General features: G+C 35.9%; 1 non-coding gene and 2 pseudogenes across 1 annotated transcript; all 3 read right to left on the bottom strand.

The window, feature by feature from the left end:
* Positions 1-24142: 24142 nt before the first annotated feature.
* On the bottom strand, positions 24143-28056 carry LOC118994116 (F-box/WD repeat-containing protein 11-like; annotated as a pseudogene).
* Positions 28057-36981: 8925 nt separating this feature from the next.
* Positions 36982-66011, bottom strand: LOC118994105 (rac GTPase-activating protein 1-like; annotated as a pseudogene).
* On the bottom strand, positions 64704-64860 carry LOC118994366 (U1 spliceosomal RNA). Its single transcript, XR_005068030.1, has one exon. It is a non-coding gene; the product is annotated as a U1 spliceosomal RNA (small nuclear RNA).
* Positions 66012-72089: the final 6078 nt, after the last annotated feature.

Raw genomic sequence — 72089 nt, 5'->3', positions numbered from 1 at the left:
TATATACCACATACCTTCAAAATAGTACTTTTGTTCATATATATATATATATATACATATATATATATATGAAAATTTTCCTTTTGTTCGATTTATTTCATTTTAGAAATTATGAGATTATATTTAAAACATTTTACTTGTTTCCACTTAAAAATACAGACATCCTTTCAAATTGACATATATATACATATACGTATACAATGTACTTTAAATTTGTCACCTTTTAATAGTTTACAATTTCTATCAATTCATATTCAACCATTTTTCTCTATTTGGTTACCAACGTTGTTACTGAATTTTTCTACTATAATTGTAGTCATTCTTATCTCTCTCAATTATTGATACTTTCATATCTGTAGAAAAATTTCACAGAAGAAAAACGCTGGATTCAAAAATACATATACTTAGACTTTAATAAATTTTGCCTGATTACTTTATAAAATTTTTATAATTTACAGTACCAGCAACAATACATAAGAATATTTCTTCCTCTATACTTTTCAGTGAGATGGTAAAAGTGACATTTTGTCACTAGTTTAATTTGTATTTTCCTCACTTCTAGTAATGTGAGACATCTTATATCATGTTAATTTTCCTTTTGCATTTTCTATATTCTGTGAATTATTTGTTTATATCCTAATTACTTTAATTTTAGTTATTTTACTCATTAATTTATAGGTATTTGCATTGATTTAAAATCATTCTCTGTATTTCTTTATAATATACATTAATAATATTTTTCAGTGATCTATTATTTGTGTTCAATAGTGCTTAGTTTGTCTTTTCTCAAATAAAAACTTTCACTTAAAATAGTCCATTTTTTTGTTTTTTTCTTTATATATTTTTGGTTATATGTCTTATTTACCTAGAAGGATAATATAGGATTTATTGATTTATGATTGTTTATATTTCTATCAAAAACTAGAGAGAATAAGAAGTACTATCCCTTTGCCATCTTAAGATGGTAGCTAAACCTTTAGATTTTTTTTATTCATATGTGTGAGCTTCGAGTTACAGAAACAAGAGATGAAGCTGCCTAGTGCTCAAGAATGAACCTCATTCAAATTTTGTTATGGACCAACCAGAAAGGAAATGTTATGTGATAACATCACGTTAAATAAAACACCATCTTACTGGATGGGCTGTGAGAAACTCAACAGTGTGGTGATTAAGCAGAGGGGGAAGGAGTGGATGGAGGTGGAAGAGGGTGTAAATGGTAATAGGAAAAACACAACAAAAGGGGGAAGAAAGTAAGGGCAGTGTCGCTTATTGGAGGGCCATATGGCTAGGATCTGAACACAGCCTGTAGGAGCTGACAGGGACCCCAGCCGACAGCAATAAAGTGGGGGCCCTATTTCTGCAGTTGCAAGAACAAGAACTCTCGTTTTATTCTGTGGAATCTCTTTTTACAGTCAAGTTTAGAAAACCCAACAAACTCAACCAGATGATGTTTATAACTGACAATAGATTGGTGAAAAGCCTGGATGCCCTATAGCTGATGTCTCTTTGTTTTAAGTGCTGATATACTGAGGTAACCCTTAGCCTGTTCTGTTCTTCTTACCTTCAGAATCTATTCCATTAGGTACCTAGGCCTCCACCTCTTCCTAAAGTTTTTGGTTGTTCTTAGCATTAGGAGGATAGAGTCCACATTGGTAATAAAAAGAACACCAAGCAAAATCTTAGTGTGACAGAGATGAGCCTCATAGCTGGTAGATGAAAAGTTAGAGAGCTAATGAATGGAATAGGAGGGGAGACTCCTTTGGATGTTATGGGGAGTCACTGGGTAGAGGTTCTGGGAGCAGGTCTTGAGAAATTCTGTCAAGTGAGACAGGTGCATTAGTAACTGAAGTTTAGCTCACAGGACTAATGGTCACACAAATCATTTTCCCAGAATGCGTCCTGCTCCATTTATTTACCTGATAGCTGACCTTCTTTCTTGGCCAACTTCTGTACTAATAGCAAAGCTTTCCATTTGGGAAATATTTCTATTAATGTAGTTCATTTTTTTCTTCTCCTCAGTACTCAAATTTCTTCTCTCAAGTTGTTTTCACTGCCTCACTCACTAAACAATTGTTCTCTATTTTTTCCTTCTGCTAAAGTTTATTATCATTTTTTAAAAAATATACCTTGACAGATTATTAAAACAATAGTCTTAGATCATTAATGAATAAAAAGGTATAGTTCCCCTTAGCTTGAAGACAGAAATAAATGTTTGCAACTTGTTAAGAGTTGAAAAACATGCCTTCTCTTTAGTGTAAAAATAAATTAACGTAGCACAGCTAACTTTTCATTAAAAATCTCTAAATAGTATCAGTCAGCTACACTAGCAATAATCAACAAAAACAAAAGTGACAAAAGAAATTTGCCTTGATAAAATTTATATAATTTTCAAAAATACGTTTAACAAAACAGATACAAGATCCATATAAAAAGAAGTGTATACATTTTAATACAATTTAAAGAAAGAATCTCATATTTCAGAGACAAAACTGTCCAGAAGCTATTGCTATTATTATTATTATAAACTTGATAAAGCAAGAAAAACACAAGATATGGAATACAAAAAAAATGCCTGTGCATTGTACAAAGCTAAGAGAATTGAGAATATATTGCTGTTATTTTTAAATGCTCTGATATTTGTAGCCTTATACCCACTTTGCTACCATTGTTGGCTTTGTTCTGCCTCGTGATTGGCACCGCTACGTTCTGTAGCTTCTTTAGAGACCACTGCTGCTGAATATTTCTATTTCCATTAGGCATGAATGTCTTTGGTGTTCACTCTATTACTTTGGTCTCATTTCATTTCTGTAAATTTCATTTCTCTTGGTGAGGGACATCTTTCACTTCCACTCAGTGCATGTTTGGAGTCTGCTCACAATATATATCATATTTTGTCATGTATAAGGCACACTTTTTTGCCCAAATTTGTCAGGGAGAAATAGGATGCACGTTACACATGGGTATAATGATTACTTACCACGGATATAATAATCCTGTGTAATGCACACAAAATGGGGGTGAGCATTACACCGGCAAAATACAAGGTAGTTCTTAATGAGTTTTAGTTAGAAACACAAAAACCTTTTTTTTTCAAAAGCCACCCTCCTGTACCAAAAGCAAATAAGGGGAGTCTTCGTTTTTTTGTTATTTTTTCTTTGCACTAAAGATACTTTGTGTCTGTACGTGTGTGTGTTATGTCTCTGGTAAGTATTTGAGGAAAAGAGTCAACCGTGCTCAGGAGTAATCTTGATGTTTTATATAAAGAATGGAATGATACCTTTTTGCATACTCATCTTTTATGTATATTTATGATACCTGACAATTAAATCTGTCTTCCACCAGGGCTGGGATCTTTTCATCTTTATTTCCCTGATGTACCTCACATGGCTAGAACGGCTTCTTGTGTACTAGTGGGCCTAAGAATATATGAGAAATTATGCTAAATGAACAAGGGGCACTAGGCTCCACGGGTAGAACCCAAATCTGAACACTACTCACAAAAATAGTTATCATCAATGCATTGGCTGGCCTCCTAATCTGAAAGATCTGGGAAGAATAGTAGTCGAAAGTGAGCTTCACTGATGTATCATATACGGTGACAACGGTAGGGGACTCAAGTTGTAAAGTTAGTTTTGGGACAGCTGGGGGGAGGCTGGATTTATGGTAAGAAAAAGTTACAGAAAAGTTTAAAATAATTGTTATTATTTAATGAGTGTATGTCATGTTCCAACTTGAGTGATTTTCATGTATTTTGTATATTTTTAATACTTCACAAACACGCTGCAGACTATTTCCCTGTTTTATGGGTTTAAAAAAAAAGTCCTGTAACTTTCTCATAGTGAAATAGTGAATAGAGGTTCCAGAATTAAAAATCCATCTCTGTCTAAGGGATGTTTTTTCCCCAAGGTCACACTGCCTCTTCAAAGATAATTGCTATTTCATAGGAAACATTTTAGGTGAGAATTGCTTGGTATAAAGTTTATTTAATAATATGTTCTCAAAATACCATTTTTTAAATATTCAGTCTTCATGTACAAGAGAAATCTTGTCTTCCTTTTTCAGCCTCATGGAAATTCAGGTAATTTGTTTTGAGTCTCTATAGACATAAATGCTGAAATGAAGTGTGAATACACACTTGTCAGGTCTCTTTAGAGACAGAAAACTACGATTCCACTCCAGGGAAAACACCACAAGACTTCAGCTAGTATTCATCTATATACCCTCTCACACCTGCCCACAGGAGGGCAATTTAGCTAATTGATGAGCTGTGAAAAGAAAGTTCTTATATTTCTGTCTTAGTCCATTTGGGTTTGTATAACAGACTGTGTGGCTTATAAACAACAGAAATGTATTGAAACTTCACATTTCAGCGAGCTAGGAACCTGAACAGCAAGGCACGGAGAGAGTTGAAGTCCAATGGGGCCTGCCTGCTAGTTCAGGGTCAGCCACCTTTTCACTATGATCTCACATAGCAGAAGGGGCGAGGGAGCTCTCAGAGGTCTCTTTATAAGGGCACCAATACCACTGATGGGGGTTCTGCCCTCAGAACCTAATTGCTTTCCAAAACACCACCATCTAGTATTTCCACGTTGGGGGTTAAGGGAACACAAGCATTCAGTCCATAGTATACAGAGTTTAAGACTTCCTGGGTCCTCTGTTTTTTGTAATGGCCTCTTCTCTGATGCACATGCTCTTTCTTCCAAGGTGGGACTCCTGGCCTGTACTGGCAGGGATGTCTGTCATTTAGGCTATGCCAGTGACTCTGGGAGTGATCTGGACACTGTTAGCAGTGAAGTATTAAGATGTGTTACGACCTCCCCTTGGCCTGGGTGGTGTAGCTCAGTGGATTGAGCACAGGACCGCAAAGTAAAGGGTCACCGGTTTGATTCCCAGTCAGAGCATATGTGTGGGTTGTGGGCTGGGTCCCTAGTGGGGGGTGCATGAGAGGCAGCCACATATTGATGTTTCTCTGCATTGCTTTCTCCTTTCTTTCCCCTTTTTTGAAAAACAAATACATAAAATATTAAAAAATAATTTTTCGCTTTGTCTACATATCTAAGACAGGTTTTCTAGTTCAGGTTTTATCAAAATTATAACTAGCTTTATGTCTATTTATGTCACACTTCTATCAGTTCAAACATAGAGGGACGTAAGATTCCATTCTTTTCGTTGCTGTATAGCATTCCATTATGTAAATACACAACTTTTTTTTTTTATCCACTCATCTAGTAATAGGCACTTGGGCTATTTTCAGATCTTGGCTATTGTAAATAACGCTGCAATGAATATAAGGGTGCATACATTCTTTAGAATTAGTGTTTGGAAATTTGTAGAATATATTACCCGAAGTGGGATTGGCAGAGGGAAGAGTGGGGGTCAGGGCTGGGTGGAGGTGGGCAGAAGGGAAGGGGGAGATGAGAGGACATGTGAAATAATGTCAACAATAAAAATAAGTTTAAAAACACTGAAGGAAGGATAGTGAACTCTCTACACTTCTTTATCACCTCCTTCTTTAGTCAGGTTGTCATGATTCAATTCCTTGAATCATGTATATCTCAGTTACATGAAGATGAATCAATCTAACATTTGTGAAAGCATTCTATAAAAAGAAGTGACTATAAACATTTTAGCTATTTTACATTGGATTGGAGTGAAGACAGGTGCTTCAGAATAATTACATTGTTCAGTTGCATAATGATTTCTTCAATCTCCCCCAAAAGGATTAGATTTAAAATGAAATATAAGAAAAAATAAGTGTTGGACTGCGTTAATAGCTGCTGAAGAAAGGACAAGTGAGCTGGCCCTGTCATAGAGCATAACACGCATAATAATCTCATTGTGTCAATAAAATGATAACATTGGAAAAGTTCCCGTTACTCCTATGCAGAGTAACCGGAACTCCTAAATTTACATTACATACATTTAAGAACGTATGTGGTGATATACATTTCCATTTGAGAATGGAAATGGTAATATACCTAACTCAGTTAAAGACTGTAATTTTAATGGACATGGCTCTGAGACAGAACAGTTAGCTGGAACCCAAGGTTGCACTGCTGCTGGCCCCAGAGGCAAGAATAAACCCCTGGCCTTCTTCAATGAGAATGTGTATCGCAGCTATTATAGGGTCTAGCGTAGTGCCCACATCTTAATAAATATTAGTGTATTCTTTTCAATTCAAACATTAAAATTCCTATATTCACATTGCTTCTACTTCTCTTAATGCAGTCGAGAGATTTAATCCTCCCCACATGGTCAGTGGGAGTACATAAGGTGAGTAATTTTCAGAGAAAGGAAAAAAATGACTTTATTTTTAAAAAATTGATCATGTCTCATTTTTCCCAGCTAAAGCTACCTCATTTTGATGGATAATGGTGTTCTAAATAAGTTGAGTTTAGTCAAATTTGGAAAATGGAATTGTATTCCATATAGAAGAGAATGGATCGAAATGGACTGAAAAATGCTGGTAGATATTATAATTGAAAACCTCTCAAGATGTGAATATTAAGCCCATAATTCATCTGCTGGCAATTGAAGTTTTTTTTTTATTTTCTTTAAAGGGAGATTCTTAAAAGTATTTTTAATTTCTAGGTGATTTATATCTACTAGCATTGGAGTGGGAGTGTGACTGAACATGGGTGTGTGTGTGAAGGGCACTGTGAGTACATGTGAGTGGGAGTGTGCATGTGCGAGGACATAAGAACATACATGAACATCACTGCAGGCCACAGTGTGTGTGTGTGTGGTCAGGCCTCAGGGCACTGGGATTAAAGCTTATACAAACAAGAGAGCACGTTCCTCATGTCAGGGTTAAATGGAATTTCTGAGCTTCCCTCGCCTCTGCCAGCAAGTCTTGCCAATGCGTCTTGGCTGTCCATTGCCTCAATTGCTGCTGCTTGAACAAGCCCCTGATGTGTTTCTCACATTCCTCCCCTCTCCCCCGGAGAAGCCTCCTTCAGATTAGATTTGGGTTAGATCACATCATTGGTGCAGTTATTTTACTCTCCTTTCCCTTCCTGTTGGCACATACTATTGTTGATAATATCTTCTTAGTGGTGCAAATGTTGCCTCCAAGACAAATCTGACTCACAGTTAGGTGACATTAGACACAGGCAAAAGACTCAACTTTAGGTGTCTTTTTAAAATCCTCATTCAAGATGTTTGTTGATTTTAGAGAGAAAGATAGATAGAAAGAGAGAGATGTGAGAGAGAAACAATGACTGGTTGCCCCTGCAAACACTCCAAACCAAGGATTTAAACAGCAACCTAGGTATATATATATATGCCCTGACTAGGAATTCAACTCGCAACTCTTTGGTGATTGGGACAATACTCTGACCAACTGAACCACTGAGCCAGGGCATGACTCAGTCTCAGGTTTTTAATCTGTAGCACTTTTGTTCAATAGTGATGCCATATGTTTGTAACTGCTGTGTTAGCCGGGGTTCTGTCCTTTCCCATGGCCCTTTGCTATTGTTCGGCATCAATAATATTCTCTTGTAGATATAAAGCTAGTATTCACTCTTTTTGTGAAAAAATTTTTACTTAAGTGTTTCTTAATTTATTCCAATGGCTACTTTTGCCACTTTTTTATATTCTGTAAATTTGACCATAATCTATTACTTAGTATTCAAACATTTTTGTTTAAACTGTACATTCTACCAGCTAGTTGAGTGTTTTAGGAACCTATCTGTATCAATGTATCAGCTGGCATTGCTGTGAGAGGCTGCATTTGGCTTCAGTGAATTTTTCTGAAGACTCTTTCAGCACTTTTGCCCATTTCATCATGCGTGATCTACGAGGTCACCTGCCTGCACAGTGCTGACTGTTCAGCAGTTTTTGAGCAAAAAAAAGGCATGACTCCCCTGCCCCACTCTCCCTATTCACCCCATCTCACCCCAAGTGACTTTATTTTTTGTTTGTTTCTCTAGATGAAAAAACACTCAAAGGAAAACATTTGCTGATATGAAAGAAGCGAAGCAAAAAATGGCAGAAGCACTAACAAGTATCCAAATTCATGAGTCAAAAAACTGTTTTGATCAGTGGAAAAAAATATCTTGATAGGTGTATTGCATCAAACAGAGAGTACTTCGAAAGTAGACTGAAGTTTCAACACTTAAGAATAAGTGCAAACTGCTTTATAAATAAATTACATTTGGGGGTCCCCCATCACAGATTTGTTGTGACATTTTTCTCTGGTGACTATAATTTTACTTTCACTGAAATAGAAAGTCCTCCACTTTGCCACTGTGTTACTGCCACACACCAGGCAGACCCATCCTGCTGCTGCCCCACATTTTACTGGTCAAATATGAGGACATTTATTAAATGTGCTTAATAAACAAAAAGTTGACCTTTGTCTAATAAATTGCTAAAGAATGTCAATAAAAAAGCAATAAAACAAAACAACCTGCTCATTTGTCTTATATAAGTCCATGAATTACATTTATTTTCTAGAAGAGGCAGGTGTAAGTAACAGGTTGTGTCTACTGGCTTTGGGCTAGCTGTTATATTAAGACCTATATGCCCTTAAAATAAATAAATTCTCTTTATTCACTGACTGATGAGCACAGATGCTACCTTTAAATATCTTATAATATTTTTTGTTGTTAACCTAAAATGAAAAGGTCTTTCAAAGTGAGGCAAGTGTTTATTAAGATTATTGGGGGAGAGTTGGGGATGGGCGGGGCAGGTGGGGAGTGGTAAGGGGAAATGAAGACAACTGTACTTGAACAATAACTTAAAAAATACTACTAAGAGTGCTTATTCAGTACATGCTGATTCAGGCAGAAGACCAAGTACTATCCCAACTAAGTGACAGAGGCCCTGGGTATTCATGAGAAGTGAAAGAGGAGCAATCACATCTATAGAAAGACGGTGTTTCTATGGGTGCAGATAAAATAACATATTGATGTCAATTCTAAACAATGTTTTTAATTGGTGGTCCAGTAGTCATCATGCTAGTAGTCATAATAACTGCTTTCTGGTCAACTTGTCAAACAGTTTGACAGTGTTTTATGTTGAGGGGTGTGGAGGACACAAGTTTGCTTAGGCCCAACCCGAAGAATATTTTGCCCTTTTAATTAATATCCCAAAGGTCCGAGGAAGAGGGCATATAGGACAGTTCCTCTGGAATGGCGGCTCTGGCTCATTTTAAGGTGGCTCCATTTACATTATTGTTTTCATTGTTAACCAAAAAATGCTTGTTCACTCAAACAAGAAATCCATGTCCCAGACAGAGTAAAATAACGATACGATTAGTTATGGCCACATATCCTTAAATACTTCCTGAATAGGACATTAAGAAGAAATAAAACGTGTTATATTCCAAAATAAATGCACATTTAGCTATATGGAACCAAATTCAAAGGACATGCCCTTTTGCCACAGTGCAGAATACCAGAAAAGTATAAGCTCTCTGTCCATAAAGTCTCCAGCCATGTACTGTGAAAAATAATGGCATTTATTGCAGAAAATACAAGAAACATTGTAAACAGGACAATGACACCTCAGTCCCCTTTAAAGTAGGCACCAAGGGACCTCACACTGTTCTCCCAGCATCTCTTCCACTGTTCAAAACACTGCAAATTTCTTCATTGGAATCACCACTAGCTGTTCCTTCCTAATTCCCTGAATCTCAGCAACAGTCTGAAATCTCTTTCCTCTCAAAGGTGGTTTTAGTTTTGAGGAAATCCAGGAGCTGCAAGGCACCAAATCTGGGCTGTCGGGAGGCCTAAGTCACCTGAACAATTTTATATTTCACCAGAAACCTCTGCATGAGACATGATGCATGGGCAGTTGTGTTGCTGTGATAAAGCTGCCACTTACTAGTCACCCATAGCTCTAGCTGTATTCATCCTATTGCATCTTTTGCCCAATGAAGAACATTGAGGTGGTACTCCTTATTAACTACTTGGCCTGGAGGGGTATATTCATGATGGACAACCCCTTCCCAATCAAAACACACAATTTACATGGTCTTGATCTTACTGAGACTTTCCTGTACCTTCTTCAGGCCTGGAAAACCAGACAACTTCCATTGGGATGACTGGGTCTTCATTTCAGGATCATGGCCATAGACCCGCAATTCCTCTCTAGTTATAACCTTCTTGAGGAAATCTAGTAGATTGGTAACTGTTTGAATCAAGTCATTGGTAGCTGCAACACAATGTTCTTCCTGCTCTGGTAGCGGAAGCCATAGAGCAGATTGTGCCATGACAGGTTTCATGCCAAGATCCTGCATCAAAATCTTGGTGCAGTAGTGTTTGGAATCCCCAGATCAGCTTCTAGTCCTCTCACTGTCAGTCGTCGATCTTTGTTGATTGCAGTCCATACACATTCAACATTCTCAAAGGTCCTGCTTGTTGCAGGCCTTCCAGAATGTGGATCGCTTTCAACAGATTCTTGACCATCTTTAAAGGGTTTGTGCCACAACTTTTATTTGCATTTATTGCATCATTTCCAAAAGCCTTCTGAGTCATCCAAATAGTTCCCATGGAGGCATGTTCAAGCTTAACCCAAAATTTGATGCAGATTCATTGCTCTACTGGCTCAGTCATTTTGAATGTGACATCCACACAGTACACATGCTCACTCAATGGCATCTACTCCCCTACTGACTAGTACAGTGAACTCGTCATTGTACACCCATGTACATTTTACATTCTAGTCCACCCTCCTTGGCTGCCAGGTTACACTGATGTCATGCAAATGTTCCCATTACATTAACAATAGGTCTACTTTTTCTGGACAGACCTTGTACAAACACTTCTGAATACTTAAAGACTTACACATTCCTACAGACAACTAGACAGAGGACTACTAAGACCTGGCATGCTATAGCGAGTGAAACTGTCCTGTTTTCAATTTCTTATTATTTTCGAATAAAAGACTGGATGTGCAATTTTGCCCAAAGAGAAAAAGCATATATCTCTAACATGAGTCCTATGTCCCTATCTCCTGCCTGAAAACACTCTAACCTACTATTCTATACATATACTATTTTGTATTGTAATACAATGTCATGGGTGGGAATAGCACATGTTAGTTATGAAAAATTTGAAATTTCCAAATTCTAACTTTTAAAGAAATTCTTTGAAATGTATACATGTATTACAACAAGGCTTTGCAGTTAAAACCTTTTGCTAAATATTTTTTTAAATAGAGGCTTACTAATTTTTGCATTAATTGATGGAAGTTCATATCTACCTTGTGAAAACTGGTTTATGCCAATGTATTAATTCCAACTAACTTCAGAGCAATCAGTTTATCATATTAGCAAGTGCTTAATTGATTTATATGTACCACATAATAATGCTAAATATTTAAATATAACATGAGAAGAATGAATCTAATTGTATAAATTATTTATTGATATAATTTCTTAGCCTCTCTGTTTTCTAGAAACAATACCCTCTTCTTTTCTCTGCCTCTCTACATGCAGCATGAAGTCTCAGTGTAAGGGACATTATCCCTTTTCCCTGGACAGGGTGACTATTGAATAAATGGACCCCTAATCAAAACGATAAAAATGTGCTTTTAATGATTAGGTCACAGAATGGACAGGCAAATTAAGAGGTTCTCTGGTTATTTTTCATCTGCAGCTGGCTGGAAGACCTCTTTCCCCGTGGCTCTACTATGAGAGTTTGTGTCTGTGGTGGTTGGGAGTGTCCATACCTCTAACTACAAGGAGAAACCTGATTCAGTTAAAATTAAAGCAACAACAACAACAAACTATAGAGAGGCAAAGGGAGAAAGTACTAAGTCCTTGATTCTGTTGCTGGAATTCCCAGGGCTGCCAGGAGTTTGCATTCGCAAAATTTGATGTACAGTACTTACTCTCCATTTGATTGTTTGAACTAACTCAGTACCCTTTAATGTATTTTCTAAGGCAGCTCAATTGAAGTTTGCTGTAGTAGAAAACAAATTAGACTTCTAACTAGTAACATGGGCAGATTTTACAATCTGTATCCCTGCATTCTATTTTGCACTATATAAAAATTCGAATGTCATACTTAACATTGGATTTACAGGAAAACCTATATTTTTTCTTATAAAGATGTTTAATTTACTTGTGTATAGAATTTGACAATATTTTTTCCAGAGAAATAAAAGCATCTACCTTCAATTGAGCTATATTCTAAAGGCATGTTAGGAAGTAAAAAATGCTTTACATTATTTAAACCTTTAGAACAACCCAATGATGGTTTTTCCATTCTTGAGAGGATAAAATGGGTTCAGAGAAGTTATGCAAATTCAATCTATCACTATATTGCACCAGACCCATGAATATAATCATCATACTATATTCACTCATTAGTTGCTGGATGTCCTTTTAAGAAAAAGAAAACCTTTGATGAACCAGCCCATCAGCTTTCTATATATTTTTAACAAGATGCATATAAAACTATGGTAGCTAACATATGACTATTGATGCTAGTCAGTGAATCTCCTTCCAAAAACTCCTGTTTGTTTATGAAAATTAATATGGTGAAGTTCTCAGAGCATAATACTTATTACTTGGTATTGTTATAATAAAAGATTCTTTTGATATGGAGGATACTTGAATTGTCATCTGTAGTTAGTAAATAAATCAAATAAGTAAATAAGTAGGCAATGAAAATTATATGATATCTACTGGGTATATTTAAAGTATTTTTAAATAAATATTCCCAGGATAAGTAACTTCCCAGAGTGAAGGAATTAACATTTCTAGTTTAGCATTATCCTATTTTATGCTTGGTGAAAGTTATTTTGCAATGTTCTTCTTCCGCTCTGAAATTTATTGTTAATTTCCCAAGATAAAGAATGTTTTATATATGCAGAGAGAAGTTAGATACAAGCTTATGGGGGAAAAACTCAAATAAAGTCATCTGGAGTGTTCAAAACTGGGTAGGACAACTTTAGATTTAGGAAGAATTTTTAAATTCTAACTGCTAACAACTTTCACTTTCTGATTTAAAAGCCCTTGCCCTGAGATCACTGTTGGAATCACAAAGAAATATTTTCCAACTGCATTACCAGTCTCCTCTACAGATTCAGAGGAAAAAAAATGCTTCTTTACTTTTTTGAACCAAATAGTTGCTCTCTACTCAGAGCAACTTTTTATTCACACTATTTGATTGCTGTGTTCACACCCTCTCCCTACCCACACCCAGGATTTAGAGTAAGTGATGAAGTAGGAAGGGTAAAATTAACAACCCCCAGACACACATACGAACACACAATCTGCATTGTGTATGTACAGATGTATGTACAGATTTTTGAAAACCTTCACATGCATATGCATCTCTGCACAGCTAACAGTCTATTAGGCCCATTTATAGTTTTTGTCATCATGGATCAGTTTTCTACTTCACCTGAAAATTAAAATATGTTTTTAAATGTTTAACAAAATCTGTATATAATTTTAAAAATATGAACTCTGAAACACCAATCCAAAAGAGCTTATGCACCCCAATGTTCATAGCAGCACAACTTACAATAGCAAAGTGCTGAAAGTGCCCATCAGTAAATGAGTGGATCAAAAAACTATGGTACATTTACACAAGGGAATTTCACACAGCAGAAAGAAAGAAGGAGCTCCTACCCTTTCCGACAGCAAGGATGGAGCTGGAGAACATCATGTTAATTGAAATAAACCATTTGGCAAAAGCTAAATAGTATATGCTCTCACCTTTAATTGGAACCTAATCAGCAAAACAAAATATAGCCAAAGACATTGAAATTGAGAGCAGGCTGACAGACCAGAGAGGAGAAGGGAGGGAATAATGGGGGAAAAGGGTGAAGGGTTTACAGGAACAATTACAAAGGACACATGGACAATAACAAGGTGGGGTGGGAACAAGGGAAGGAGGTGGGGAGGGCTGGGGTAGTGGGGAGGGGCCGGGAGAAAGGCAGAAAACTGTACTTGAACAATGATAAATTTGTTTTATTAAAAAATGAGCAAGTAGAAAAAAATGCTTCTTTAATGTGTGGCTGCAGCTAAAGACCAGAATCACTAACTGAGTCGTGTTTCATGGACACAGAGATATGTCATCTACGTTCAGAAACTGAGCAGGACCTATCAAGTGATTTCACTTAGGCCATTGAAAAAGCTGTTGGATATTATAATGTTTAGTCACCAGTGGTTTGGTTTGAATTTAATACATCTTTGAGCTAGAAGTTAACATCTTTGTATTCTGTAATTAATCTCCTGAGAAAGCCAGACTTATTTATTTCCCCATTTTAGATTCAAAAGGGTCATTTGTTCCTGATTAAAAGCTAACATTGATTCTTACATTAAAACATAAAAAAGTTTTCTAATGGCTGGTACTTGGCTTTCCTACTGTGACTTTTAAGTGTGAAAATACAGTTGGCCAAGCAGAAAACCTCTTTATAGAAGGAATTCTGCCCGAAGTATCAATCTCACTGCATCGGCCTTTTTAAGGAAGCGCCTCCCTTTCCTCAGCCCTGAAGCTGCTCCTGGTATCCTAGAGACACCGAGATTCCCTTTCTCTTATTTCTTAGTCTCTGCAGGACTCAAAAGCTATTGCATTTTTTTCCTTTTCCTCGCAGAGTTAAGGTGCTAATCACTAATGTTGCTGCCTTCTCTGTAATAAGAATGAATATGCTGCTGATGTCAGTAATCACTGGAAGAGTAGTTTAAAGAGTAACGCGGGGCTGTGTCTTGTCAACAGCCGGCTCTCCGAGCAGTCCGCCTCGGCGAGTCCCCAGGCCTTATTAAAGAAAATGTGTGGAAAAGTAGAGCTAACCCTGCTGGACGTAACCCCACTCCATTTTATCATAAGGATTTACATTACCGCAGAACGTGGCAGCTGAGTTATAAATAAACCAACGGTCTGTGGCTCATGCTAAAGGGGGCAATAAAGCATCAGACAGAGAGTCCCCTTCTTTCTCTATTAATTTATCATTCTAATTGTCCAGGTTTCCTGGGATCCTCCAATATAATTTTCCCCTTCCCAGTCACATATTTTTCTTTATTATTTTTTATTTTTCTCAGAATGTCTATCAAAATTGCTGAATAATAGATTTTTTGTTATGCCACACCTTAGAAGTAACATTTTTATTTCTCACAGATTTTCATCACTGTCCTTTGTCATTTGTTCCTAATGTTCATCTGTTAATCCAGGTCACAGAAAATACTAGGCTGCTAGTTCACTGATCTGTGCTGAACAACAACAATTATGCATGAGCAACATTAGGAAAAGAGATATCCGTGTCATTTACCTGTAGACAGTGATCAGTTGTAGTACAACTATTGGCCACCAATAGATTGAAATATACAAACTATTTAAATAGTTGTTCTAAATTCCCAGATAATTTAGAACGTTCTATTAGGCTCTTAAAGCCTAGATTTTTCAAGCTTCTTTTCAGGAGTACTTAATCAGATTCCCTGGTGCTGGGTGTTAGCTATAAATAATGAACAGACATGAAATACCAATTGAGAAGACCTACTCTACAGACTTATAGAACTGGTATTTTTATATAAATATTTTATTTTATAGCAAAGATGTATAAATAAAATGTGATCAAATAAACAAATATAAACATTAACTTATAGAGATTATCTTATAATTTTGTAATCACAAAAATAACTATATTTCATTGTATTTAAGAACTAAAGGGGGTGGAAATCGGAGGGAGGTGGGGAGCACTGGGGGAGTGGGCTGGGTTGGGAGTAAAAGACAGAAAACTGTTCTTGCACAATTAAAATAAATTAAAAAAAGGAAATATACCTGTTAATGGACTGGATTGTATCCTCCCCCTCCAAATCTGTTGAGGTCATAACCCCACTAAAACTATATTTGGACGTAAGACCTTTAAAGAGGTAATTAAGGCAAAGTGAGGTCATCCGAGTGAAGCTTTAATCTGATAAGACGTGTCTTTGTAAGTAGAAGAGGAGACACCAGTGAGCTCACTCTCTCTCCAGGCACATGAGAGGAAAATATACGTGCGCTCCCAGTGAGAAAGCAATCCTCTGCAAGCCAGGAAGGAAGGTTTCACCAGAAACAAACCCTGCTGGCATCTTGATCTTTGACTTCCAGTCTCCCATGCTGTTAGAAAATAAAATTCTGTTGTCTAAGCCGTCCCATCTGTGGTATTCTGTGATGACAAGCCAAGCAGGCTAATGTGATGTATTAAACTTACTTCTCCTGTGCTGGTGTTCAAAAGGAACAGGAAGAAACCAGGTGTGAGTAAAATATGGCATGTAAATTAAGCATAGTGGAGCCAGAGGTAGTTTCCCGTTACTGCTGTACTTGACAGGGAAGAAAACCCTCTAAAAGAGAGATAAGTCACATGCAAAATGACAAGTTTTAGGATCTAACGGGTTCTAAAGTCACATCATGTTAATAACAAACAATCAAGCTGATTATATCAACACTAATTATTTCACGAGCATCAAGATCAGTCTCTGTGCTAATTCCTGGATGATTCTTCGAGGTTCTTTGTGAGTTGCTACTAAAGCAGAAGAGAAATCTCACTTGGTCATGATTTTCAAGGAAAGAACACATAGTCTACAAAATGCATAGCGCTCTAATGACAGGTAGCAATTGACTTCATGGCAACTAGTAGGTTGGGTATTTGCCTTCAAATAAGGAAGTGAGATTTAAAAAACTTCAACATTCAGAGGTCAGCACGATGTATTGTGCAATAATAAATCATCCACTTATTTCTTGTGTAGTTAAATTTTATTATTTTGTAACTAAAGGAGATAGAAAAATAATTTGCCCTATTTCATGGCAGATAATAAAGAAATAGGTAATTATTACTTATAGGTAACCATATCACACTAAGCAATGTGCTAAATATTTTACATTCCAGAGTCAGTATAATCTTAGACACCAATGTAGGTCACTATTGCAGGTAATAACCCAGCAGAGGCAAAATAAATAAATAAATACGCACGTGGAAACTTGGGAAGCCTGAGCCTATAACAATTTTAGGAATGTTTATTGACCACACTAGCAATTTATTTTGCCATAATTGTATGTGCATACTTAAATTAGATAGAGAGCCAAGGGAATCATTTTCAGAAATACAATAGCGTAGCTATACTTAAAAGGGCAACAAAATCTCTTGCCACAAACCACCCAGAAATGATGGATGACATACAGCTAACATTTTGAAGTAAAAGGATTTTGTCTGTCTTGTTCAATGCTGTCTGCCTTGTGTCAGGAATTAATGTCTGGCATAGAATAAGTGCTCCATAAATTGTGGTTGACTATATGAATATATACCTTCACTTTCCAGAAAGTAGCAAATGTCCTAGTAGCCATAAATAAAGTGGGAATGAAAACCAGGGTGGTACACTTGAGCTGAAAAGTAACACCCTTCAAGGGTGAGTGCAGTGAAAAAGGAGTCACAGTTCTCAGGATCTGAGAGGGTAGAAATGATGACGCACGAACAGAAGATATATGGTCTCACAGGAGATGCCAGACCTACTGAGTCCCCTGTATAACACTGGGATGTTCCAAGGCCTATAGGTTCAATCATCAAATGGTCTCAAAAAACATCTCTAATCCAAGAGAGAAAGGACACACAAAAGGGCATGTGTGCCTCCTCTTGAGTTGTGTGTGTCCTGGAGGGAAGAGCAGTTGCTAGGGCCCAGAGGGTCAGGGGGTTCTCTCTGCTATAATTATATTTTAGGAATGAAATCAAGATGTTAAATAACTTCAGCCTTTATTAGGGGAGAATTCATGTTAACTTATCAAGTTGTCCTTAAAAAAAAGAAATACGCTTAAATAATTTTCAAACCCGTAAGCAAGTCCTGACCAGTGTGGCTCGGTCAGGCAAAATGACAAGTTTTGGTTGGGCATCATCCTGCAAAGTGAAAGGTTGCGGGTTCAATTCCTGGCCGGGGCACATGGCCGGGTTGTGTGTTCCACAACAGACTGATGTTTCCCTCCCTTGTTTTCTCCCTCTGTCCCATCTCTCTAAAAATAAATAAATAAAATCTTTAAAACACAGTAATCGAGAAAGGAGGAACTATGAAAAGTGATTAAATGAATAAAACAAATTAATTTAACCCCGGCTGGTGTGACTTAGTTGATTGAGCATTGTTCCCCAAAGTGATAGGTCACCGGTTCAATTCCTAGTCAGGGCGCATGCCTGCCTTATGGGTTTGGCTGGATGGGTCACATAATAGAGGTAACAAATGGATGCTTCTGTCTCATATTAATATTTCTCTTCTACATTGATGATTTTCTCCTCTTTTTCCTCCACCCTTCCCCTCTCTAAAAATAAATACAATCTTTATTAAAAATGAATTTATATAAATTATTTATATGAATAAGCTCGCTCTCCACAGTATATCTCCAAAAATAATATGGAGCATATTATAAATTAAGCAATAAGTGTACTATTTAAAAATGGCCTAAATACCTTAATGGACACCTACCTCACTAAAGATATACATGTGGAAAACAAGCATATGAAAAGATGCTCTATATCATATATCATCAGACAAATGCACATTAAAACAACGAGATAACCCCTACACACCTATCAGTATGGCCAGAATTCCAGAACACTGAAAACACCGAATATTGGAGTGGATGGATGTGGAACCACAGGAGTTCTCATTTGTTGCTGGTGGGAATTTAGATACTTTGAAAAACATTTGGGTGGTTTCTTAACAAAACCAAATGTAACCTTACCATACAATTTATTAATGTCTCATTTTTTAAATTACCCAAAGGAACTGAGAACAGGTCCACACAAAAACCTGCACGTGGCTATTTATAGCAGCTTTTATGCATAATTACCGTAAGTAAGAACACCTAAGATGTCTTTCAATAGGCGAATGGATAAACAGTGGTATAGCCAGACAATGGACTATTATTCAGCGCTACAAAGAAATGAGCTGTCAAGTCGTGGAAATACATGGAGGAATCCTAAATGCATATTAGCAACCGAAAGAGGTCAGTCTAAAAAGGTCATATGCCCTATGATTCCAGTATGCATGATCCCAACGTACGATATTCCAGAAAAGGCAACACTGTGGAGGCAGTAAAAAGATCAGTCGTGGCGAGAGGTTAGGGGAAAGGAAGGGGTGAATCAGGGGAACACAGGAGTTTTAGGACAGTGAAACTCGGTATAATGCTATAAACACTATACTACAAATGGTGAACACGCATCATTATACATTTGTTCAAACCAATAGAATGCACAACACCAAAGGTGAACTCTAATGTAAACTAATGGACTTTGCGTGGTAACAATGTGTCAGTGGAAGTTCATCAATTGTAACAAATACGCCCCTGGTGGAGGGTGTTGATAAGGGGGAGGCCATGCGTGTGTAGGGGCAGCGCATATATCAGAAATCTCTGTACCTTCCACTCAATTTGGCTGTGCACCTAAAATTGCTGTAAAAGATAAGGTCTATTACAAAGCATCAAAAACTGTGTTCTAAAATGTCTGTTATATTCATTCAAACAACATGCTATATTACATATAAACATGCACATAGCTCTGGCTGGTGTAGCTCAGTGAATTGAGCGCGGGCCTGCGAACCACATGATCATGGTTCGATTCCCAGTCAGGGCACATGCCTGGGTCGCAGGCCAGTTCCCAGCAGGGGACTCACGAGAGGCAACCATACATGGATATTTCTCTCCTTCTCTCCTTCCCTTCCTCTCTAAAGATAAATAAATAAAATCTTAAAAAAAAACATGCAGATGTATCATAAATAAAAGTTGGGGACAATAGCCACCTCTGAAGATCAAAGGATATAAATTATACTTCAGTTACAACTGTACAGCTAAAATTTCTGTGGCTAGGGGGTGGTGTCACATGTGTTTATTACATAATTTGCTACAAATTTTGTATGCCTGAATTATCTATGCACAAGCAGAACAGAGAGAAACAAGGAATATACTGAGGATTATGTATGTGGGAAGAGAAGTTTTGTTAGGTGAAATATTCATAACAAAAAACGTCCATCCTCAGTAGGTATTATTTTCCAAAATAATTATTTTCCAAAATATTATTTTCCAAAATAAATATTTTCCAAAATATTATTTTCTGTGGTCANATATTACGTATAAACATAGACATAGCTCTGGCTGGTGTAGCTCAGTGGATTGAGCGCGGGCCTGCGAACCACATGATCACGGTTCAATTCCCAGTCAGGGCACATGCCTGGGTTGCAGGCCAGTTCCCAGCAGGGGACTCACGAGAGGCAACCATACATTGATATTTCTCTCCTTCTCTCCTTCCCTTCCTCTCTAAAGATAAATAAATAAAATCTTTTAAAAAAACATGCAGATGTATCATAAATAAAAGTTGGGGACAATAGCCACCTCTGAAGATCAAAGGATATAAATTATACTTCAGTTACAACTGTACAGCTGAAATTTCTGTGGCTAGGGGGTGGTGTCACATGTACATAATTTGCTACAAATTTTGTATGCCTGAATTATCTATGCACAAGCAGAACAGAGAGAAACAAGGAATATACTGAGGATTATGTAGTGGGAAGAGAAGTTTTGTTAGGTGAAATATTCATAACAAAAAACGTCCATCCTCAGTAGGTATTATTTTCCAAAATGTTTTCTGTGGTCAATACTAACAAAAAGTCCAATTACTCTTTTCTTTCTCGTTCTGTTTACATAGCTTCCCCAATCACATTCTTCAGTCTATATTTCTCATTCCTTAATCCCGCAGGGGTGCTCAGCTCCCCTACTTCAAAATGCGTACACCCAAACCTACTACAGAGGTCAGGAAACAGATGACCCTCTCCTTAGCAGGTTCCTGTTTTCAGCATATATACACATATTTACAACACACAGAGTGTTTAAGAAAAAATGTATGTAGGTATATATATGCATATGTTCTGTTTATAGATCTTCTATAAAACATGGATCTTCTGCAAAGCAGAGGATTATTTTACATTATTTTTCCCCAGTGTCCGGTACCTAGCTGGGCGTGTGGCAAGGCCCACCCCATAAGGGATCACTCGATGTTTCTGGCCCTCCCTGAATGGCCAGCACCCTAACGGAAGGGCTGCCTGGACAGGCTGCCCGAAGGGTCTGCCACTCAAGTCCATGTACATAGCACATGGACATGGGTCTGTTTTGAAGTACACGTAAAGAAAAGAGTTTAGGAGGAGTGACAACATTACAAGCCATAACAAAATATATGAAGGGAGAGAAAATGTCCTTCAGATAAAAATTGTCAATTTCTGTAGAAAGCAGTCTTCTTTAAGTTTTGTTCAAAACAGTACTAAAATAATTTATTATTGGAGCCTGAAATAGAAGGTATTTACATAATATGCTAAAGCTGTGAATAAGGAAGACAGGCAGTTCATATATAAGCAGGCTGTCATAATTATGTTTGCTTTTTAGAATATATGTTCCTCTCAGTGAACGAAAATGTGGGTGTTGGTGCCATTGGCTATTTTTCTGATTCTCCAAACCCAATCTCATCTCTGCCACAAACCAAGTATGAACCAACAAGGGCTTTTATTTTCCAGCAGTTTGCTGTCTGGTGGCTCTCGGAAGTTGTTGGTGGTGTGTTTTTGTTGTTGTTTGTTTATTTTTGGTTTTATATCTGTTTCAATCTCAGCTCACAAGTATCTGGCCTAGAGTTAGGTAAGTTGTCACTAAATAGATCCCAGTAGCATTCAAATGCATTTGCTAAACCTCATGCTGCTGTCCTTTTTCCAAAGGCTACTTCCTCAGGGGGCGCCATCTCTTAGGGGTGACATACCTGCAAATCACACATTTTCCTCAAAAGTAGCAGAAGCTGGTCTGGCTCTTTGAGCCCACTGAAGCATTGGGCTTTAGCAGATCTCTCTAAACGTTCACTAGAAAATTAGTTTAATTGAACTTAGAATTTGAACAGGTTTGCGAATCCCTTTCACCATCCTCTATTTATTTTTTGGCTTTGATTTCTGTTGTAGTTGTTTCAAAAGATTAATAATCAGATTTTACCCACAGAATATACTTTTCCCTAGATATTTTATGCAAGCAGGTAAAAAAAGGATAAAATGCCAACTGAATTTTAAGGTGCTTTTAAGACAGAAATACTGAATATTCTTAACCAACAGCAATGTGTTGTTAATATACGAAGGAAACAATAGTTTGGTTTCAGCCCCTAGGAAGGCATTTTAGGATGATTTGAGAACATTGCGGAAAGTGAACAGCAAACACGTAAATTGACTTTTAGCTAATGTACTCTTATTTTCGGAATATGGCTTTTCTTGATCTTTGGAAATGCCATTTTATGAACTGAATTTGAACCCAAAAGGTTAGCTTATTAAAGGTTAGGTTACTACCCAAAAGAGTTGAGGAAAATATGAAACCTCTGTGTTGTATATATGTTAACTCAGAATAAAGGGAAAAACAGTGAAATTTAAGGGAAGACTTCACTATCACACATCTTTTTACAAACTACTCTGTTGATTAAGTCTCATTTTGTGTCTGCTACTCACTGGAAACATATTCAGAATTAGATTTAGATTACCTCTAATACTTTTTTTTCTAATTGCAACAATTGTATGTACTACTCTGATAAGGAAACCCATGTACAACTGATCTCATCGTTACCTTCTCTTTAACCACCATCTCCAGAGCCAGCAGGGCAAGTATAGGCTTTCCATTTTGTCAGAGAAAGGGATACAGCTCACTTGTGAGAACTTGGAATATATCATTTGGCCTAAATTTAAAAAAAATTTCAGAGTAACATTATCTTGAGATTGTATTTTTATTGGCCTATTTCACTTCAAAGGAGGGCATATATGTATGCCCACACGTACATATATACACATATGTATACACACACATATATAAATGTGTATATGTGTATTTTCCTGTGCTCTACACTTAAACATGCATGGATCATACATTTTGCTTCACATCTTCTAGTATCACAGTATGTTGACTTTTATTTTTTTAATTTTTTAAAATTTTTAAAATTATTTTTCAAGTATAGTTTTCTATTACTCCCATCCCATCCCACCCCCATCCTCCCCCCTCCCTCTCATTTCCACCCTTCTTAGTTGTTGTCCATATATCCTTTATATATGTTCCTCTAAATTCCTCCCCTATTTCCCCTGAAATTCCTTTCCCTCTCCCTAGGTTCCCGTCAGTAAATGAATGGATCAAAAAACTATGGTACATATACACAATGGAATTCTATGCAGCAGAGAGAAAGAAGGAGCTCCTACCCTTTGCAACAGCATGGATGGAACTGGAAAGCATTATGCTGAGTGAAATAAACCAGGTGTTGAAGGACAAATACCATATGATCTCACCTTTTTTTAAAAATTTTATTTATTTACCTTTAGAGGGGAAGGGAAGGAGAGAGGGAGAGAAATACCAGTGTATGGTTGCCTCTCATGCATCCCCTCCCCTGCCGGGAACTGGGAACTGGCCTGCAACCCAGGCATGTGCCCTGACTGGGAATCGAACCACGATACTCTGATTCGCAGGCCCGTGCTCAACCCACTGAGCTACACCAGCCAGGGCTGATCTCACCTTTAACAGGAAGCTAAACAACAAAACAAACAAGCTAGCAAAATATAACCAAAGATATGTTGACTTTTAAAAACCTTAAAATAATCCAGAGAAACTTTTCCATTATCAACATATTCTTAATACAAGTCAGAATACAGAATGATGTGGACAGCCAAAAGGAAACTTCTGAAAAGGGAAGCCCTGGATATTCTGGGTGGGTGTTTGGCACCCAAAATTTTACCAAAGGATACTGTTTTTTAATATCAGACCAAAGTAAAAAGTATTTAATACAAATTAGAGGCCAAGTCTTCCCTTGACTGTCAATCCTGGAAAACAGACTATTCCTTTCACATAAACAGTTTACATTTGAAGCATTACATTTGTTTCACTGATGAAGGGAGGAAATGGGCTTCTTGTCCTACTCGAAGTTGGCGGAGCTATGGTATCCTTTTCAAAATGGAGACTGGAATCAGAGGTGAGAAATGTCAGAACTTGAAGAATTAGGCTGCTTTGCATGTACCCAGCTTCTAGAACCAATTTCAGCTTCATAACTCAGCTGTGAAGAATTCCTTTAGGCATTTGGTAGACATTTAGTTGGTAGTTCAAGAGTAGGAAACCCTAAAATGGATGGAGCTGCCTGTTGTCTAGATATGTAAGTGTATGCTATGGAGAGAGAATTAATCTTATTCTGGACTTGGAGTCTCATTTAAGAAATCCCAGTCAAAATAGTGTCATCATGAGAGCTGATGATGGTGTGAAATTCATCAAAATGTAGCCCAACCACACATCCAAAATGTTCCACCAATGCATGCAAACACAACATGCTTGCTGGGGCTGGGGGGGTCAAGAGCAGCTTGCAAGTCCCCAGTTTTTATTTGCCCATCACAGACCCCACTGACAGTCCTCTTGTTATCAAACCAGATGCGCTGCACCAATTTTACCTGACCCTCTAGAACTCTTATCCAGGCTCCACATTTGACATTCCAGAGCCTGATAGTATTATCTAGTACATGGACCAGCAACCAGCTGGTCCATGTACTAGAGACAGGCAATGCCTCTTTTGTGCCCATTTAGATTACAAACCAATTCTCAGGTATTTATGCTCCAGACTTTGAGGGTCCTTTCACCAGAGGCAGACATGATGTACTTAATCATTAAAGTCTTCTACACTGTCAGCAGCGCAGCAGCCAAGGACAAGGCATAAAGTGGTATCAGTGGTAGAAGCCATGTCCCACACAACAATGGAGTGGTCCTTGGAACAGGTCACCATCAGTCCATTGCTGAAGCGTTACGTGCAGTACCGCCTCATTGTGATGGATCAACGTGTTCAGAACTTCCCCATGTTTGCATTCCATTCACATACCAGACTCTCCCTATAGACTCTGAAGAGCCAATCACAATGACACATTCATCATACTGGAGAAAAAGGACAGAGTCAGTGTGCTCCATTAATACTTTCAGCCATTCCAAGCTGGTTTTATCCCAATTCACAATAGAATTACCCTATAGCCCACTGATAATTTTTTCACGGCCAGTAGATGCCTTTACTAATTTCAGAGCAGCACTTGATCCTTTGCAAACTGTGTCATAGACATGGCCAGTTAGATTCTGTAGGCTCTGCATCCTGGATAATCTTTGGGCATAATGACCTATAAAAGGAATTGAGAGGGTCATCTGTGGGTTTGTTTTTAAGCAGGTGCTGATCCCACCCTCTTCTTTCTGCAAGTCCCTTCCTCAGAGAGTCAGTGAGCCCCACTCATCCAGTCAGCTTCTTCCTAAGCAATGTTTCGGAGGTCACTTGCTGTCATTCTTTACATACCAGCCCTACTGCAGGCAGAGACTTGGCATCCAGGTAGAGAGGAATGCTTTCTGCCATGTGATCTACACCTTGCTCTGGTGAAGTGGTAACACAGCCCTGCGGCAACACAGGCTTCAGGTTCAAGTTAATATGTCCATGCTGGTGATGACACGATTGGAAATAAGTTGCTCCGCAAATCCCCCTTGATCTGATTCAGACCACTGGTTAAAATTTTATTTAATCTAGAATTAAGAAGTATTTAATATTTAACATTTAAAGTCTTTTTCCTTTTGAGTTTCCTTCTGATGGTCTCTTTTGGGAGGTGACCATAAATGATGTCCCATTACTTATCTGCCACAGGATATTTTTCCTAGTGGATTCATCTTCATTTTGATCCTCCATAACTGGAATCCTCAGGAGTTCAAAGTTCTTGTCCTCAAGACCACGTTGGGCTCCATGATGATCCGGGTGACCTCCCCTGGCTCTCCCCACCCAGCAGGGAACGTCCAGGGCAAGGATGCCACGGACGAGGCTGCAGAGATGGAAGCAGTGATCACACCCACTCTCGCTGCCGGCCCACCTTGGCCACTGACTTGTTTTATTTCTGTTTTTTTATCCAAGGCTCTTCTATAAAGGTGTGTATACATGAGTTCTAGAATATTATGGACAATGCGACAAGTTGAGTTAGACCTATAAAGATGACTGGATTTAGAAAACATGAGTAAATAGTTGGTATATGTTGCAAAATAGAGTTCAATGATTAAACAAATGAATAGAAATAAAAGTGAAGAAATACACTGAACAAGTTCTGATATTATGAAACATGTTTGAAAAAGGAACAAAATATAAGTTAAGGTAACAGTATGAAAGGTGGCATATGCCATTGTCATTGCCACTGCTATTTTGTCGTAGTATTCATGTTTCTCCTTTAAAAAAAGTCTTAACATTTTAAATGAAAAAATTATAGGAGTCAGCACTTTATCTTATAAATTGTTACATTATGTAATGTAATTTATATGCATTATAATATGAATTATGTATATATATAATATGTATCGTGTTTGATACATGTATTATATACATGTATATGTGTATTAAGTACATATAGTATATGCATATATTATATGTGATGTTATAATACATAACATAATTTATACATTAGAAAAATTATCTTTGAACATGTACTTTGGTACTCCTTTCTCCTCTGTTTTCCAGTAAGCACACTAATACAATTTTGTTTCTGTACGTCTAAAACACTGACCTTTTATAAAATGTGGTCCCGAAATATCATGTTTTGACAGATTTCAACCATATATATATGGCTGAAATATATATATATATGTATATGGTTTATGTATATGCAGTAAATATTTTCTGGCTATTTTTTGTCTTTGGTTTGTCTTTAGCGATATCCAATTTGATCACAATGTATTTACATATGAACTTTTCTTTTTAAAGAAGTAAATGATCAATGTTTAAATGTGAGAGTTGTAAGGAAGGGAAAGGGGAATCAAGGAACCTGTATAGAGGACCCACGGACAAGGTCAAAGTGGGGAAATCTTGAGGGTGGGGGTGGGGCCCAGAGAGTGGTGGTGGGAAATTGAAGACAACCATAATTGAACAACAATATAAACAAACAAATGAGGATTGTGTGTTTCATCATTCTAGAAATGTCTCAGATGAAATTCCTTCCAATATTTTCTATCTACAATAGAAAGTTCTATCTACACTGTATATTTACATATGCATTGTCTTTTCTCATTTTATTCCCCCAAATCACTCTTAAACTTGTTTTAAATTTTATAATTCTGAGTTCTTATTCTGGATTATCTGTATTTTCTTCAGATGGTTCATGCATGCAACTAATTCTTTCTTTAGCTCTGTGTATTCTGCTGTTTATCTTATAGAATTTTTAATTTGAGTTATTGCATTTTTGAAAATCTCTACTAGTTGGTTTTTAGCCTCCCCCCAATCTGTTTTATATGTATATTTATAGTCTCCTCTCTTCAGAAAAAATTTCAATTTATATTCTCCCAATTTCAGCGTTTAAATATTCTTATTTCATATTTTTATGTATATTAGTTTCCTATTAACAGATTATCATGATCATTTATGGTCATTATTACTATAGTATCTTAGTGAATGGAAACAACACGAGTTTATTATTTTATGAATGTGAGTGTCAGCCTTGGCTGGGTGGTTCACTTGGTTGGAGTGTCTGTCTATTCACCAAAAGGTAGCAGGGTTGATCCCCAATCAGGGCACATACCGCATACCTAGGTTGTGGGACTGACCCTCCTCTCAAGCTGTATGGAAGACAACTGGTTGACATTTCTCTCATATATTGTTGTTTTCTCTCTCTCAACCTCTCTCCCCCCTCTCTCTCTCTTTGCTGTCGTTCTCAGACCAATAAAACATACCCTTGGGTGAGGACATTTTGTAGAGGTCAGACATTAAAAAAATGAGCTCTTAATGGACTAACATGAAGATGTTATCAAGTCTGGTTCTTTCTAATGCCTCTAGAGTAGAATGTGCTCCTTGACGCTTTAAGCTTTTACAGGCTGCTGTCATCCCTTAATTCTTTAACTCATTTCTGCATCGCTTTAGTCTAGACTTTTTGTCATCGCATTGCTTTCTCCTGGACTATAACTCTACTAGGTCTTATAAGGATATAGAGAATACAAGAGAATTCAGCATAATGTCTCCATATTAAACCATTTAACTTAATCACACCTGCTGAACCTCTTTTAGCCTGTAAGATGACATTTTCACAGGCTCCAGGGATTTAGATGTTAGCATATTTGGGAGCCATTAATCAGCCTACTGTAAAATGTAATAATTCAAATGCATAATTTTTATGTATCTCGTATTTTTTAAAATTTCCATGATGAATATTGATGGAGATTTATTTCTTACAATAGTTTATTAAAGTTAATTGGGTTATATATACATTTGTAACTCTGTGGCATTTTTATGAAACCTCATTCTAGGGTCAGTTCCCCACAGTAAATTATTTTTTTTTTGTCTGCTTGGGACCCTAAGGAAATACAAATCCAGGAAATATGTTAAATTATATTTTCGTGTTTTTTAAGCCAGACAATTGGTGCAAATTTAATTCCTATATCTAGACAATTGCTGTAAAAATCTCATGGGAAGTAATTTTTATTTTACTTCTACCAAGAAGGGTCATGGAAAATAAAATTTCCTTACTTTCTGTCTTCAAAATTAATATTTAGTTACTGTTTTTCTTGTTGAGTAGGCCTTTATCCAATCTTGATTTTATGCGGAGTGAATTCTTACAGAGTTCCCCAGCCTGCACAGACCCAGTTCACAGATCCTCAGCACTCTCCCTCAGACAGTTCGCATTTCAGATCCACAGCAGCTTCCGCAACCACTTATTTTCCTAATGTTTTCTTCCCAGTTTGTTCTGACTTCAAAGAAATTCCAGTTCTCTGTTGAATATGCCGGCACATTTTTAAAAACATGATTTTTATCTCAAACAATTTTAGGTATTTTATAGCCATTGTTTTATATCAGAATAAACACATATATGCCTCCATTTTGTAAATATTGATTTATTTGGTAGTTAAAAAGTGGATTCCATTTGTAAAAAAGTAATTTAATCCTACTCCCAAGTTATTTTAAATAATTAAAGTGTACAAAATAGGTTTTAGCAATTCACTTTCATGTCCCAAATCTTATTTCAGTAGTACTGCTTATTGGGAGTTTGCCAGAATGTAATTGATATTCACTGGTAGTTATCCTTTTTGAATATACTACACGTTTTTAGGATATCGTTTTCTTCTTGGTTTTCTGAGGTTAAAAAGAGTTCATAGGAGCTTTTAGATGGAAAATTTAGGATGGCAATATTCTGCATCACAATACCGTGCATAGTGTTGTTAAAGAAAAGGAGCTATAGAGGGTGGGACAAAGTTTACAGTTGTTCATATGTAAATTAATATAAAATTTAATAAATAATATTACCAGAATAAACTCTGGCTCTGGTGGTATGGCTCAGTGGATTGAGTGCCAGCCACATGCCTGGGTTGTGCGCCAGGTCCCCAATAGGGGGCGTGAGAGAGGTAACCACACATTGATGTTTCTCTCCCTCTCTTTCTCCCTCCCTTCCTCTTTCTACAAATAGATGAATAAAATTAAAAATAATAGTAATAAACTCTGTTTTGCATACTCACAAGTGTAAACCTACTTTTGCTTCATTTTCAAAACTAAGTATATTTCTTTCTCAAAAGTAAATAGTAATTATTAGTAGTATTATTTTTATTCTTCAAAAAATAATTGGTTTTTAAATTTCTAACTCTAAAAACATCTACCAAAATGCTGAATTCCGTTAACTGTGCTCCATTAATTAATGTTCTCACTTATTTATAGTCTTTTCAATAAATAACTTATTTCCATCATTCTTCTGTGCTACAGAAGGTATTCTCCTCTTAGTAAAATCAACTTCACACTCATTAACCAGAAAATACACATGGGTTTTCTTATATTTTACATTTGTTTTTTGGGGGGAATTGTGTTCAAAGTAGATAAGCTAAAAATATATAAATTGACCCTTGGGCAAATGGCTGATTCTAGGGTGGGTAGGGAAAACATGAGATGAATCTGGAATATCTTATTATGTCAGAAATAAGAAAATGCTATCAAATTATTATGCTGTACACCTTAAATATATACACTTTATTTGTCAATTACACCTCAATAAGGCACTGTCAGATTTTCTATAAAGCAGGACACTCTGCATAATTCAGTGTTTACTCACATATTTTGATCGAACCTCAATGATCAGACCAGAATGTAACCCCCAAAATTTACCTGTTCTGTTTTCACATGAACTATAAACAAATTGGATTTTTAAAATAAAAATAAATTTTCATATTAATAAGCAAAAATGTAATTTTAGATTTAAATGTCTTAATAATTACAAATGATTTACTTCTTGTATACTTGGAAGTACATTTTCTGGGAAATTGAGAAAATAATTTACTTAATATATTTTCACTCATAACCACTAAGGCCAGTATTTAATCTACTAGCATTTTCAACATGGAGTCTCTACCATAATTCATAAGTGATGTGCTATTCTTGTCAGTGACATTGAAGCAAATGGAATTTTGATGTTTATTCATTTATAACCTGAGGAAAAAACAATATGAATTAATATCTGTGACAAAAGAACAAGGCTTTCCTTGTGTATCAGATCAAATGGTGGACTGTGAATTTCTTTACAATATTTCAATAATCACATTTTAAATAAAAACAGAGTGACTAATATTCTTATTTTTTTCTGTTACTACCCATTTTAGTAAAAAGCATTTTATCATTTTTTTGCAAGGAGTTTCTATTTGCCCACAATTTGTCCATAAATTTGAACAGAGACTTCTTTCAGGACCCATGATTATGAAGTCTATAAAAACTTGGGTCCAGAGCATGGCAGTACTTCTCTGGTAAATCTTAAGCTGTAATTTGAAAAATGTGACTCGATGTAGATTACAGAGCTAAATAATTCTATAAAAATTCATATGGTGTAGCATTTATTATTTTCTGCATATGGTTTACTACATGCACCAACCAACACAGTTTTTAAATTATTTTTGCTAGGAATTCAATATGACTTCCTTTATTGCATATAGTATGACCTAGCTGATCTAGTCTTAATAAAAGTATTAAACAGCTTATATACCTATTATCAGTAAAGTACTTTGACATGTACACATACACCATACTATTCCAAGGCTGTCTGTGTATGTGCTCATGTCAGTCTGTGTTTATATGTTCCCATGCAAAGGAAATAGTGTCTTTCTATTACTTAATTTTCTAAAATTTCTTGTTCACAAGCTGAATGACATAAGCTGTCTTACATTTATTAATCAGAACAAATCATGCTATAATGAGATCATGTGTGCATATGTGTGTGTGCTTTTTTGTAAATATATAGATCTCTACAAAAGTGCATAAGTTATATGATTTGGCCAAACAAGATCAGGTAAGGAAATTTTGACTCACAGTAGTATAAGAATCAAAATGGAAAAAATCAGCTTTTCTTCCTTAACTTATTCAGTATCAAAAATAAATCCTTCACCTCCCTAATGCTCAACGCATTTTTGTTTAATAGACTTCAGGAACTCTAATTCCTGCATAAGGTGTCCTAATACCTAAAATTTTAAATATAAAACAAAAAAGAAAGACTAAAGAAAATTTTCTATAGCAGAGATCAATATTCCAGCGCCAGAAATACCTTTAAAACTTTCAGTAAAGCTGTTTTCATGTTGTTTTCTCATATTCTGCTTCGTTGCTCATTTGTAAAAATAAGCATTTGCCATGAAGACATTACTGCCAATTTAGCCTAAATAAGACAAATGAGATAATGAGATCAGTGGCAGATTCTAGTTGACAAATTCTGCAGAATGCCCCACTTCAAAGTAAAGAGCTTTCCTTTCCTGCCAAAAGGTCTATATGCTAATACTAACTAATTTGCCAACCTTGGCCCTATATTGTTTGACAATAGCTGAGCATCCAGATTTGTTACAGTTGTGACATTAATTTGGATGTAAAATGTAGCATGATCTAGTAATCTATGCAACCTCTTAACCCAGCAACCAATCACACAGATGCTTACTTTCTGCTGAAAAGGCTTAGAAAAGTAGAGAGGTATTTTTTAAAGCCTGGGATATATTTGTATGTGGGGGAAAACAGGCTGGACACAAGTGTGACTTTCATTTTCTCATGTCCTGGGTACATCAATAGACGTGAAATGGAGTATGTCATTTACTTTATTAGTATGAGGTCATTCAGAATATTTGCCCTGAATCACTTATTCAGATATCTGTTATTTAGCCATCAGTTTTGATGGATATCAAAGTCAGTTTAGACTATTTTATATGTATATTCAGCATGTTTCCATAGAGTTCCAAAATAATCACAGGTATCGAAACCTCACATATATTTCAATCACTTTTCCATATATTTAAAAGAAAAATGTTCCTATGTATTTATATTACTATTAATACAACTTAATATTGTGTATTAAAATAAAAAATGTTAAATTTCAGTTTGAAAAAATTTAGTATTTGAAAAATGAAATGGGCATTTAGAGTTAAGAAATGCTTACTTCATTTCTTTCAAGATTATCCTAGGTTAAGCAAAAAGAGTAGTATTATTGTATACAAAGCAGACAGATATTATAAAAAATATTTATTTTCAGCGAGTATAAATTGATGTGACGTTCATTTAAGAATTAGACTAGAATCTCAGGGCTTTAATTCACACTTTATAAACTGCAGATAGCTAAAGATAAATATAAAATATTTTGTAATTACAAAATTATCTTAATTAGCATTATAAATCAGTTAAGGAAAAATATTTGCCATGCTTGGAAAAATCTCATTCAAAAGGAAAATTTATCAAGCAGATAGATTTGAGCAAATATTTTGACAATACATGGTAATATTTAATCTATTTAAAGAGAGCTTTTATAAATTTTATTTAAAATAAATTTATAAAAGATATGAGGTTAAATACTTCAACATCATAAATATAGTCAGAATTTTGACTAAATATTTTGAATCTTTATCTTAGTGATTCCCAGTGATTGACCCCTAGTATTCAAACCCTTACATAATTTTTTTTTAAATTCTTAAATTTATTTATTTATCTTTAGAGGGGAAGGAGAGGGAGAGAAACATCAATGTATGGTTGCCTTTCGTGCATCCCCTGCTGGGAGTTGGCCTGCAAGGAACCAGCCTGCAGCCCAGGCATGTGCCCTGACTGGGAATCGAACTGCGATCCTCTGGTTCGCAGGCCCACGCTCAATCCACTGAGCTACACCAGCCAGGGCTCTTTACATAATTATTTTTTGTGATTGTGAGTTGGATCCAATGACTCACTTCTAACAAAGGGAATATGGCAAAATTGTGAAACATCACCTCTAAAATTAGATTACAAAAAGATTGTGACTTCTACCTGTCTTTTCTTACTTTCTTGTTCAATTGAAAAGCAGAGAATATGAGAATACATTACACAAGATAGCATTTGTATCTATGGGTTTCAAAATAGTGAAGGCTCTCTGGGGTCTTCACTATACAGGGCACGTTTGAATGCAAAGAAGCTTCAGAGGGCACAACCATTCAGGGAAACGGAATTCTCATTCCTCACCTAACTCTCACACTGTTTTCCCAGAAGTTCTTCTAGCCTTCTGTGCCAAGTTGTATCACCCCCAGGGCAGTGACCACTTAGCCATGAAGTTTAACCGTGAACAATTCTGATCAACATGTAAAATATGCTTGCTACATCATTGCTTAGATTGCCAACACACTCCTGGGGGCAGAGTTGCAAGAAAATGAATCCAGAGTCATATTCTTAACTGTTCTTGGATATGGAATATGAATTCAGACCCACTGTTGATTCTTTAATGACGGTCTACCCTTGAGTACCGAGCACAGTCATATATACTTTTAATACCCTTTTGTATCCCTTTTGAAAAATATATTTTGGATACTGCAGACAGAAAGAGAGATTTTTTTTCTATAGCCAACAGAATATGTAAAATTCAGTGAGTGTTAGCATAATTGACTGGATATGTTAGTCTTGATCACATCTTTTTATGTTTTTAATACTTTTAACCAATTTGATTTACTTTTTATCTCTTCATTAATCACTAATTGTGCTTCTCAAAAATAAATGTGAGAGACATATATATAATTATTCTGAAAATAAATTTATTTTCTTTTCAGTCAAGTCTATTTCCATGGGACATATATCAATTGAGGATTTAAAATTTTTCCAAGTAACATTCCATTCTGTGATTTCTTATTGGAATATATCCCTTTCTACTCAGTATCTTTCAAACAACCAACAAATACCACATGTATTATTAAAGTGATATGTTGTCCACCAAATATATATTCACAACATATCAGTGGTGTCTCACTTCTAATAGCAAAAGTAGTGATTAAAACTTACCGTTTATTCATTTTGTACCTACAAAATCTATGCTCCATTCATAACCCAGTTACAATCAGCTTCAACAAATATTGTATACTATGGTCCATTCACATCCTACTGGTATGACTTATTGTAGTTACATTTACCCTTTTCCTTTCAGTTGTATTATAAGGAAACCTTTGCTAATCAATGCTTCTCTGTGACACTCTTTGCAATTTGGGCTTTTCAGACTATTTATTTCCATGAGGACATTTCTCTGTGCTGGACTTGTATCATACTCAGTTATCCTCTTCACAACATATTTCATTCCATTGTTAGGACCATAGAAAACAGCCTGTCGATCCTAAGTAAGAGGTCACAGCTTCTCCCAAAGTGTCACTCAGGAAAATTGCCTCATTGTTTTATGGATATAAGTGCTCCACACACCTTTCCAAGTGTTACCAAGTTTGGCTAGCTTCTTGCCAAAGTAATCTCTTTAAAATTTCTATATAAGATAATAGGCACTTCTCAAATGTGTGGCATGCTCCCAAAAATGCTATTTCAGTTTGGCTCTAAACACCTAGTTCAAAATCAATGGTTTTTAAAGTCCTTTAAGTTAGTGTTGACTTTACCACTACACTTGCCATTGCTAGTGTGGAGCATGAGTATAATCTAGCAAAGTTGCATTTCATATACAGATCTTACTGTAGCTATGAGAAAATTATTAATTTGCATATTATACTCCTAAAATCTACTCAGTCTATGTGCATAATAAGAACAGCTAAATAGGGATTCTTTGGATCTCTAGAGGAGAATCTCAGTGACTGTGGAGCCTGAATCATCCTTATATTAGCCCCCCTCCTTGTCATCAACCTTTTCCCAAGTCCCACTCTTGAGCTCATCACATTTTCGTTTCGTATGTTTGGATCAATAGAACACAAGATCGGGCATGCCAAGGAAGCCACAGCAATACAGCACCCCTCAAATTCTAGCAGCTGCTTCAGCAGTGTGTCAGCCTGGTTTGCAGTTATTTAATAGTTCACAGATGATCAAATATTGTATACTTACAGATCTGCACAGCTCAAAAGTAATATGTCCTTGAGATTATCTCATAAGAAGTTGACCAGTGACCATAGTCATCTACAAACCTTTAACTAAAAGAATGGTCCAAATGATCAAAATTCAGCAGGGTCATTAGAGAGTGCTGTATTACCTTTTTTTCTTCCAGATTACACAGGAAGCATTTTTTTGGTAAAGTTGCTACCTCATTTCCAGTGCAATGCACATTTTTCAGAAGGCAATAGTGCTGGTGGTCTTTCCTAAGGAATAAAAACGTTCTTTGGTCATTCTCCTAACTTGAGACACTCTTGAGGGAACAGATATTATCTGTCTTTTTCTGGTGTCGTCACTCACTTCTAAGTGCCTTTATATTAAGCTACCATTTCTCTTGTTTTTACGTATTCCCACATTTACTCTGACTCTTTCTACCTTGATTGAGTTGAGGACTTCAGATATAGTCCTCAACTCCAAAATTGACAAAGACTGTTAACTGTGCCAATGTCTTCTCCTTCATGTGTTTATGTTCTTCGATTTGTGAGTAATAGAGATATCCTTAATAACAGACATAGTCAGATCAATTTAAGGTCTAGCCAATCATGGAATTCTTTTGGAACGAGTACTGCAAAGGTTAAAACCTTAGAGATAATGGCATACGCCCATTATTTCTCTCAGTAGGAGCCAACAAACTAAAGCAAGGTCTTGGCTTCATGAGATACTACAGTAGAAAAGAAACAGAAATTTGTGAAGTGGGAGAGAGAAAAAAGTTGCAGTATGGCATCATTTCCTGCACAGGCATTCTCATGTCTGCACTCCAGATGATCCCGTTTTACATGTTCCTCATTAGAGTGTTAAGGAAGGGAAAGGGTTGTCGAGGAACGTGTATAAAGGACCCATGGGCAAAGCTAAAGGGGAGTAGCATTGAGGATGAAATGTGGGAGTGAGTGAGCTAGGGGGGGAGAGTGACGGTGGGGGGAGAAATGGAGACAACTGTGCTGGAACAACAATATAAGATAAATAAATAATTAAAGTGTTAAATCCAGGCATCTGTTGTGCAGCTAAAGTCTTTTTTCTTTTTTTAAATATTCAAATTTACTTTTTAAATTCTTTATCAAAACACTACTCTGAAGATGAGAATGAGATATGTCCAAATAATATGGCCTTTTAGCTGATTAGGATATCATGGTCATTGCAAAGTAGGTCTCTTACATTGAGAAAATATAGATGCATGCTCCAAATTTAAATAATTCACATTGTTTCTCTCTTTTATATTATTGACCATTGCTTCAATAATAACATTTGCAATACAAAGCAGAGAATGTACCAAGACCCTTAGAAATTCCCTAGTAGCTATAAGTAATAGTTCATTATGATCCACCTGATAACTGTCAGCTGGACTCTGTCCCTTTCGAATCCATTGCATGAAAGGTTAAAAAAAAAGATCTTTTTCTCTTGTCATTCTGAAAACTCATAGGCAACTATCAACACCTCAGCAGAGAACAAAGAAATTATATTTATTCAGACTAATTGCACTATCTGGTAAACTGCGTGGAACTCATCTTTTATATTTGGACTGCTATTTCAAATATTGTCTTTTTCTTGGAAAAATATATATCCTATGCACAGTTAAACTTGATTAAAAGTTTCAAGAATGCTAAGGGTAGTAATGAGTACAGGAGGCTGCAGAACAGAGCGTATAGGTGTGTCTTTTCTTGCAGTCAGTAAATGACTTCACTTGAGCACTGGGGAAGCAAAAAAGTTGCCTTATCATCCTAGGTTGGTGGTAGACTTGCTTTTCTCCAAAATCTGAGGATGGTCCTGATGACAGTGAAGCAGACTCTCTGTGTCAGGGGGCTGGGTGAAGGAGTCTCAAGAGGCTGATGCACAGGAGTGGTCACAGGCTCCAATAAACTCAGCTAAATATCTGGTGTCGGTGGTGTTAAAAGGCATTTGAGTTTTCAGTGACATTCATGAGGTCAATGTTCTCTTGCTCCACCATTGTGAACCGACTCCAGTATTCCAGAGGCAGTGAAAGCAAGCATTCTACCACCTTGGACTGATGCTTGATGTCCTGTAACATTGTCACTGGATCTGGATGGGGCACAGCATGGGTAAGTATTGTAGGAGCAAAGACTTTAGCTAGATTGGCAACATCCATTTTTAATGTTTGGGCTCCGAGCCATTCCTGCAGGTGAATCATGAGGAAATCTAAGATGCCTCTGTTGTCCTCATCTGTGACTTCTGTGGCTTCCATAAAGATTTTGTTTAGCCAAATGATCTAAAGGGGTTGTTTGAGGTTTCAAAGGAAGTATTCAAGAGGCTACAGATAGCCAGGGCACCATCCACTTTGCAGAGGAGGGGTACAGTTTTCACTCTTTGAAATTCCTCTTTCAGATATTTTCCTATCAAGCCAAATCTTGAGAATTGATGCAGACTTGTGCCGGTCAACCCCCTCCACTCACTCTCATTTGTTTAGTGGACAAAAATAGAGAGGATTACTTGGGAAGTCTGGAACACACAATCTGCCAACATTCCCTTTCCAGTCTTGAGACTTGCTTCTATCAGGGTAGAAATGCAATGGAGGGGACAGCAGCCCTGTCAGTGTGGCTGAGAGACCACACAACAGTCTCAGTATTTCAGAAACAGCTAGTGAAACTTTATCCGCTTTCCACATGGAACACCAGATTCAGGTTTTAGAACAGTCTTAGAGACAAAGTCACACAGATGCATCTCTCCTTTACTCTGTGGAGTGCTTAAACTCTCTGTCTCAGTTCATGGCCCCAGCTGCCGGCTACTCAAGGTGGAGTCACTATTCCAAGGCTGTCAAGTACCTATTTTGTTTTAGCTTCTTGTCCATTATGGCACAGTTTCAATAGTGGATGCAGTTTCAATGGGCGTGTCATCATTGGGAAGAGTGACTGTAGTTTTTGCAAGTATGGACTCATAAAGTGAATCCTGGCCTATTGGGAAACCAATGGAATGAGCTTTCTTCACAGGTTCTGAGAGACCATCAATAACCTGTTGGTAGTGGAGTGCCTCTTTTCTTTCTTCTTTAGTTTGAAAGCCTTTAGCAAAGAAGAATCCCAATCCAGCAATTCGTTGATCTTGTCAAAGCTTATACCTGATAAAATAGAAGCAGATTCATCAATGGTTGAAATGGTTTTTGTGCCCAGCAGAGCCAATGGACAGTTGGCCTCTTGAGAAAATCCAGAGTCGATTTTTCTCCTCATTTAGTTGAATGTTTCCTGTGTCACATATGAGCATCTCTCAGATCATCTGAGTCTGTCTTTTCAGCTTTTCATAGTTGGCCTCAGTTCACTGTCTCTGTTTGACCTCTACATCCACTTGAATGCATGTATGCATGCCTCAGCTTAATATACAGAGCACTACTCTCAGTCTCTGTTTTTATCAAAAGATTCTTGTATTTCCCCAGCTCGTGCTCTGTTCTCTAACACTTTTTACAGAAATCCTCAAAGTCCTTAGTATCATACTATTCATCTTTCTCTTCATCTAGCCCCCAGAACCCACTTAGCTGGGTCCACCAGGTCCCACCTGGGTAGCCTTCCTCAAATGTACTTTTTTAAGGTTTTATTTATTTACTTTTAGAGAGAGGGGAAGGGATTGAGAAAGAGAGGGAGAGAAACATCAATATGTGGTTGCCTCTCACATGGCCCCCACTGGAGACCTGGCCCACAACCCAGGCATGTGCCCTGACTGGGAATTGAACTGGCAACGCTTTGGTTCACAGCCCACACTCAATCCACTGAGCTACACTATCCAGGGCGGCAAATGTATTCTTAAACATTCTATTCTGGTCCCTTCAAAAATTTCTGTTAGTTTTTTAAGGACCATCCAACATATATTACTACCTTTTATCCGTTTTTTGGAATTCTAGCAGTCCTTCTCAAGTTGCAGATCTCTTCATGAGGTCATTTTAATTTTCCAGTTGTGTGTGACCCAATTAACCAAGCACATAGATAGACGATTACCACTGTGTAACAATTTGGAGAAACCCACATAGATCCCTTTAGAATTAGCTTCTAGTTCTTGTTCAAAAGATAAATGTACTATTGCAAGTAATTAATGCTACTGTACATATTTGTCCTTTCCTACTTTTTCCAAGAGTTTTTCCTTCACCGGCTGAATTCCTGAAAGTCACATTCTTCTGAGAGTTGCCAGAAGTTCATCATGCTGCTTGCATTATTTTCTAAAACAGAGAGTCATGTGGTCATGCCATTCAGCCATGGATATGTGAGGAAAAATGACAAACTGTCTTGGGGAGTGTCCTCATTAGAGCCACGATTGTATCCATCACAGGTTCAGAGTTTATATTATTGTCTGCTGATGCACTTTACCTGAATTATTCTAATCTTTTCCCATCCACAAACCTCTTGCAAGATACTTAAAAGAGCAAATTCATCATTGTATTCTATATGTCTTAAGTGTTGCACGTTATCTCTACTAGATCCCAATACCAAGTGAATAGTTTCTACTGAAAAGAGCGTTGCATAGATAGCAGTGACACTTGGAGGCTTTTAGTTCTCTAATCCTATTAGTCTGTAACTACTCTGTAATGAAGGCACAGTCTGACTTCTCTTAGCAAATACAATGAGTGTAGAGCTGAGTTGGTAAAATGTCTAATGTCATATGGCCATTTGGATGTTACGGTCCCACTGGCCCCAGACAAGTCCAGTGTTACAGCACTTTTCATATCCCACATTAAGAACTTCATTCAGGTGTCCATTTGAATTGTCTTTTGCCTAATCACTTAGTTCTTTCATTTGGCCTGTTTTAAATAGGCAATAATGATTCTAAAAGTTAGGAAGGTGCATTATTCAGAATAAAATATATTCACTAAATACTGACTTATTCACATGGAAAATTTTCAGAAGTAATAATTTAGTTCTAGTTTTGGAAAGGTCTCTGAGGCACCAGGCAAATGACTCCCAAAATTTCATGAAGTAAGCCAATTTTGAATTTTCAAAATTTATTATTCATTTTCATAAGACTACCATTTTCAAAAACAACCTGTAGGTAACTTTTGTTGTCAATGTTTTTTTCTGTTTCTTTTCCCATTCTGTTATTAATATAATGCCCACAAGACAATGATTCAGCTTGTTCTTCATCCATGTTATGCCCATAAAAGTCTTACTACTTGGCAGAATTTTAACGCCTTAGACAATGTGATAAACATATATTGAAGTTCAGCCCACATAAAGGCAAACAGGAGTTTGATTTTCTTCTGCTGTAAGTATGAAAACAAAGCTCTAGTCCAATCAATTGCATTACACCATTCTCCATTAGCCTGTTGCATCTTTTGGATAATTTATATCAGACACAGCTACCAAGTGCACTGCATTATTCATCCCTTGTTAATTTACCATCAATCTTAATGATCCTCTTACCTTCTCATTAGTCAAACTCAAATTGTTATAGGGTGCATTGGTATTATTACTCCACTCCTACCATTTTTGAAGTTAAAGCAGAAGCTTTCTGCTGCCCCTTGGAAATTCTGATGTCTAATACTCACTGAAAAATAGACCTAGGAAGTTTCACTTTGCATATTTAGTTTATTCTGAATGAGGACAACTTGGTTGAAATTTGACCTGAAGAAGATAACTGTATTGCTTGCCATTAATGTTATATATATACTCTGTAAACATGGATTTAGGTAAATACATTTTAGGTTCTGATATTTTGATGCAAAATTACATTTCATTCATGCATAATTTCATTCATTGAATGTCTTACAAGAAGCATCTCCATAAGTCCCCAGTCCCACTGAAGCCTCTGCAGTATCTTTTCACACTCACAGGCAGGAATGCTGGTGTAGTACAGGCCTGTGTCCAGCAAGTGCAAGAAGAAAAACTCACGCAGTCTTACAGATCATGGAGGGAGACACATTTACAAGCCCCTCATCTGAACCTTACTTCAGAGATGAGACAAATGTTGCACCATGTTTTCACTCTCCTATTTAGTTCTTTAATTTTATCCACTTTAAATTCATCTTAGTGAGGATAAATCAAATGTGACAAGATTCTTTGAAGGCGATGACTTGTAAAATAGATGGTTTGTGGTAACCAGGCTTTTTTTTCTATTTTCATTTCCTCCCCTTTTAAAATATATAGTAATGACTCCAGAGGATTTAATCTTTTTTTCAGCCATTACCCTTAAGCTCACTTTCCTTTTTTTCTTTGCCTTCTCTTTAATTGCTTGAACATTTTACATACTTGCAAACTCCATGGAAGGTAACTGAAGGAGTTAATCCACCACTATATTATAATACTCTTTTGTTTTTTGCACAGGAAAGTTTGGCATTTCTCTGAATTATTATACACGACATTACTTGGGGGGTGGGCATGTAATTAGGGTCCATCTATTTTAATTGCCATATAATAAATTAAGGGGGTTGCCACTCTTAGTATTTTGTTGTTCAACAGGCAGATTTTATTTAACATGGAAACTAGGAAACAGGACAAATCTCAGTTTTTGTGAACACTCACCTGACTCCAGCTTTTACTACCTTGAGCATGAGAGAACTGCTGTGTTTTGTCATTGATGGGTTGGGTGACAAAGTCACAATTGATTTTAGGTAGATAATCATCCCAAAGAGGTGCCCATAGACCTCTTTATTCTGCAATATCTAAGAATCAAAGTATTAGATGTTAATTTTTGAAAGAGTATTAAAACATTACTATGAACAATATTTTAAAATGCTGATATTAATTTATTTTCCTTTCAATCTCAAGTCGCTGGTTTCTTCATTGCCAATGCAGTCAGCTATAGTCACTTTAATTTTTGTGGGGGAGTCATTTTCACTGTTTGAGTCTTTTCTTTTCCTTTTTAACTATAGTAATATTTACATCTTATAATTTCCATGGCAAAATTTTCACCATCTCACAAATGGATTGGCCACCAGTGGTTAAAGTCTTATAGGTTCCTTCCCCGCCCCCCCATCCTGTCTCTTACCTCATTAATCTTTTGTTACATTGAATAGAAATCTTTGCATCAATTCCACTTCTTCCCCCAGGCTGCCTATGGCACCATCATTGATTCAGCATCGGATGGTAATAGATTTAGAATTCCGGAAGATTCACAAGAAACGCTGTGTCCGCAATGTGCTTTACTTCCATTGAACGACGATACAACACACTGACCCGGAGATGCTTGGGGTGGTGAGGCTCCACCTCACGCAGAGCTTGCCAGTCTCCTCACTGGATAGGTGCACTTCAATATAAAAGATAAAGTTGATGACTGTTCTGTCCACTTTAATTCCTTTAACCAATCTCTGGCATTTCTTTCCAATTATACACTCTGTGTATCTTATCTATGAGTTACTGTTCAGGCTCATTCCTCTCATTTTTAGACACAATCTACCAGTCAGAGTATCATATTGAAGAATTCTGACAGCTAGATATAATCGCCCAGCTGGGTGGAATAGAACATTTATTTCTAGAGTCATAGTCTTGGATCATGCTTTCAGGGGTTTCTGAATCTATGCTAATAGTTTAGAGCAGCTATTATTTTTTATCTTCATATGTATATGAACATGTCATCATTATAGTTATCATCTTTTAGATATGTCTCGTCAAAGATACGTTGCAATTGGGAATTGCAGAAATAGACTCTATACTCAAGATGTGTCTGATTAACAAAATCATAGAAGGTTTCATGAAAATTTCAGGAAGAATTTTCTGCATTTCAAGCCACTCCAAAACTTAGTAGCTCTAAAGAACCACCATCTGATTGTTCGTGTTTCTATCAGTTCACAGTTTGGTAAGCTGGGCTCAGCTGGGAAGTTCTTTTGGTGAGCTTGCTCATATCAATTATGCAGTTACAGTTATCTGGGGTCAGAGGGCCCTGGATGACCTCATGTATGTGTCTGGGCCTCTTTTGCTGGATGGCTGGATGTTCTTTGTCCATGTGATGTCTCTCTTTACATGATTTCTCATCTTCAAGGAGGCTAAACTGTGCTTCCTTGCACAATGAGGGTCTTGGCATTTCAAGAGGGCACATTTTATTGGTCATTTTCAAGAGGGCACATTTTATTGGCCTCTGGACCATACATAATTTTACAGGAAAGGCTACAGATCTCACCTTTTGTGGAAAGAGCAGACAAAAAAATGAACATTTTAACCTACCGCAACCCACTCAACTAGCACATTGTATTCCTTGTAAAGCAGGATGATATTATACAAAGAAAGATTGCACAGTAGTGGTTAAGAGTGAAGATGCTGGAGCCTGGTAATATTAGGAGGGAGAGCAATCTGTGGGACAGTAGAGTCATGTGGTTTAGGTTGAACACTTTGGAACCAATTTGCCTAAGTTGGACTCTTGGTTTCTTCATCTCACACTTGTGTACCTTGATTAGGTTCCTTTTAAACAATATGACTTGGGTTTTTTCCTTTGCAAAATAGAAATAATAATTATAATATCACAAGTGTCATAGAGTTGCTATTAGGACTGAATGAGTTCATTATAATACATACAATGTTTGGTCTAGCTTCTGAATCATTTTAAGAACTGACTAAATGTTATGAATCTCTTGTTACTTAATTTGCATTTTACTTAGCTCATCAAAAAGTTATTCCTTTTACAAATTTTATGAATGATTATTTAGCTTGTGGTGAACTATAACTTATAGCATTTTCCCACAGTTAATTCCAGATTGCATTTTCCCCCAAATATTTAAGTTTCAAATATTATTTGAAACTTAAAGTTAGTACACTTTTTCTCTAACAAATTACTGGTTTTATACATTCATTTTAGTTTGTAAGTATGTTTTTGATTTCTATAATAATCATTATGCTATTAGAAATTTCTTCAATAATTCTTCCATAGTGATATCCTTAACTACTTGATAAAAATGTGCAGTCTTTGCCCAAAGGAAGCAAATCACAATTAAGAACTTCTTCTTATTCTTTTTTCTGCCTCCTGTTAGATAAAAAATTAATCATTTTTCTACTTTCACTTTTACTGTGCTGGAAATCTATAATGTTTTATGTATATTCTTTTAGTAACTTTTTAAACATTTTTAACATGCTCATTTTATTTCATATATTTTTTCTAATCCTTCCACATTAAAGAGGTTAGCATGTTATAAAACCATCCCCTCACAATCGGTTGGCTTTTTTTTTGTAAAAATTCTATTTCTCCTTTATTTTAAAAGAAACAAAAATGGCTTTTTTTTATTTGTAAACTGCCTATACTTAATCTGATATATTGCCATGTTTTACTTATGTTTTTGCTCACCATTAGTTTTTGCTTCTTACTTTTTAAAATGTTCACTTTTTTATTGTCCAGTATATCACTGAAAATTTTGGGAAAATGTCTGAAATAATAAAATCTATCAGTGAAAATTTTTTTCCTCAGTAAAATGTTAGTTTAGCTAGATGTAGGTGCAAAGACTGGGATTTATTTTCTTTCACTACAGTGACATTGTACCTATTTTTTCTTATAAAAAACTTCTACATCAGATTATAAATTTTTAATTCTAGTAGTTTTTAATATTTTTGCAATTTTCCTTGAAATTTTATTTTAGGACTTATTTTTCTAGCTACTGTTTTTTGCCTTTACATTTGTGTCATTCAGTAGGGGATTTATTTTATACTAATGTATATATTTTGTCAGTTAGAGAAAACTTGAACCGCTGCTGATGTGAATTTGAATTCTCTCCCAATTATGTTATTTCATTTTATTGAAACCTCCACTAAATATAATTCAGAATTACTCAAACTAACTTTTATGTTTTTTTTTTTTTATTTCACAATGTTTGGGTGACTATTTCAATTCTAACTGTTGATTCCGTCTTTCCTTATTCCCAGACTACCGTTTAAATTTTTCTTTGATTTTCATCCCAATAATTGCATCTTTCTACTTCCATAGTTTTAATTTTGTTCTTTTTTCTTATCTTCTGATCTTGCTTTATGCGTATTGTTTTATTCATGGTCACTCTGAGCATTAAAAATACACTTACTTTAATATTTTCTAAGCACTCTGCTATTTTCAGGTCATCTGTCTGTTCTAGATTTATTTGCTTTTCTCCATGTGTTGGAGTTCCTTTTTGTCCACTATAATTTTGTTCTCAGGGTTCACATTTCACACGAGTTTTTCTTTCTCTACACTTACTATTTTTTTCAAGCATTTTTATAGTTGTCTCACATGTCAGCCCCTTCATACAGATCACAACTCAGAGGCCATATTGCTTGTGGATACTTTCAAGGGGACTGCATAGTAATCTTAACAGTGCAGACACACATAAGGTTTCGGGACATAAAATTGGTTCTATTTTTTTCTCTTTCTAAAGGCAAATCGTGAATTATGGACCTAAGTCTGAGGACATAGTTGTTTTCCTTTTGGTTTCCTCCACTGTGGGAAACAGAGTTAACAGTCCCAGACTTCACTGAGGGTACACTTGCCGCTGATCTTTAGTGGGTGTGAGACCCGTTTCATCCTGATTCTTTGCCAGGATAGAAGTTCCAGGTTCCATTATCTTTTAATAGGACATAGGTATCTGCCTTGAGCTCCCACTCTTTACTGTAATTTTTCTTTCATCTTTGGGGTTGGCCAAAATGTCTGTATTTTTTCCATTTTCATCAATACCTGTATTGATTTGAAGGTTTCGAGTATGTTGGCTCTCGCCTGCATGGTATTATTCTCAAATACTGTCTCAATGTGATTGCTATCAACCTCAACTAGTCGACCCAACCATGGAACATTGTCCAGCAAGAAATCTACAGCATGAAACTTCGTAAACTACTTTGGCATGTTTGATCTGTCACAACACCTTCTCCATACACTGCATAAATCTTTTTTGTATGTGTTTTAGTTGTGTCTTTTACCTTCTTGAACTAATAAAGCATAATACGCTGAAAATGTTACTTATATTCTCCCGTCTTCAATATTCAAATGACCACACAAAAGTTCACCAATTTTGATTTTTTTTTCTAAATGCACACTGATATGATGCAACACAATCTTACAAAATAGTTTCAAATGAAATTAAAGACAGCTAAGTGCTACAACAGCCATCTTATGGAAGAAAACAAACATTTTGGCCAACCCAGGATAAACTCAGTTCTTTTGGATGGAGAAGACTGGGAAGACCTGAACGACACATGTTGAGAATAGCAGAAGCTCCACTGGGTAGAGGCACAGGAGGACTCTGTAGAGAAGAGTTGCTCTGCGGACCTATTGTTCTGTTCAGTATTTTTACCTGGGCAAGAGTAAGGCTGCTCTTGGGTTGAAGTTTGACATGTTTAAGACCTACTGTTACTGAGAGCTGTAGCCTCCCTGACTGATGGACTGTCTGATTTGAGTATTTTATGTCTTCTGGCAAAAGAAGACACCATTTTGTTAACTGTTGACCTTTCTGCTGTGCTATAATGATAAAAAGAGGATTATGCTCTTTAATGTTTTGTTTTGTCTCAATAGTCATGTCTCTGTTGGAATCTACCCAAACACCAAATCCATCAGTGTATGAATATGTAAAGATTAATTCAAAATTAGATCAGTGTCATTGATGGTAATTAACTTTGTGCTCCAAATGGTATAGGTTTGGCTTTACACATGTAACAACCAGAAAATCTCTTTCTGACACAAGGGATATGAAAGACTTCTTGCTATCCTTATCATCTACCTACAGGTCAAAAATCCTTATAATTCCCTTCTAAAACTCTGTATTTCTAAATTAGAAACCATAGACCCTAGATGGGGAGTCTGTTATTGTATTATTTGCATATAAAAATTTCAGATCTGGTGAAAACAGACTACTGTTGCATTACCATAAAAAAGGGAGCCAGAAAGAACTGACTCGGTTTGGTGGTAGTATAATGAGGAGGTCTTGCAATGAGGCTAAAATATGATATTTAATCTTTACAGAATACCTAGATAGCATTGCATTTAATCTCAAAAAGAAATTAACTTCATTCCAAAAGGACTGTAATAACTGATATGACCCCATGCACCCCTGTGGGGAAAGGTAAGTACTTCCTTGTTTATATCCTTATAGTCACATTCTGTGGGGCCTAAGTATGATGTTGTTAATCTTTTAGCAGCTTTTTAAATTTTCATTTATTTTATTTTTAAAGATTTTTTTTTTATTTTTAGAGAGGAGAAGGAAAGGAGAAAGAGAGGGATAGAAACATCAACGTGTGGTTGCCTTTTATGTACCACCCACTGGGGACTGGCCAGCAACCCGGACATGTGCCCTGACTGGGAATCTATCAGGTGACCCTTTGGTTCACAGGCCAGGACTCAATCCACTGAGCCACACCAACCAGGGCTGTTTTGGAGGTTGTATGGATGTTTACAAGCAGATAGAGAGATTAACATAGTTACTGAGTTACCATAATTTGGAGAGTGCAACAGTCTCTATTGTCTCTCACCTCCATGTGCACATATCTGTATTATTTTCCATATTGTTAACACAGATTCAAGGATGTGTACATGTGTGTGTATGAATGTATGCACTGACATACGCACTTAATACTAGAGAATCCAAAGTTAAAAATAAACATTCATAGCTTTAATACAATAATACTTAAAACAGCATTTAATACTTCTTTAGGGCTCTTGGAAATGTTTTAATAACAAATAAATATTTAACCTGAATTATAAAGGATTATAGGAGGTTTTCCAGGTAAACATGAGGAAAGAGGACAAAGACTCATTATAGAAAACTGAAAAAAGCAAATTAGAGATGATTATTAGGCATAATCTCTGTGCTCATTGTACTTAGGCTTTGCCCTATTGCATGACCAGTAAAACTTTATCTGCACCCATGACAAAGAATGGAATCTATCATTTTTTTGCCTCCTGTTCATTTACTGATGAGCACATAGTTCCTAAATTTCAGCATTAAAATATGCACTTCAGCCCTGGCTGGTGTAGCTCAGCGGATTGAGTGCAGGCCTGCAAACCAAACAATCGAGGTTCCATTCCCAGTCAGGGCACAGTCCTGTGCTGCAGGCCAGTTTCCAGCAGGGGCTGCATGAGAGGCAACCATACATTGATATTTCTCTCCCTCTCTCCTTCCCTTTCCCTCTAAAAATAAATAAATAAAATCTTTTTTGAAAAAAAAAGAACCTTTTTGCTTTTGCACCAGCACCTGCCTCATGAGTTTGGCTTTTGTGGTGGCTGGTGGGCAAATCTCCATTAAAAAAAAAATCCACATCATACAAATACCCTTGAAATCATTTTATTGGTGAAACATGAACTAAGATGACTTTGATATGAAATAATATAACTCTCTAATAATCTTTGTCTCCTTTCCGATTTCAGATTTTAGAGTTAATTGCTTCCATGCACCAGAAAATCAAAATAGTGTATTTCTGATGAATTGTATTTCAGATACACTCTAATCTGACATTAAGGAGTAACTCCCTGCTCTCTTTGGGCAGTCACCCAACAGAACATTTACAGTGTTAGGAGCTTTCAATGTTATCAGATAATTAGGCATTCAGAAGATTTTTGTTCTATATGACAGGCTTAGAAATATTTAATTTTTGAAGTTGCTAAAGTTGTAGACATCTTTCCAATTTTTTAATCACATAGCCATGCATTGTGACTTTTTCTACAGTATGATATGCACCTTGTAATTTTTGTTCTAAACTATCCCTAAATAATTATCAGTGATAAGAGTTAAAATAGAGTGACAGTTACTTTCATTTACCATTATAATTCTCATAAAAAGAGACAGCTTCATGTAGTACAGACTATTTAGAAATCATTTAATGCGAGACTTCTCAATCAAATAATTTAAAATTGTACAATATCACTAACTGTTGTGCTTCAAAATCTAACAATAAAATTATGCATTCGGTTCAGTAACATACAAATGGCAATGGGGGTGGTGGGGAAATATGAAGTAGTGGACTTCTGCATTTCTGTAAAAAGACGAAAGTTGGGTAAATGTAAACAAGGGGTCCAATTTAGAGAGTAATCTTTATTACTTCTGTTTTGCAGTCATAATCTTCAGCAAACATATGGATAGAAACACCAATGCGTAATGGAACAGATTCTTCAGGTCAGTTGTCAAATGCTTGTCAAGTACAAATGAGCAGAGGGTATTGCCCAAGGTCTAGCTGGCTGATGGTGTCCAAACGCAAATCCGTTAAAAGATGACTTCAGTCATCGTTGCTTCACACCAGGTTCACAAGGGCAAAGTCNATTTCTGTAAAAAGACGAAAGTTGGGTAAATGTAAACAAGGGGTCCAATTTAGAGAGTAATCTTTATTACTTCTGTTTTGCAGTCATAATCTTCAGCAAACATATGGATAGAAACACCAATGCGTAATGGAACAGATTCTTCAGGTCAGTTGTCAAATGCTTGTCAAGTACAAATGAGCAGAGGGTATTGCCCAAGGTCTAGCTGGCCGATGGTGTCCAAACGCAAATCTGTTAAAAGATGACTTCAGTCATCGTTGCTTCACAACAGGTTCACAAGGGCAAAGTCAGTTTGTTGGGGAAAAAATGAGTTCATCTGTCCTTTCAAGTCAGTGAAAAACGTTACCTTTCCACTCATTGAGAAATTAATTGTCTTCAATGTCCACAGAGGGCACTAGCTTTAATAGTTACAGCTGATGTGTAAACAAGCTATGGTGCTGTTGAAAAATGTTCTTATTTTGGATGTGTCAAGGCGAAAATAACATGCTTAATTTAAACATACAGGAAGGTATCAGGCTGTTTTCATTTTAAAGTAGAGTTATCAAGCTGAAGACCTTCCCTGAGACAAAACTGTTAAAACAAATTGTATTCCTGAGCTTTAACTTGGTTAATTCTGCTCTTAGCAACTGCATTGTTCTTGATCCTTGGATATTCAGTGAAGAAATGAGTACGGTGTTTTCATAAGTGAATTGCAGATTGATATTAAACTTCACTACATATTGGTGGTATTTGGAGATTATATGCTCAACATATAACATTATGTTATTGTGTTTGTCATGATTGAAAACAAGGTAATATGAACATTCTCATTTTTATGTAACTCCAAAAATATTTAAATAAATAACTGTATCATGGATGATCAGACAAATCTTTATTTAAAAAAATAATGAATGATGCTAATCTACCAATACTGTGGATTGGTAATTGCAATTAATAAGAGCAAGGAAAATAACTTTAATAAGTAAATAAATAATGTCATTGTTTTTAAGTGATCAGTAACTTTAATTAAAAAAATAATCAGCTCATAAACCTAGTCATACTGTAGTTTGCTATATAATCTTGATTTATAATAATAAGAAAATAGAAATATAAGTAATCTCAAGGTATAACTGTGACATTTATGCTAACTGTATTAATGAAAATTAATATTAATAATATGTTATGTTATTTTCTAGTTGAATAAATATAGTATTTATCTACCTTAGTAAATTACTATTTATGTAGGGAAACTAAGTGTTGTAGCAAAAAAGACCTAAGGTAATTGTATCAACATGATTGTTTTCTACTTTAGAGGAACAATGTTGACAGATTAGAGGACTAAATTCTTATAGTGAAGTGTCAGAGTCCCAGTAAAATCTAATCAACTATAAAATGGCACCCATCTATGGGAGAAAAACAAGAAACTTAAAGCAGTGTTTTGGGGAAAGTTAAATTACTTTCAGGATGATTTTGTGTTTATATTTTTCAGCATATTACTGCACTTAAGGGAAACAAAACTTGTTTTCAATAATGGGGACAGAAGTCTGGAATGATTAGTAACATTTACATATTTGTCTTCAAAGTATGACTTTTTGAAAAATAGACTTGTAAACAATACATTGATTTCAGGTTTTTTCCTATCTTTAGTAAATTGTGTTTTCTATTGCTATGTGATTTTGTTAATTAAATTCTTTAGTTTAAAATAAATAGTTTTTTTTAAAGGAGAAGAAAATGAGCATGTGCTTGAATTAAACATCAATATTGTCAGTTTCTGTTATTCCTTTTGTCACAACTGGGCTCCTCCTACTACAGCAAGATAACACAATAATATATTCTGAACTTATTAAAATATAGACATAAGTGAAGGAGCTTAGTTTAGAGGTATCTCTCTTTTTTTTAAGTTGTATTCTTTTTTTAAAGATTTTATTTATTTATCTTTAGAGAGGAAGGGAAGGAGAGAAGGAGAGAAGCATCAATCAATGTATGGTTGCTTCTTGTGACTCCCCTGCCTGAAACTGGCCTGCAACCCAGGCATGTGCCCTGACTGGGAATCGAACTGCGATTGTGTGGTTTGTAGCCCGCGCTCAATCCACTGAGCTACACCAGCCAGGGCTAGAGGTATCTCTTAATTGGTTTTTAATATATTCAGAGGAAAAATCATCTTACAGTAGAGATAGATAGATAGATAGATAGATATGGATAGGGATAGATAAATATAAAATGACAATTTACCGTAGTTTTAATTATTTTAATATATTCTGCTACATATATATTTACATTTAATTGAGGGAGAATTTTAGGTTAAGAGGAGATATGGGGCTAAATAAAAATAAGAGCAATGATTGAAAAGCACTAACCACTGGCCATCTGTTTTTGAAATGGGAACAAAGCGAATGTGGAAGCCAGGTCAAGGTGCTCTGCCTACGTTTATCAGGGGTAGAATTAAACTGTGTACCCATGTATGAAGAAAATGTTATGTGCGTACATTATTTTTCCCATTAGTCATGCCAAGTAATAAATATTTGGAAAGGTTAGGGAATAATTTTTAAGTATTTATTCTACACTTTGTTTCTCTGCCTTTGGGAGGTAGGTCCCAGGGCAGGTGAGAGTTAACAGTAAACACCTACCAGACTTCGGCTAATTATTAGATGATTGCAGAGTTGACTACATCCTCTCCATAAACCCTGAGCAATTTCTGGTCCTTTGCTTTCCAGTCAATAAATGTGGTTCACCCTGCCTATAAATACACTTAAATACCAGTTACGTAGTAGCGAGAGCACACGAGAAACCCCAAATCATGCCTTGGGTGGGTTAATGGTTTCCAATGAGCACCTTGAAACTCCTTTGTCCCACTTCACAGCGGGTGTTCAATCTGTAAGTATTTGCCTCGCACGTACTTTCTATGTTGTCAGCATTCTCTTCCTTTGGGAGATGAATTTACAGCATGCTTAGAAATGACCAAATAGAGTGTCATCGGTTACAGTGAAGGGCTACTTCAAGGACAACTCTTATTGAGTGTGGGTTGGAGTTTTCATTGTAGTGGCAAAATTGAAAAGCATTATTAGTAGGCCTGAGGAATTACATTCTTCTCTCTAAAATTATTGTTCTCAGTTTTATAGGCTCTACCCTTAAAGTTGTTGTAAAGTACATGTAGCACATTTTTTTTGCCTATTAAATTGACAGAAAATTAGTGTAAAGCAAAGTAGAAGAAAGGTTATATAAATAGACACTCCTAGAAATCAAGCAACTAATATTTTCACTGTCAAATAATGATATTTAGGACACTTAACATGAAGCGCTGTACAAAATTAATAGGACTTGATCAATTATTTTTTAATTTTGTTGTTTATCTCACTGACATTCATGCTTACATTTGGTGTTCTTTGTGGGACTGACTCTATAGTGCATTGTCATTTTATAAAACACAAATAAAAATTTTAGATAAGCAAATTAAAAAGATGTACGCTAACAATACTAATCTAATAAAGATTAGAGTTAAGTTTTGTTCAGACTTGGTTAAACATTTTAAATAAATGCTGTCATAACACCTTTTCATACTACATATGAAAAATTCTAAAGTAACTTCATTTAATCAAAAATGTATATGTGAAGGAGAATGATATTAGCCCTGTTCAAGTTCTTTAATAAGAATATATATACTACTTTAAAATAAATAAACAAGAATGGAGGTTTTTCAATCATGCTCTAGATCCTGCTTCTTCAAGGCTTGTTCCGTAGGATCTTGGGTTAGAGGTTCTGGCCTAGGTATCATTTGTTATATCACTGTTATGATACTGCAGTGAGCCCAATTCCAGGAGCCATCCTCTATAAAGAGTAAAAGAAAATAAATAAACAAAATATAAAATAAATACAAATATGTTTGATGAGATCATGGGGCATCTTTTAAAATCCAGTCCTGTTTAATGTGATCCAAAGCCATGATATCCAAGGATATTCATATTTACTCACAAATTACACAGTTGCATAAGCTAACATGTACTTTTTTTAAGTTTACTCATTTTCTTTTGCTAAGAATTACTTCTTTGTTGGCATATCTTTTGTTTTACAAGGCCCATCAAGAAAGTATCCAGCCATACAATATAAAAAATAGAGACATTTATTGAAGACAAAAGATACAAGAAACATTATACATAGGACAATGACATCTCAGTCCACTTCAAAGTAGGCACCTTGGTACCTCACACAGCTCTCCATGGAGGGGCGTACTTGGATAGACAATACCTTTCCAATCAAAAACACAGTCAACATGGCCTTTATCTTACTGCAATTTTGTCACACCTTCTTTGTGCATGGAGAACCAACCAGGCAACTTCCATCCGGACAACTAGACCTTCATTTCCAGATTATAGCCCTAGACCCATGATTCATCTCCAATCATGACCTTCTTGAGGAACTGTGGTTCATTGGTAGAAGTTTGAATCAAGTTATTAGCAACTGCAGCACAATATTCCTTCTGCTCTGGTAGAAGAAGCTGCAGAGTCAATTTTCCCATGACAGGTTTCACGCCAAGATCCTGCATCAAAATCTGGGACACAGCAGTTTTGGAATCCCCGGGTTAGTTTCTAGTTCTCACACTGTCAGTCACTGACCTTTGTTGATTGCAGCCTGTACATGTCCAACGTTCTCAGGTGTTCTGCTTGTTGTAGGTCTTCCAGAATATGGATCATTTTCAACAGATCCTTGACCATCTTTGAAGTGTTTTTGTCATACTTTTATTTGCACTATACTCATTGCATCATTTCTGAAAGCCTTCTGAATCATCCAAACAATTTCTATGGAGGAATATGCAAGCTTAATGCAAAATTTGATGCAGATTCATTATTCTACTTGCTCAGTTATTTATAATGAGATGGCCACATACTACCCATCAAGGGCATCTACCACCCCACTGACAAGCACAGGGAAATTGTTATTGTTCACGCATTCCAGTCCACTCTCCTGGGCTGTCAGGTTACATGGATGTTGCACAGACTATTCGTGTTACATTAACAATGGCTGGAATTTGTCTGGGCACATCTTATACATTGTGTGAGTGCTTTTCCGTTGAATATATCAGAAAAAAGGTAATTTTTAATTGAAGGAAAATTATGTGCTTTATGCTAAGGAGGTAAGGAAAAGATGGAAAAGGCATTATTTTAGTTTGCAGGCAGGTTTATTTCATTATTTAATGGAAGAATCCAGAACAACTGAAGGGTAAAAAATGCAAATGATTTAAACTAAGGTTTGAGAACTTTTCTGAAAAAGTTTTGAGAATTTTTAGTTTTGAAGTTGAGAATTATGTCCGAAATACAATGGGGGATTTTTTTTTAAGCCAAACTAACTTTGGATTTCTGGAAGAAATGGGGAAAAAGTATTCAGCGAGGTATAAGAAAGCTGAAGGGAATTGAAAAGGAAGTAATATGATAACCCCTGAAGGTCTGAGGTATTCCAGATGGGGAAGAAGGTGCCCAAAGACAAAAATCTGTCAACGAGAAACACTCCTGCCGGCCATTGCAGTGCATCCCAGCAGGGACATTAATGTGGGAGAAGGCAGGCCCCACAGTGTTAATGAGCTTAAAAAAAGATTGGACTAGATCCCCTTCAGGTTATCTGATGTTTCTTATGTCCTATTCTCTCCCTTGTGTTTAAGGTCACTGGGTTTTAATCAGCTTCCTTTAAAGTGCTGTGAATCCAGGTGAGAATTTAGCACGAAAACGACGGAAGGAGAAGGAGACTTTTCCGAGTAGAGTATTTCCAGTAACTCACCACAGCTAAGGTGAGGAGGACTCCTGAAGGGCACAGCAAAGTGGGGGGGAACTCATGCACTTAACAGCAGAAGAGCTGAGTAGCCAGAGTTAGTGAGAGGGAAGGTGCTTGGATAAAAGGCTGGCAACAACTCTCTTAGGAATTGCACTCTGAAGGTTTGATACAAGCTTCTTTCATTAGTCTAAGTGTTTCTGCACAAATAACTTGTCATTACAATTTGGTTTAATCTTAGGAATTGGAGGGGCAGCAGACCTGTTAGGTCACAGTGCTTGTCACTCCAGGGCAAAATAGAAACATTGGCTCTCACATATAGGATTGTACAAATTGACATAAAAATGGAAAACATGGAACCGTTTTTTGCTACAACAAGATTTAGGAGACATGATTTTCTAAGACTTTTTTAAAAAAAAAAACTGAAGTATTGGGACATTGGGATCTTCCATAAGGAATGAGGCTGAGCAAGTGTTTGAAGGCTTTGGGACAAGAGAGTTAGGACTAGTAAGTGACATCATGGTTAAAGACCCTTGGAGAGGAGGCTAACTTATTTACATGTAATTTTGGTAGTGATGCTTAATCCTTCGCTGCCAGAGTCGCAATTTAAAAAAGCAGCAGGATGCTCTCTGAGATCATTGCTGTGGAGAGCATTGAACTAAACAGTATTTTAAACTGCCCTGTGAGTTTATTCTGTTCACAGAAATCCAGATGATGTAATTTATTTTCCTTCACATACAGTGAAAAACAATTGGTGTAACTGATAAGAAAACATGATTGATTGATAGGCATATTCAGAGATGCTGATCCAAAAATGTTCTGATCTTACCATAGCTTTTGTTTGTTTGTTTGAGAAAAGAAAAAAAAAAGCAAGAATGTTAAATCACTTACAACAAACCCTCTCAGCTCCCAAACTGCATAAATATTACAGAAGAGTGAAGATATAAATTATCTGAAAATTGTTTCTATGCTTTGGATGGTAAAACAATGTAGCGTTCATAAATAATTTTACCCTCGGCATTGTTCTGCCTTTGAAAATTTAAGTTATAGAATCTCTGTTCACCTCTAATTTCAGATCTCATTTATTTCACTTACCTATTCATTTAGCTGACAGTGATAATATGCCTGTAAAATATCATTTTTTGATCACGTCCGTTTGACAGACAGGTTTTTGTTTCCTTTTCCCATTTCTCTAGGCCAGCTCTCTGTCTAGTGATGGGCTCCCGCTGGTGGTGTCAGTCATCAGGCACTCCAGCAGATGATGAAAGATCAAAGGAAGGAGGAGATGGTTTAAGTGATCAATCACTTTAATGTGTAGGTTGTTGAGGCATGGAAACATTTCAACCAACTTCAGCATTCCTGGCCGGATTTGAATGTATGTATTGCATGCATACAAGCCTAACTGGGAAATATGAGTGATGAGTTATATACTACAGTGTTTTCTTTTCATGGCAGCTTAATTCAGCTACTATCCTACTGAGATCTCTGAAGGTTTCCTGTGGGAGATGTAGTGATGGTCCCATAATCTACTCTTTACGTGGTTGGCTAAAGAGAATAAGAAAGCCGAAAGTTTTCATTTGTTAGTCTAGAAATTATTTTATGGTGACAATAGTTGTCTTTTTAACAAAAAGTGTATACAAGTCTCAAAAGAATAGCTATTCAATATCTCAGCAAAGGAATAATATGAATATAAGAAGCAAAACTGCAAAGAAAACCACATAAGGAAAGTATTCACAAGACCTTATGTTATAGACTCACAGAAGGGGTGCAAGTACCAGGGGATTTTAACTTTACAGAAATAATAACAATTGCTGAGATAAATGAGGTAAAGCATTACAATTACAAATGGAATAAGAGTTTTTCATCAAAGTTTGAGAATAATTGTGAGTTTAAGTGATTAGGGTCTGCAAACAGCAACTCTAGTTGCATATCAGAGAACAAGTGTAAACTACACTTAGCCTGAGATGGGCTGTTAGTAAATTATTAGGTTTCTTTTTTAATCTTCACGTATATAATGAACTCTGTCTTAAATGTTCTCTTTGGATTTGAATAGCTGCAAGATATGGAATAGATGTGCACATTTAAAATTAACCTGTAACAATTGTCTAATTTAAGTAATTAAAAAAATATTTTCATTGTTGTTTAAGTACAGTTTTCTGTTTTTTATTCCCATCCCAGCCCACCCCCCAGTGCTCCCCACCTCCCTCCCATTTCCACCCCCGTAGTTTTTGTCTGTGTGTCCTTTATACCTGTTCCTGTAAACCCTTCCCCTTTTTCCCTGAAATTCCCTCCCCTCTCCCTCCTGGTCACTGTCAGCCTGTTCTCTATTTCCGTGTCTTTGGTTATATTTTGCTTGCTTGTTTGTTTTGTTGATTAGGTTCCTGTTAAAGGTAAGATCATTAAGTGATTTTTTTTCTGGTTGATCTCAAAGCCACTTCTTTAACCCACTAAGATCTCTATCTGAAAAGATTTTTACATTGTTTTAATTATTTGCATGAGGTTCTTTGTGTGGAGTACCTTGCAGTCTCATCCAGGTCCTACGTGTCTTTACTTGCCTTCTCCTCTTAAGAATCACTGTATCAGAGCACTCACACATGAGGCTTGAGTGGACAAGCAAAGCCTTAATGCTTTCTGTGTAAAACTTTGTAATTCTCTGGATGTACTCATGAGACCTCCTGCTTTTTACAGCTGAGTGAGCTTGGAGCAGCTACAGTTGAGATTTTCTCCTCTAAACAGCATCAACAATTAATCTGAAACCAGATTGACAGATTCACCAAATTCGTTCCACATATACCATCAGATATACTTACACTAAAAATATAACACATCGAATAATTCAGACTTATCTAGGAATTTCATATTTTATCTGGTAGCTGTAAGGTTAAAAACACATTACCAGTAAGAGGTTTAATTTTCTCTGTTAGAAATAAGGGAGAGATTTTCCTCTCCTTTATCTTCAAGTATTTTCCTTACATTTCCTTGTAATGTAAGCAGTTTTACATCTGCTTACATTACAAGGAAAATGAATATAATTCAGTTTGAAGACTAGAGGGGTCTTTTTTCACTGTTCTTTTGTCCCTTTTGTGACCCCAGAATGCCTTTTTCAAAAACCCAGGAGCCTCCTCTTTGAAAAGTAAATGTTAAGGGAGCTAGGACCCTCATCCCTCAGTTTCTGTAGGAGAGTAAGAGCGTAACTTCAGTGGACTCCTTGTTCACATTGTCAAACTGTGTCCTGCCCTGGCTGATGTGACTCAGTGGATTGAGTGCCGGCCTGTGAACTAAAGAAAGAATCGTTGGTTTGATTCCCATAAGGGCACATGCCTGGTTTAATGACCACGGTCCAGTAGGGGGTGCACGAGAAGCAACCAGACATTGATGTTTTTCTCTCTTTCTTTCTCCTTCATTTCCCTTCTTTCTAAAAATAAATAAATAAAATCTTTTTAAAAAACTTGTCTTCTATCATAAAGACATGAAAAGTTTGTTTTTCCACTGGATGAAGCCATTAAGTTAATACAGGTAGTCATCTCAATTGCCAGGTGAGTCTATGATGAAATATGGTATTGTCAAGTTCCCTTACTTGAGGATTAGTTAAAGGAGATACAAGGCCAAAAAATAATCCAGAACTAGAATTGCCAGATTTACCAAATTTGTCCCATATATAGCATGCTAAATATTCATACTAAAATTTTATAGTTTTTTTAGAAAAATATTTTTCCTCATAAACTTATAGTACTTGTTCAGAATTATATGTTGAGATTAAACTATGTGCAGGTGGTTAATTGTAGTTTATTATTTTCACTGTCAAACAGTGAAATTAATTGAATGAGTAAGCCTCAATTTTTAAATCCTCTATTAATGATAAAGCATTGAGATGTTAGTCTACCTTATCAAATATTTTGAATATTTTGAATATTTTAATATTAATTAAAACATGCATGATGCTTATAAATAAGGTAATTATACATTATTAGGTATCAGTTCTCCTAATATTGATTCATAGATTCTATTCAACTTCAATACAATTCCCAAAAGATTATTCATTGTACTCAACAAACTAATTCTAAACATTCTTTGGAAGTGTTAGCATCAAAAATAGTCAAGATAATCCCAGAAAAGAAATAAAATGCAGGAAACTTGTCCCTTCCTCATGTAACATGATTTTTCATAAGGTCATAAGGGCTTTATAAAATGTGATTACATTAATGTGAATAACATGAAGTTAAAGTATTAATGTAGAAATATAAAAAAGAGATAAAGCTGTTGAATAGAATAGGGTATCCAGGACAGGTTCACGCTCATATGAATATATGATATACAACTAATTTGCTTTGCAGAACATTGGAAAGAATGCCCATTCACTAAATTATGTTAGGAGAGAAATTAATGTTGGGACACAATGCTCCACAAACACTTGCACATTTCAGCACAGTCTAGGCTTTATCACTGAATGACAAACATGCTTTGGAAATTAGTGGCAGTCAATTGCTCAGGAGAGATTTAAAGACTCGATTTCCTTGGGTCCATTTTCACAATGTCCAAAGGTAATAGACCTAGAAATATTTCCCCCCTTTCCAAAAATGACTTGTTTATATTCTAGAGCAAAGTTCTTAATTTTTTTCTGGGGAAGCGAAGGGACAGATCTGACAGCTGCTCTATACAGGACCTGAGCCTCATTAACGTTAACGTTCCTCTCCTGGGGTGCAAACCCCACACAGCGTGCATAGGAAGCACACCTGAACCTCGTTACATCACCTCGTGGGGCAGGGCGCTTGGTGTGATGACCAAGCGCTGCTAGTATGCAATGGGAGTAAATGGTGTGATTTGCATGTGTGTGTATTTAACTGTGGAAGGATAACTGTTAACTTACAAGGAGGGTAATTTCTCAGACCCTGCATAATTGGGGACTTAATATTTATCTTTAAATTTAAAAAATAGTAAAACTCTAGCTCATTTTGGTTACAAAAATAAATTGAAGATTAATTATGGCTTAAACATAAAAGGAGAATCTCTAATACTGTATAATATATGAATTTCATCATCCTGTCATTAAAGAATTTCTACCACTGATAATAGAGCAGTAAACAAAAGAAATTTATATTTCTGTTTTTCCAGGACTTATGTTTAACATGTAAAGATAGATAATCAATAATAAAAATTAACTATATTGAATTGAAAGTAAAACTACAGTTCTAAAGTGATCAATCAAGTAATGGCACATTAACATGTTATTTAATCTCATTGATGAAACTAGCAAGTAATTTTAAAAACACAAGCTAAAGCCCTGGCTGGTGTAGCTCAGTGGATTGAGCACGGGCCTGGGAAACACATGATCGTGGTTCGATTCCCAGTCAGGGCACAAGCCTGGGTTGCAGGCCAGTTCCCAGCAGGGGACTCATGAGAGGCAACCATACATTAATATTTCTCTCCTTCCCTTCCCCTCTAAACATAAACAAACAAAATTCTTCAAAAAGAAAACCACAAGCTAAAAGAGAAGGACTGGGAAGAGTTGGTGATAGATATGCTTTTTTTTTGAGTATATAGAGAGTATTACATTTTTAAGGAAAATAGAAGAATAAATGTTTCAGCAAAAGATGGCAAAAAACATTGAGAAAGATGCGAGCATAGTATAATGAAAGTAAAGAGAGAGGAATTCTTTCTAGAGTAAGAAGTTATTTTCTGCCTAATCCTACATGAATAATAGCCTTCTTTGAAAAACATTCTCTCCTGTGTTTATGGCTCCAAGGCAGCCCTGCTGTAAGAATGCCAAGAATCAATCAGATTACAAAGCTTTACGGGCCAAAAGTGTCTCTAATCTGAATTTACTTTCATATTTCCTAGGCTATAATTAATTTTTCACTTGGACTAAGTTATTTCAGTGTGCCAATTTTTCTCCTTTCATAGAATAATGATTAAATATCTCATTAATTCTCTTATTTCAGGATTTTGAGTTTTGCAGTAAGGTGCATGTGTACTTATTAATTCAAACAGATAAATATTAGAACAACTGAAAATCACATGACACCAAATTTTAAAACGAAAATTAACATAATTTATCTGATGATAACTAATTTTGAAATCTTTGAATGTTTTAGGATGAGGAAAAGGAGGAATTAAAATATATTCAACTGCTGAATGTGGGTAAAACCATAAAAACGTCTCTAAGACATAGATATAAATAAGAATAGCTCTCATTTATCAAGAGCTTAACCTGTGCCAGGTGCTGATATAAACCATTTAATATGTAAAATGCCACTCTACAACCCCATGAATTTTTAAATAGTCTCCTGATACCCAATGTATAGATGAAGATATTAAAGTATGAAAGGGTTATTGATCTTGCAGAAGTCACAAAACGACTAAATGGAAGAACCCGGTTTTAAACCGAAGTCATCAGTCTTCAGAGGCCTCCTCACAAGAAACCACTGCGTAAACCATCTCTTAGATGGTTTATCCTCTGGCACCCAGAGGATAAAGCCCTTGTATCCGCCTAGAATTGTGGTTCTGAGTCAGTAGGTGTGGGGTAGAACTAGAGATGTTAAGTTTCTAACAAGCTGTCAGGGGCGACTTATGTTGCTATTGTTGGTCCGGCTCCAGCCTTTCCCACTCAGGCTTCCTCAGGAGGAAGAAAAACTGCTGAGGTGATTTTAGTGACTGTTTTCTTCATTTCCCGAGAATGGCATGTCGCAAGTATCTCCCAGATGCACAGAAGTTAATTCATTATGCAGGGTGGAGCAAAAGTGAGTTTGCAGTTCCTGTGGAAAATATTACGATAGCTACTAAATGATAACGTAAGAATAAATTCTGCGTTCTCATACTTACAATTGTAAAGCTACTTTTGTCCTACGCCGTACGCGATGGGGACTTCAGGGAACTATGATTGAGAGGAACTTCATTAGCAATTCTACAGCAACATAATTTTGGTAACGCTCCTAACACACAAAGTTTGAATGGTCAAATCAGAATGGAAAATGGGTTGATATAGGTGGCCAAAGATTTTGATAGAACTTAGTTACGATTGTGTGTAGGAGATGCATTATTGTTAACCATCCGTAGGTGGGGTCATGGATAAGAGAAAATTCAGCTTTCATCATTTCCTGCCTAAACAAAATATTTATACTTGGTTTTCCAAAAACATATAAACAAACAAGTAAAATAATAACTAATGTGTACAGAGCATGACATCATATGCCAAGAACTATTGTAAGAGCTTCAAATACATGAATCTGTAGAATGGTCTCAATCCTAGGTGAATGGCATCATCCGAAACGTGATGTAGGCAGAAGATTACCAAGGGCTCTCTCAGTGCAGTGCTGAGATAGACTATTTATTGGAGTATTTTACAGCATTTTAGTGGCTGTTCATCTTGACCCTTGTCTTCTGGTCGAGAATCAAAGTTATGATTTCTATTCCATGTGAATATCAACCAGTTTTGTATCCAACCAAGCAATTTCACTTTTCTATATCTCACTTCTCAAATGCTGTTTGAAGTAGTCACAGTACATTATCTGTTAATATATAAATGAAAGAATACCTTTGATGCATGTTCATTCCATGTTGGTAAGACAGTTATGTTTCTTTAAAACTTTGGAAACTTAGGCTTTATAAGTTCTGGAGATCACCTGGGAGGACGCAAATGTGGTGCTGTAATAACTTACACGTTCCTCACTGGGCAGGTCATGGTGGATGGTCACTATTCAGACCTATGACTTTTTTAGTGAGAGGTTTTAATATTTTTTTTCTGATCTTTGAGAGAGAAAGACTCAATCTGTTGTTGCACCCATTTGTGCATTCATTGCGTTGCCTCTTACCTGTGCTCTGACCGGGGCTGGAACCTGTAGCATCTGCACATGTGATGACGCACTAACCAACTGAGCTATCCAGCCAGGACTTAAGCTCTGTCCATTGGCCTTCTGCTCCTAGGTTAACATAACTTTGAAATGCCAGAAATAATAATACTCCTTAAGAGAGCACATATTCTTATAATTCAATCTCCTTTCTTGCTTTCCCCCACCCTTATGGCATCTCCCTTAAATTCCCTCCTTAATTTCAAATGCATAAAAAGCTCTCAAAACTATTATTCTTCAGATCATTTTATAGCTTGCTTCCTGGCGACTGTGATCAGTTTAGACTTACATAAATTCTTATAAAACTTCTCTACAGGTTTGGGCATTTCTTATGCTGACATCTATGAAGATGCACAAATAGACAGGATTCAGAAACTTAGTAGTTAAAAAATGCTGCTGTCTCGAATTGTGGAAGTGTGAGGTTACCTTATGAAGTAACGAGTTACTCAGCTTGCCTTGGTTTCATAGATGCTGGGAGAAGACAGGAGATTCCTGGGTCAGCTGGAAGGACTTTATTACAGCACTGCATGCAGCATCAACTTCACGTTTGCCTAGGTTCCCCTCACATCCCCAAGGCCTTGGGACAAAGCAGAGATGGAGACAGCTGAATTCCACACACAGCGTGTTTGTATCACAGCTGAGGAAACACAATTTTAGGTGATTGCAGGCTGTTAGTAGCTCCTAGAAAATCTGTCCAATCTCTGTTCTGAAGAGAAGTATCACCTATCTCATTTATCCCCAGGGATCAAGAACAAATCTGTTCCCTTACCTGGACTGAGGAAGACACTCTCTGCCAAGGTCATTGTCTCCACACAAGTCCTGAAGTGTTAGTCCAGAGGACGAACTTCTGCTTTTGCTGAAGAACTTTGAGATTCACAAGGAGAATGGTTCCCCAGCTTGCACCTCATGGGGCTGTTTAGTGAAGGCAGATTAGTTAGTTAGTTAGTTAGTTTTTTCTTGGTTCCCAGAGAGCCAGAGAGAATTTCAAGAAGAAATAAAAACAGCACTTTGCCCTACTCTGTTCCCTGATTTTTCTTGTTTCTTTCTTTTGTTCATTTGTTTTGTTTGTTTGTTTTGAGTCACGCTCTGTTAATGACTTATTTCTTATCGGTGGTAGCAATGACTGGGGTTTGGTTTCAGGATCTCAGCGTTTGGAGAACTCTAGGACACACAATTGAGAATAATGCTTTGTTGAGTAAAAGATGGCAAAGAATCCAGTTTGTTAGTCTTCTTGTTTTTCTATTTATTATATCAGATCACCTAACTATTTTTTATCCACTAGGAAAGAAAACAGCCCTTGAGATAGAGACAGTTACTGTATTTCAATATCATTTGTGGATAATATTGCAGAACTAAAAATATGGATTGTGTGTCTAGGACTCCGCAGGTTTGTAATTGAGAAAACATTTGGTTTTGTTGTGTGTGAAATGCTTTCCTACTTAAATAAAGGGAGCACTTTCATTTATAGATACTAATGCATTTATAGATACTAAGAATTGTTTAAGTAAATAAAATATTCTCAAATTATCATAGAATAAAGAAACCATATCTTAGTACTGTAAATACACAGATTTTATTTTTTTAAAAAGCAATCCTTAGAGAAACTGCTAGCTTAGAAACATTTTCAGAATCTATATTCATAGTTGAGGTAAATCTTAAGATAGTTATAATAATTGTGTGTGACATTTTTTCCTACCTTTTTCCTTCCAGGGGAGAGTGCAAACACAGCCCCCCACTACCACAAATTATGCAGTCGGGTTTCCCACACTCGGGGTAATTGCAGGGGTCAGCACACCCAATGGGTCAGCCTGGCCCTGGGAAAACCACCTTTACAATTGTGGTATCTCCTCTTCCAGGTAAACATAAAATTTTGTGTGTTTTAAAAAATACTTAATAGCTACAGGTCTTTTTTCTTGAGGCTAATTACATGTACATTTTATTTACTTACAAAAAATTTGTGTTTCTTTCAAATGAAAAGACTAATTATAATATAATAATTTAATGTTTATAATAAAAGCTTTTATATCACCAATTTATTTGTCAGTGTAAACTATTTCCGAGATCTTTAGGTAACTTAAAATTTGGGGCTATTAAATTGAATTAATTAATAACAATGTTGGATATTTGAATACTTTCTTAGAAATGTTGAATAATAAAACATTGATTATGAAGCATGCATTTCAGTTTACATATGTCCTTATCTCATTTTTATATTTTATAGAGTGGATTTTTCAGTCATGTTAATGAGTCTGCTCATTTTTCCCATTAAAAAAAAAGGTATAAGGGAGTTATGTGTGGCTATAAAAAGTTGTGTTAAAGTACATTTTTAAGCTTTGCTACACTGCTAAAATATTTGATTATGACATAATTCCGAGCTTTCTACTCCCCACTTTTCTCTGTGAATTAGAAGGTTCTTTGATAAAAAATTATTTGCATAGGTAGCTTAGAGTCCAGTCAGAACAACAGTGACAGAAAAATAGAGCCATACATGCAAGGTGAAGGAAATGTTTTATGTTGTTGTTTTTATTTTCAGGGTAGAATGAATAGTTTTGTCCTAAAAGGTAAACACAGGGTGTCTCAGAATATGAAAGAATATAATGAAAGACCAAAATTGAGGAAATACAGCAAGTTATAAAAGGTATGACAAGGGAGTGAATATTATATGCCTTGATCCATAAGACTTATATTAGTTTTTTATTACTGCTATAACAAATTACCACAGATTTAGTGCTTTAAAATACCCCGAATTGATTATTTTACACTATTGGACATTACAATGCTGGGTCTCAGTGACTTAAATAAAGATGTCAGCAGGACAGTATGCCTCTGGGGGGCTCCGGGGGAACTTCCCTGTTAACTTGTACCTCTCAGCCTCTAAATGCTACAACCACTTTTGGCTCACGGGTTCCTTGCATCAAGTAATCACACCACTCTGACCTTTTTGTCTGTAGTCACACCTCCGCATCCTGGAGAGTCGATTGCATCAGGCATAGCTAGAGCATTCATAGGGTTCATTCTGTTTGGTTTTTCTTGCTCCAGGACCAATGTCTTGAGCTGACAGTTGATCAAATTCTAAAACTAATTTTGGAAGTATGTTGTTTGTATACAAATACAGACAACACCCAGAAGAGTGTTTCATGTGGGAGGGTAAATCCAGGCCCTCATTTTCTGTTTCGTTCAGAAGTGAACCTCACAAAATACTATGGGCAGTATTTTTCATGTTCTATTTTACATGGTATAGGAAAAAGCTCTTTTTTTTATTTTAAGATATCTCTAATACACAATTTAGTAGATTATGTTCTTTGAAGATGAAATGAGCCATTCTGAAATCATATCTGATTGTCACTATCCCCTCAAAAACCAAACACAAATATTTTTGCTGTTTTTCTTACTTAGAACGGTAACCAATTACTTGCACACATGCAATATGACTCTGCCTTCTGTGTTACCAGTATATAATTAGATGAAGTCAATAGTGCAATCAAGGATAAACTTGGAATATGACGCTTGAAAAAAATGCATTCAATCAGGTTTGACAAACACCTATTAAGGAATAGGGATAACTAATATTTGGAGAAAATGCTGTAATATCTTACCAAGAAATCTGACTTATCTGGATTATAAAGTTTTAATCTCTCAGTTTCAGAATTCAAATATTTTTTACTAAAAAAAATGATCACTAGTAATTTAGGGACCTAAACAAATCATAAAGAATCTATGTTTAAGAGAAATTTACCCAAATATATAGATTAATAGTTAAAATCTCATGGACATTGTGTCTTGGGCTTGGCTCCTCAACCTCAGAAATGAAGAATAAACCATATAGTTTTCAGAGTCAATCAATGATACCTTTGAAACTTTATACATAGAGGTTAATGATTTGACGTTATTAGTTGCCAAAACCTTTCAAGCCTGACTCACAGAACAAATTCAGGAAGGCGGATTGAATTAAGTAACACTCTCATGGAATCTATACAAATAATCAGGCCAAATCTAGCAAGAACAGTTTTTATTGTGACCAAGAATAATCTTGGAGATTCTGATCATAACAGGAGAAACTGTTGTAATAAAAGTACCCATAAATTGGATATAAGTAACAGAGATTAATGGATATTGTTTTAATTCAGTGCTGGATTTATTTACTGATTTTCAACCCTGTAGAGGCAGAGGAAAAACTGTTGAATTTTGCCTTACAGAGATGCAAATAATATCTGTCAAGTAGAGGACATAATCCTAAATATTATGGTTTACGGGTTTTAAACATTAGTCAGTTTTGCATTTTACCCAGCAATCAAACTTCATCTCTACCTCTATCTCTATTTCCATATATATACTTAAACGTTCTCTAGACTGTTCATAACATGTTGCTGCTTCCATTATTAAATAGTGAGTTAAACATCAACTTTGACAAATGTTTTATATTGGTGAGTATGAGATTCAGTCATGCTCTTTCAAACCTTTGAAAGTTATACATTAAAAATCCTATTAGAAACATTTTATTATTACTCTGGGTTTCAAGATAAATATATTGATATATTGTAGGGCTTTTAAAAAATTAATATTATTTATTTACTTTTAGACACAGGGGAAGGGAGGGAGAAGGAGAGGGAGAGAAACATCAATGTGTGGTTGCCTCTTGTGCACCTCCAACTGGGGACCTGGTCCACAACCCCAGCTTGTGTCCTGAATGGGAATCGAACCAGTGACCCTTTGGTTTCTAGCACAACACTCAATCCACTGAGCCACACCAACCAGGGCTAAGGTTTTTTTAAATATTTCAATATCACATATTTAGGGTTAGATAGAATAGAGTTTAAATACAGGGTTCCAGTTCTTTAGAATATACTCATTTGTGTGTTTTTGTGTATGTGTGTTTATAAGTTAGATTTTCTTAATCTCTTTACCTTGTTAACCCAGTAGTTATATATATAGTGTATTTAGCTGTGAAATCCTCGTTTAAAATATTTTGGATTAAACACATGTCTTTCTGCTACAACCAACAGGATTTGAGTATTTTTACTATTTTAGAGCAGTATGCATTTATGTAGATAACCCATGTTAGTTATAACAAAATTTTATATTTGGCATTAATTGAGTGAGGAATCAAAACTTCAATTATCAAATGAGTAACACATTCACCTACTTAACATACATTACGCCTTAAATTATCTTAGTAGCCCCATAAAATATATATTAATATATTTAAAATCAGACATTATAAAATTTGTCAAAGAAAAACTCTATTAATTAGTAACACATTCCCTTTAATAAAATTAATATTTATTAAGCTATTTCTGTGTTGTATTTTTCATTAAAATAACATGTAACACTGATATTAAAAGTAAGTTCAATCCTCGCTGGCATAGCTCAGTGGATTGAGTGCGGGCTTCGAACAAAAGAGTCTCCAGTTAGATTCCTGGTCAGGGCACAAGCCTGGGTTGTGGGTCGGGTCCCTGGTGTGGGGCCCGTAAGAAGCAAGCTCACATTGATGTTTCTCTCCCTCTCTTTCTCCTTCTTTTCCCCTCTCTCTAAAAAATAAATAAATAAAATCTTTTTAAAAAGGCAATAAAATATTTGGAGCGTTTCTTTTTAAAATAAAATAATACAAGTAAGTTTAATAACAAAGCTATGTAAAAATTCAATAAATGTATTTATGCATTCTTCTCTGATTAATATACTATGCATGAGACCACGACTATGAGTTCACAATTCAACATTTATTTTTAAAAAAAACACCTCAAACTGTTGTCTCTTCTAGATGAATTGGTGGATTTTAGGAACTCTGACAGCCCACATTGCCAGAAGAGTGAATGCATATTACATTGATTTGCTGAATGCACTATGAAGTAACAGTAACTTCTGAACGGCCTCTGCAGTGTATTTTCATATTTGAAGTGAATGGGATGTAGACTATTCTTGTACTACATCACAAGAATGACTTTCTTGGGATTAGCATAATGCAATTCTCTGAATCCTCCTTTCAATTTTACTGTTTCTATGCGCCTGTTTGTTTATAAGAAAGCGCTATCATTCACTCCAATTCATTAAAGAAATGCCTAAGCAGCATAGTTCTGTATAATTTTGAGCATCGCTTTAAAAATTGTGCATGATAAAACTGGATTCATGCAATTTTTTATTCAGCTTTTACACTTTCTGTTGAGACATATACTAGATTTATTCCAGGGCTGATTATGCCAAAATATTATCAAACTGCTATAAAAGTATGTAAAAGAAGCTATACTTTTTTCCCTAATAGGTTCATTTTGATATGAATATTGTTTGTTATTGGCTAACAGGGAAGATGTTTTGCTATTTTTATTATGAAAAAAACTATATTCAACTGCTATGTAGCATTTCATCACAAAATATAACTCAAAATAGCAAAATATGGTACCAACTAGAGTGCACAACACATCTTACCTTAATATTATGGTTAATTGTAGACAATGTAGACAAAATGCAATGCATTTCTTAAAATATTCAGAACATCAGTATTCATTAGGCAATTATCTGGATAAATTTTGATTACTGTTTTATGCTGTTTACTTTTTCTTAATCTTTAATTATAGTTCACAAACAATATTATATTAGTTTCAGGTATACAACATGATTAGACATTTATACACCTTATAAAGTGATAACACTAATGAATGTGGTACCCATCTGAAACCATACATAGTCATTACAATATTATTGACTCTATTCCCTATGTTGTACTTTATACCCCTATGACTATTTTTATAACCAGCAATTTGTTTACAGTTTATCTTTGATCAAACTAAATTTGTCATTTAATTAGCTATATTGTTAACTATGTTTCCTATACCTAATACAATTTTGTAGAAAACTATCTAAATCATATCTTAAAAGACTCCAAATGTTTGTATACCTGTGTCTGAAGCTACACACATTTTCTGATCAAAGGCCTTTTAAATTCAGTTGATAAAGTGCCAGTGGACTCATGGTAGCTACTTCAAAGTAGTGGAGAATTTGAAAATAATCTATGAAATTATGCTCAAAATAGGATAACATTAGAATGTTACTTGTTAGCCTTTTGTTCCAATAGACTATTAATTGCTAACCAAGAGTCAACTAAAGTAATCTAGCTTTAAACCAAAGATGATGACTTTTTCTTCTCCTTACCTATAGTTTCAGATATTCTGTGTGGATTTGTTAATATTTCTTACGTGAACTTCTGCTAACCTTGAGTAACTAATTCCAACATTAGCTTACTCGTCTCACAGGTTGATTACAAGTATGTCTGTCTTCATGTTAGGCAGAAACATTTATCATACATGCATTGTATGAAAAAAAAAACCCTGGCCTTTATGTTTAATAAACTCATGATCTAGAATTTAAAGGGATTGTGCATATGTTGTTTGTGATGTAAACATACAAACACAATTACAAAGAACACAACTACAACAGGTTATAAAATGCTTGGTAAATTAATCTATTCCAAAAATATTAACAACAATTCTATAACAGGCATTGTTCTAAGAACAGGAACTCAGAAGATAAGCAATTATGAAAACACCGGAAAGGCATTTACTCTGGATTAGGGAAATTTATAGAGGTATTATTTGATAATTGACATTTCAATTTATTTCGTAAGGTAAAGCAAAAGTTTTCTCAGAACCTCAAATGCTAAGAGCAAGGTTTTCTCAAGCAGTTGAAAAGATATAGAAAAAAACAAAAAGAAAAGGTGTAATAACCTGGATTTTCATAGATTATAGGGATGATAATTAAGAATTATAAGCCAATGGTGCCATTATTGAAATAACAGTGTTTGAAAAATGAGCGCTAGACAGCCAGCAGATATTGAACCCCTTTTTCTGACCTTTTAACACATGAATAACAGAATGGAAATTTGGGTACTAGAGAAACGTTTAACTAAAGAGAGGAAATAGAGAATTTATTTTAAGGGTTATAAATGTTAAGAGTTCACAAAGGGCTAAATACATTTTTTTAATTTTTTAATATTTTGAAGGGCTAAATTAAGGAACAGACCTAGATGTACAAAAATTGTGGCGAGCTCGTGTAGTTGTAAAAGAAATATAAATTTTCTACAAATAAGGAGGACTAAAAATTCAAAGAGAATGAAAAGTATATGTTGAACATCACCAGTAAATGCAAATTAAATAATAAGATAGTAATACGTTTGTAGGGTAAGTAGAGGAAGTCTAGCTTCCTTGCCCAGGTGTCTGGGTATAACTAAGGGAAGCAGTGCTCCCATAGCCTTAAAGGGGCCTGATAACTAATGTTCTCACAGCCTTGAGACTGGGTCTGATAAACTGATCCCATAGCATGAAGTGGGCTTGCATGCACAGAATTATGTTATGTTATGTAATGTTCTGGCACTTTTCTGGTTTTGTTTCCCTCTAGTACTTAAACAGGTAGGGACTTCCTGCTGGGGGCAATGATGATGACAGACACACAAAGGAACAGGTGCCACAATGGGTGCCAGGCTGGGGAACAAGAGTCACAGCATGAGACATGCAGGTAGACACGCAGCTTGCAGCATGCGTGGCTCCCCCACCTGTGAAAAAAGGTGCGCCAGACATCCCCATGGCTCCGTGAATATTTTTCCATCTGCACCAATACCATGAACCTGCCTTGAAGGGTGGCAACACAATGTTTAACATTATAAGTAAATATAGAGTGAATATTAAAATATTACTTTATCATTCAGTTCAAACATTTTTGAGAGAATTTGAATATATTAAAATGTAGTGAAATAATGCTCTAATGGTTCTTTTTGGAAGGCAAATCAGAAGTAAATATTTTAGCATGTTCATATTCATTAAGCCAGTTGTTCTCACTACATGAAAATAGCTTTAAAAGATAATCCGATTCAACCAAATATATATGCACTGATTTTTATTATTATTTACTTTACTAGGAAATTAAAAAATTCAAACATCCTAAATGCATTAACATATTTATTGCAGTTAAATATGGTATAACCATGTATGGAATTATTATATAAAATAGAAAAATATACACAAATTAAAACTATGTTAATAATAACTTTATCATATATGTGATAATACATGAGAGACAAATACCAGGACACAAAACTTTAAACACAGC

Source organism: Sturnira hondurensis, unplaced genomic scaffold, assembly GCF_014824575.4.
Source record: "Sturnira hondurensis isolate 20B ecotype Veracruz unplaced genomic scaffold, ASM1482457v3 Scaffold0000880, whole genome shotgun sequence".
Taxonomy (NCBI): Eukaryota; Metazoa; Chordata; class Mammalia; order Chiroptera; family Phyllostomidae; genus Sturnira; species Sturnira hondurensis.
The sequence above is the reverse complement of the archived record's forward strand: the minus strand, read 5'-3'. Positions and strand labels throughout refer to the sequence as shown.